The following is a 65,820-nucleotide window of genomic DNA, read 5'->3' on the forward strand; positions in this document are numbered from 1 at the left end:
TTCTTAATGTGTTCCCCTTTGTTCTATTATCCCTCCCTCCATTGTGTATATAAGTCTCTGTGCTTCCCTTTGTCTTTGTCAGTTTGTCGTCCTTGACTCGTCACCGTCTTTAGCTCATCAAAGTATTTCACTTATCATGTTTTCAGTGTTGCCTCGTTCCTAGTGTTTCTAGGTTTTTTTCAGTTTAGCCTTGTTGGTGTCTTTGCTGGTTTCCAGTGTTTTTCTCTGTTTTTGTTAATCTAGTTTTTAGGACTTTGTTTTTGTATCTTGTCTTTTATAGTTTTACATTTCCCTTATTAAAAGGACACTTTTGGGGTATTTTGCTTGCTTCTGCATTTTGGGTCCACCTGCACACCTCATGGCTGACCGTGTGACTTTATTTTGGTTAAGGTAATTAGACAATGCTGTTCACAGTCTTTTATTTTGACTGCAATCACAATCAGGTTAGTATCCGTGTTAACGTAGTCAATACATTCTTATAGATACAAGTGGAAAATCTTTCCTCCAGTTTTAAAATAACTAAACCTGATTAACATGACATATGGCTGCTCAGTGTAGTTAATCTTTTATGGAGCAACAAATTATAAATGCAAGAAGCTGCTCTCCTGCTGTTTTAAATATTCAAAGAGAATAATATACACTTCCATTCGAGACTCCATGGACTGTCTGAAACACTTGCCCAATTTCAGCCGATGATAAAAACCTATGTAGTGTTATCTACTGCCTTATTTTCTGACTTCCACCTGACATTCCCTATCGCCAGATCTCGTCATCGATCATACAGATTGACTGTAACAAGCACTTTTCCCACCTTTCATCATCGACTTTCAATCCGCTCCCTCTCTCTGAGTGCTGTCCGCCCACTCAGCCTGAGAATACGTGCATGGTACCACACTCAGGTCTGTGGAGCAACGGACTAAAACATAGGAATGCATCACAAACACAAAATGTGACACCATAATATGGTGTCACATTAAAAAAAGTGACACCATATTATTTAACATGAACCCCAAATATTGACTTCATCTCAAACATTTTACCCTGGTTCATGTCAGAGAAGCTGCTGTATGTGTTAGTGTAAAGCTCAAAGATTTACCAAGGTGTCTCAGTAAGTCTATTTTAAGCATTAACCAGACTGTATTTTTATTAGATCATGATTATGTTTATCCTGTAATAGTTTTTTCATGGTATTAGAATTTTCTCCATGAGATTTATTCTACTTAAATTAAATTATACGTTATTTAAAATAATATTTTACTTGTGCTTTAAATGCAAAACCCTTTCGAAAATAATACATGCATCCAAGAACTGGAAAATGTCATCGGATATTACATACATATAACATACATTATTTTGGACAAACAACTGACACACACATTGTTATTGGACCATTTGTTCTCAATATTGTCCATCTTGGTCAGAATTGTATTAATATCTGAGGGATAACAGCCTAATATTAATAATTACTAAAGTGATTAGTGAGATCTGAGACAGAGGTACGTTCAAGTCAGTATTTTGATATTGTACTTTGGATTACTTGATGGACATGAGCAAGACTGATGAGGAACAAAAGATTAAAGTAGTTGCAGCAGTGGAGAGACTCTGTATACTGACAGTCTGGGCTGAGCTTCAAACAAGCCCTTTTAGTTGGACCTTTCCTGATATATCTTTTAAATCTTGTATTCAGATTCTAACCCAGACTGACTGTTGACTGGTGACTTTATGACGAGTTACAACTGGAGCCGCTCAATCTGTAGAAAGCTTTCCCAGAGCCACAAAGGACATTATACAACAGATTTTACAGGCTCTGTAGTAACAAGCAATCTGGTCACTGGAGTTCTCCCTTAAATATATACTCATAGATGTTAGCCTAGAAGACAAAAGGTAATTAACTAATTAGTTATGTAGCCTTGTGTCAGTGTTTTATTTTTGCTCATTAGTCTTCTGACATCTCTCTCTCTCTCTATGCCAGGTATGCATCAGCGGTGATGGACGGCTCACAGTACTTCATCCTGCTCATCATCTCTGACGGTGTGATCACGGACATGGCACAGACCAAGGAGTCTATAGTCAATGTACAGTACCAGATCATATTTAAGCGATATTTGTGTATATTTGATCGTCTGAGCTTCAGGTTTAAAGAAGTAAACTTTGGGCTCTATTCTAATGATCCTCTGCTCTATGTTTTTTTGTGCATCAAGTCTGTAAAAATTCCTTTAGAATAGGTGAAATGTTGACAAGTGAAATTGTTGAATCATCTTAGCCAGTAAGCATACAGTGGATTGCCCAATTAAATTAAATTTGTCATGGGCAGCAGCAGTCTTTGCATTGTTTGCTTCTATTCATGCAGTTAATTTACTGTCAAACGTGTGAGAAGCCCTGGAGGTCCAGCAATGATTAAACTCAGAAATAGAAATCCCAATAAACAAACAAACAAACAATATGAAAGAGAGAATATGAGGAGCAGTCCATCAGGTGTCTTTCTCTTTTAAAGCCTCTCTCGCTCTCATTTCTTATCATCACTAATGAGAGAAGTGAGGGGAGAGAGACATCGACCTGGTCACTTCCCCACCCACCACCCCCCTAACAAACACACACACACACACACACACCAATGCACCCACCAACCGTGCTGGGCTCTAATAATTTTGCTTTGTAATAAGAGTGATCAGAGTTAATGTGTGTAATGATTTTGGTCTGATGATCCAAATACTTGGAGCCTTGGTTGCTTGCACTCACTGCTCTGCATCACCTCACCACCAGTCCCCCCCCCCCCCATGTGATGTAATGTTATTGTAAAGTAAGATTTGAGAGTAATTATTTACTGGCCCGCGGTGGATCCATGCCCCTCATAGCTCAGGCAATTTGGGCATCCATCTAATAACTACAGGAAGTTATGAAACACTGGAAACACCATCCATCATTTTATCAATCAAACTGTACTGTGCTGTCCTGCTCAGCTAAGATTGAATAAACAATATAGTGGGAGTGGGGCTGCAGCAGAGGGCAGAGGAAGATGTAAATGGGAGTCATTTTTAAGCTGTCTTTTGAGAGATTTAGACAAAGTTGTAGATCCATGAAATTAGAAACTCCAGAACTGGTGGAACGTGAGGCTTTATGAAAGTGGCTGCAGAGTCCAGATGGAACTGGATGAACGCATCCGTCTTAACAATGGGAGAACATTTTTTCCATTGAGCTTCGGTTGTACAGACTGTTAACTTACTGTCAGTAAGTCATGGGGGTATTTCACTGACGGCCTGCCGTGTTAAAGATTGCGAATAGTGAAAAGAATGAGCGCTGCTTCTTCCCTGCTTCTGATTCACATATTCTGTCTCTTTCATCCCTTTGTAGGCCGCATCTCTGCCCATGTCAATTATAATAGTCGGGGTTGGGCCAGCAGAATTTGATGGTAAGCTGGGTGAAGAGCCTATATACGTTTGCATGGCTTCGTGTTTGTGCGTTTGTGTGTGTGTGTGTGTGTGTGCGCGTGCGTGCATGTGTGTGTGTGTGTGTGTATGTGTGTGTGTGCGCGCGTGCGTGTATGTGTGCGTGTGTGTGTGTGTGTGTGTGTGTGTGTGTGTGTGTTTATTTGCATGCTGTAATCCTTTGCATTCATTCCACTTCCTATCTCGCCTCCCACATGGTTCAGCTCTTCCTTGTGCAGATCCTCTTTTCTTTTCTCCTCCATTCTTATTCCCCTTAATTTTCCCTGCAGAATCTCCGCTTAAGTCGATGGTTAAATTCTCATTTGTCAGACCAGAGGTGGTGTGTTTTCTTTTTATCTTTTTATAAAGCAACAGCAGCCGTGGTCCTCACCTCTTCTGCTGTTTTGTTGCAAAGGCATTCATGTTTAACATTCACAGAGCAGTCCTCTGTAAAACCAAGCTCACTCACGATGAGCAATTAGCCTGCAAAGTCAACAAGATTCAACAATTATCATGGCTGTGAAGTCAGTGTGCATGGTCGCATTACGTCCCCATGGTGCACATCGCTGACTCTGCTTACACATATTCTTGCATGTCTTCCCTATGTTTCCCCGGTGTGCAAGTTGGCTCGATGGCTTCACACTCATCGACTCAAATTCTGTGTACTCACGTCGCGTTTGGCTTTGTCAACAGTCTGAGGCAATGTAGCCCCAGTGGCACGCTAATGGCTTCAGCAGATTATATCGCACAAACTGCGTGTCATGTTTGCTCGCCGTGGCTGCCGCAGTGGCGGTTGTAGTCTCCTGACAGGGTGTGATGGATGTGCTTCCCCCCTCAGAAATGATCGAGCTGGACGGAGATGAGGAGAGGATCTCTTCCCAAGGACGATATGCAGAGAGGGACATTGTTCAGGTACAGAAAGACACGGCTGAGGGGCTGAGGGGCTGTGAAGCTGAGAACTCAGCACAGTGTTTCCAGAGAAATGTTGGATTTATGATGAATGAGAAAAGGTCATGGTGTATGACCTGCTGTGCTCTTGTTCTCAGTCTGCCATTTATCTCTCCTTCCCTCTGAATCACTTCCACAAACTACATCCCCCTTTTTTTTCATGTGTCCTTTCATACTGTTCTCCTCTCTCACCTTCTCTCAACTGCTATTTTACATATCTTCTTCTCTAGTCCTCTCCTTTCTTTGCTTCCTCTTCTCTTCTCTTCCCTCCTCTCCTTGTATTCTCCTTATTTTTGCTTGTTTTCTTCTTCTATGGCCCTGTTCAGACCTGGTATTAACATCAATCAGGAGAGATCCAATCAAAAGTGGACAACTTTAGGTACTTTTCTGCACACGGACATTAAAATGCATCCAGAATGTGTCTCATGTGACCAATGTGATCAGATCTCATTTCCCTGCTCTAAATGCAAATAATCACGACTGTCGTTTGTGTTCGTGAAGACCAAATCATGTTGCTTTTACTCAGTTTGAGATTCCAAATGTAGGATGTCACTGTGTTTTTGTCTGTGTGTGTCTGAACAAGCGAGTGTGAGAGAAGTAGCGAGAGAGAGGACTCAAGAGCGGCTTTATGAATCTGGTGCAGCCCTGCTTTGTAGAACGATTTGACCAATTTGAGTCATTATGTTGTGGTTTGTGTTGATAGTGTTGCCACAAACAAATCACAAGTGGTCTGGGTGATGGAGCTCAGGATGCATTCATGATGCATTTGGGTGCGTTCACTTCATAGACTGTATATATATAGACTGTACTTGGAGCTGATCGGATCACTCAGGATGGATTGTAATACCAGGTTTAAAGTGAATCTATTTTTGTTGCTTCCCTCTTCTCCTTTTTCACGTGAACATATAACTGAACTTGCTTGTGTTTCTTGAAAATGTTTCATCTCTCATCCAAAAGGGAGAAATAAAGAAGCCTGTTGATGTGGTGAACAGTTACTAAAAACAGAATGAGCCATGACCTGGATGACTGAGAACCTTCACAGATCTGTCCTCCTCTGGTCTCCTTTCCTCCCTCAGTTTGTTCCTTTCAGAGACTACATTGACCGGCGAGGAAATCACATCCTCAGTATGGCTAGGCTGGCTAAAGAAGTGCTCGCTGAAATCCCAGATCAGTTCCTGTCCTACATGAGGACCAGAGGCATCAAACCCGGGCCCTTGCCACCTCCTTATACCCCCTGTCCGCCACCAGCTATCCACCCCCTTCTCACCAGACGGGTAAGCCGAATTTAAAAGCTGAAGCCTCACTCCAACGCCAGCCAACTTCGTTGGTCTCTACTACTTCTTCTCTGCTTCTTCCTCTTCATGCTTCACCGGAAGCTTTTGGAGCATGTGGCGAACCTCGCCTGTTCTCTCATGTTGCACTTTCGGGAACGTTTGGCCGCCAGTGGTGACGCAGATAACCATGAGTGGGCACTGGCTTCCACCTTTATGAAGGAGGGACTTTTCCCTAACTGGATGAAGGTGCGGTTTCTGAAGGGTCGTGGTGGAGGTAAAGGGGGAGGTTTTCACATAGCTGCACCACAATAACTGAACAGAACCGTAACTGAACACCTGCAGCCGTGAGACTGAAAGGGTCCAAACTGTCGGATATTCCTTTTCACAACACTTTTCATCTTTTTGTTGTTTCTATTTCCACTTCCTCTGTCACAAAATCATGTCTTTCTCTGATATGTAAATGTTTACAAAATCGAGGTCTAGAAAGGAGAGATTTTTCAGGAAGAACTTTTTACCGTTTAATGTGAAAACCTTTCAGATTCGAATTTTTTGGCTGCAGAAAAACTGAAGGTTATGAATTTGTACAATAATGTTTGGGCCCTGGTGCCACATTATTCTTGACAGTGTGTATTTTTTTTTTTGATAAATGGAGCATGTGCTAGTTTAAGATAAGCATGCACTGTTGTCCTGCACTCAGGGCTTTGTCCCTCCCACACAAACCCCCCACCACAACCGCTGCCATGTTCCATTAAGAACAAACCCATCACCCGCCTGAAATCTTCCCACGCTCCTACCTTCTGCCCCGTCCACCTGCCTTGACTCAAAAGGAAGCTGTGCTCCCTGGGATTCTGGTCAAATCAAATGCAGCAGGGACTTGAACCAGCCTTACCAGATAACATAAACAGGTACGGTCTCGTCCCTGGGTTATGGAAACGTGGAATATCCAAGCCCAGAAGTCAAAAACACACTCACATCACACTACCGAACCTGACTGTGTCCGTTTAATTTCATGAAATTACATCATATTTAGTAGTGTAGCATTTATTTTGTTTGGTTTTTTGCGTCTCTCTACCTCACTTTGTTTAGTATTGCCAAAAAAAATGATTTGTTGACAAAGTGCTGGTGTGTCTGTGATTTTTGATAAGTCAGTAGAGTTCACACTTTCACAGTAGGTATCCACAAAACATTTGCCAAACTGCAAGCAGAGAATTAAAGCATTCTGGTTCTCATCAGATCAGGTGACTCACATTTCAGTGGTAGCATCGCACTGTTGATATATGCACTGAACATCAGTGAACCTACAGAACACAATGCAAAGATTATTTTTCTTCTAAGATAAAGAACCAGTTAATGACTGTGAGCACAGTTTTAGCCAATAATAATCAGTAGTCCCTAATGTTTAATAGCATGTAGCTAACCATGTCCTTCATGGTAAACTCCACAGAAAACTTCTGTCAAATCTGGTAAAAGCAGCTGTCCTTCCCTTCGACTCACAACAGTTACAACAAACTCCAGCGGCAATGTTCTCCTTTTTAAACACTGGCTTATCCCCTTGTTTGTAGCCATTCAAATTAATTAATCATATTCATTTTTAAAAAGCAGATATAACAAGTCTAACGTGTCCGATGTCTGAAGGAGCGTAATGAAGCAATGAATAATCCTGTAATATTAAAATAGACAATTAAGGGTCAGGTCTGTGTCTCTACTTTAATTAGAACAGTGCTTATGATATCCTAAGAAAAGTTTTTGCGCATAATCCTGCAAAGATGTCCATCAATACGAACAATCAGCGCGCCAGTGCAAACCTTTGCAGCGACATTCTCAAGGCAAAGATATAAAATGGAAAAGATCCCTTTATTCTTTGTGGAAAATTTATTTAAAATTATTTTCCGCATTAAACAAGTTTTGATCATATTTGATATGCACTTTAATTTCACAATTTTGGTTCAGTGAATTTGTACGATGTTTAGTTAGTTAGCTATTATGAAGATGTTCAGCTGAGTGTAGGGAAGATGGCGTTCACAGATAGAGTTACGTTGGAAGCCCGAATTGAAGCTTTGCCTCACAGTGGTATTAAGGGATGTCCCCTTCCTGTCCTATTACTTCAGTAGAAAAATAACCACAGAATTGGAGACGTGTGGTTTAAGTCCACACAGCTGCACATGAACAAATAGAAACATCATCATGCAGAGCTTCCATTTAAGTTTGTTGTTGAATATTTTATGTTAACATACTTGAGTTTAATGGGCTTTAAGTTCATTGCTCCTAGCAACCACCAGCTTCTGTGTAGACTAAAATCTATGTTGACTGATCCGTAAAGCACCATAACATATCCTGCTCACATGAATACGTCAGATGTGTACAAGAAATCTCAATACAATGCAGGGTGATTATTACGTTAATGGCAATACATTTCACGGTAAAAGAAAGTATAATGAAAACCATCAGAGGAGCAATGTATACCCTGCATATGCAATGTATACCGCATTCAGGCAATGCCAGCTTTTTACATAGTTATAAGGCCATTTCATAATGACTGCAGAGTTTCTTATATCTACCCTGCAGTGTAACCTACTTCTACTCACTTGTTTCAATCAAATGTGTCAAGAAAGGCTAAATGTGGATCTTAAATCCTGTAACAATGGAATTTTTCTTAACCTCAACTGAACACAGATGCTGTCAAAGGAGCTACATAGATTTTACAGATTCAGTATTTGGTGATTCAAGCCTCAGTTTTCTGTGGAGTTTTCATTAAAACGTATATAAAATCACACTTTAATCTCAAGCAAGTAACTGCACTGTCACTTTCAGCCACGTTTAAGGGTGAAGCTCGAATGCAGCCCTGCTGTATTGCCCAGCAAAGTATACATGAGAACTTTAGTATGACTCAAAAGCACAAATCATTTCCTATCAAGAGACAGCCGTTGTATCTAGAGGCCCTTTTCACCTCATGAAAATATGTGAGAAACTGCGTTTATACATTTGACTGTGTATCTTTGTGCTACAAACTGTAGATCTTATCTGAACTTTTTTGGGCCCTATTCAGTCAAGTTTTACAAAAAAATTCTAAACTCACGCCTCTAAATCATCATATACTTGCTTCAGCAAAATGTCTACTTTAAACTGCTTGTCAAACATTTTCATAGGTATTTATACACTGTACAAATGTTGGCCTTTTTTTGTGTATTGCTCATATACTATATGTGTGATGCTGCTTTTTAACTGCTGATATAAGTATTACATTTTATACGGAGGCCTGTAATCATATTTAAATCATGACTAACAGGCCTTATTCGTGTTTATACATACGTTATTCATATTTAAATCATGAACGACAGGCCTGTATTTTTTTATGTGGTTAGATAATAATGTATGTTTAATGTGGGCAAGATGTTTTAAAGTAGACCTGGTGATCAAAGACACTCTGTAGCAACATTTGTCTGCCAAATAGGACATATTGTGAAGTGTAGCATCACTCAGTTGGCTGAGACTTAACCCAGAAAAGCTGATTTATTCAGTTTGACTGAATAGGGTCCCTCAGTGTGGGGAGAAGTCTGATAGATTTTGTACTCTTGTGTATTGTTGTATAATTGTGGGGACCCCGTACAGCAGCAGGGATGCCGGGTTGCCCAATGTAGCACTGGTCTCAAGTCGGACTTCAGACTGGAGCGACACCAGACTGAAGCAGATCAGGCAGGAACAGTCTTTTTATATGGCTATGTAAATATATATATACATAAATATATATTCTGTATATACTCTGGTATGTTTTCTGGAAAGTTGACTCGCAGCAAACAGCTGGGACTCTGTGACTCCTTAAACACAAGGCAGGGCCTTTCATTTATTTATCACGACAAGATGTCACCCACACTCTCATATATACTGTGCATCCAGTACATGTATTTGTTTATGAAACATGCATGACCGTTACATAACAAGGTGAGGGTTGAGTGAAGATTAAGGGTTTCTTGCTTGTCTACTGTGGTTTTATTGATAAACTTAAGTGGTGTTTATATAAATGTCTGTACCTTTGTATTCAGGGTTTCTCAGCCTTTTATTATACACTTTAAATGTAGAAAAAGGGGCCAAAACAAAAATCCCTGCCAAGGTGTCTGAATTTGCATGTTGAATCCTGGAGAATGTTTACATGTAAAATAGCACATGTCAAACTACACATAGTGATAGACAATCATAATACACATGAATCCATTTTGTTGGAACTGCAGTAGATTATGAGTGACAATAGTCGTAATAATCAATTGTTGAGAACACTTTTAAAAAGTAAATTCTCCTGGATGAGGATTCACCAAAAGCACAACAAAGCTGAGATAATGGACCCAACTCCCAAGACCGGCCCCCATTAGTTACGGAGGTTTCTCCCGCTTTCCTTTCTCAAATTCCTACAGTTTACAACAATGGTAGCAGATATATAATCTAAATTCATGGACATTTTTAAATCAAAAGGTCCTTTATTAAAACACATAAGTGTTATGATTTGTTTAAAAAAAAAGGCCCCTATGGTCAAAGCTTTAATGCTTACAGCTGATGGATTAAATAAATAAAAAACAGGTCCACACTGATTATCCATGCAGCTGATATGGACATAATCAAACTATTGTTACATGAGATGGGTAGCTCCTTTGAGGAATAGCAGTAGGCCTATGCTGTGTTCGGCCCTGTTGAGCGTCCCGACCACGGTTGGGACGCTGTTCAAAAGAAGGTTAACACTAAGCTTGTTTTGCATAGTTGGGCTATTTAATACGGGTTCAATAAATAAAGATAACAAAAATTAACAGTTGTTATTTTCTTGTATGACCCTGTTTGGCTGCTTAGCTCACATAATGGAGTGTTTTTGTACAAGTAGTATTAAAAACTAGAATGGCAGTCAGTAGACCAAATTCTTCTTCCACCGAAGCATAGAAATCCACAGAAATGTGGGGAAAGAAGCTTCATCTTCCAAGAATAATGAAAGCAAAAAATTAATTCCAGGATCAATCCCTTAATTGAATCCGCTCCAAAAGCCCCTTTATGGCCCCTACCCTGTGAACAGACAGACAATCAAACATCAATACAAACATTAACTCCTTGGCTGAGGTAATCAGCTTGTTAAGTGTGATGACACACAATATGTAATATCAGGGTCCAAATCCTCAGGTCACAAACAAACAACAAGGCATCAATTAGGATAAAAAAAACAAATCCTAGCCTAGCGGGAACTCACCTCACATGACTCATTCACACAGTTTTTGCTTCTGTACTGCTCAAGTAAGCTAGCTAATGTTAGCATACCCCAGCAAAAGACAAACTTTGATTGCACCATCTGAGATCCACAATTAGGGCAAGAGACAGCACACTGCTTCCTCAGCTTGGACCCGAAAACAGTTAGCACATATCACCACTTAACAACCGATTAGTTCTAATGCTTAAGACTTACTATTTAGTTGCCATCTGTGATAGCGATAGAGCAGATCTCTAATCTAGTGTTAGTAGGACAGTAGGACTGAGCTGCTAACACATATAGAGACTATGGCAGCACCTAGGACAGACTTAAACACTGTTTGGAACACTTCACAGTGGATGTGCTTCAGAATGTTTTATTCTTCTCTAATATCTCAAAGTAAGTAACGTTTATTTTAGAGCTGTGAAAAATAACGCGTTAACGCGTTATGATTAAATTACAGGATTAATTCGTTTTTTTTTTTAACGCATTTAACGCATGCGCAGAAGGACCTTCCAATTCCGCCGCCTCTGCACTAGTCGCCGCTCTAACGCCGGGTTCACACCGGACGCGGAAGCGACGCCGAAGCGTGGCGTAAGCGCCAATCCTCTGGCTCCCATCCACTCCCATGTTAAACCGCAGAGCTGAACACACCGGAGGCTGAAGCGTAGCGTTGTGCCGCGGCTGCCTAGCGCCGTGAAGCGATCGTTTCGGCGTCGAGTCTATTTTTTCCGCTTGACGCGAGCGTATCGCCACAGGAAACACACTGAAAAATGATTTTAAACGATATAGATGACATATTTTATATGATATAAATGATCAAATATGCATCCCATACTTTGTATTCACCTTCTGTTGTCTTGGAGTTTTAATTTTACCACTTTTACCAACCACATTATTAAATGTCCCCCTCTGCCAATCCACTACAGCCACACAAGCAGTCATAAAGATAAAAAAGAGAGAGGGGGGGGGGGGGGGGGGCTACGTATTCTCCACATAGGCTTGAGTGGAGAATACGTAATTTACCCTCGACACCCGACATTTACCGGAGCTAACAGCGGAGAAGTTCTTCAACATGGATGACATTAAATTAATCATTGAAGTGGAGAAGTAACTTGAGTTGTTGATTCTCAGCATATGTTGTATAAAGACAACACCAAAAAAGACACATGTTGGAACGCTGTTGCAGTTAATGTTGGAGCAACAAGTAAGTATATGCTTGAAAAAAATGATTAAATGCCGATTTTACTGCAGGCTGATAACAGCAAAAGTATGTGATATTATTAGTAACCCGGCGTAATGCAGTCAGACGGCAGCTGCCATTCAAACAAACAAACAACATGGATAATTTTGATGAACCTGAGGACCTTCTGGACGGGAAGATCGTGTTCCAAAAAAACAAAGATCGAACATTAAGTAAAACCAAGGTGATATGCACACTCTGCGAGAAGACGTTATCGTTTCACCGTAGCAATACCCGCCTAACCACCGCAACGCGAAGCATGTGTTGGTCGGCGAGGGGCGTTCAAGTGGAATGCGCCAAACCAGACTCACTCGCCGGACACATTGTGCAAAAGAAGCGGTCAGCTTTACTGTCAGAGAATTTGAACAAGTTAGTTTGCCTCACCAACTGGCTAAAGACCGAGTAGCTAAGAGGGCCTTTAGAGGCATTAGATTGTATCATGGTGTGGTTAATGGTTGTGTGACAAAAAATATAAAAAATGTCAACCATCCTATGGCTAAGAAGCTCAAATAATTTCTGTTTAATTTAAAAAAAAAAAAAAGTTTTATTCAACCACACAATGGCTAAGGAACCCGAATTCTGTTTAGGATGAAGATTATATTAATGTTCCATATGGAAAAGCAATGATAACTGCTGAAGAACTGCTGAGTTGCAGCACAAAAGAAAAGTTAAATGTCATAAATCTTGTTTTCACAAAAATATTCCGAAAAAATCGGTAATGTGATTAATCATGATTAATCCATAGAAACCTGTGATTAATTTGATTAAAAATTTTAATCATTTCACAGCCCTAGTTTATTTATTATAGCACCTTTCCCACAACAAAAGTGCCTCCTAAAAGAAAAAAGGGGGCTTTTAAAAATACATATAGAGCACACAAAACTAAACAGCAAGCACGAAACAGAAGTAATTCTTAAACTCCTTTTTAAAGGCGTCAACAGAGAAAGCTGAACGTATGTCCATAGGACGAGTGTTCCACAAGGTTGGAGCTACCACCTCAAAGGCACGATAACTTTTTGTTCTCAGACGAGTGTGAGGGACCCACCTCTGTGACTAACTGATGATGTAAGGACGGAGCAGGTCAGAGTTGTATTCAGGTACCTGACCATGCAGAGCTCTATATGTGAAAACCAGAACCTTAAACACACCATTTGCAGCTTTTTTACACTTGTGTGTCTTGTTTTGCAAGAAAACAAGACACCACCTCTCAAATCCTTTAAATGCACATCAATAATATTACTGTAGCCGAATGCCCTAACCCTAATCCTAACACTTCAACATGTGGGGAAAGGTACTCACAAACTGCAGAAAGATAAATATATCAGCATGAAAAAAATATATATCAGCATGAAACCCTGGCTTTTTATCAAGACAACACTATGAGGGGCTGAGAAACTCTTACTGCAAAGCTACATATTACTCCATGACTACCGTATAATTCTATAATGTACAGTATGAAAGCATTTGGCCCTTGTGTTGGCATGCATGGATGCCAACAACAAAAAATTGCGCTACCAGTGGACAAACCAGCTTTAATGAAGGAGGTTTTACACCTCACTGCCTCCCACCGCTCATCGTTGCATCTACAGTGTGTCACTCTGCAAATGCGCTACAGTGTCAGCATGCCAGGCCATATGACGTCCATGTAATCCTCACACCTGTAACATGAAAGTGGTTTACTGTACCTTATAATATTTACAAAGTGGTTTAATTGAATGCTCGTGATGAATCTCCTGTTTTATCCTGCTGTTTTTTACAGCATGCATTGAGTTTGCATGTTTTTTCTAACAGAGCTGCACCCGTGGGTTGAAAACAAATTGTAATATGACACCTTTGTGTGTTATTTCAGAGTATTTCAGAATAACTTTTTTGCCTTAAAATCTCACTGATCAGTCTTGGAATTGTGCAATGCCTTCAGATTTTTCTTTTGAAGACTGATTCTTATTCTCAGATTATTTTCTTTTGTATGTTAATGCGCAGCCACTCTTCTATCAGACTCATCTCAGCATTGTTATCTCAGACCCATTGGTTGAAGTGATGTGAGTAAGAGGGAGGATGATCCAAACAGAGAAAAATGGGCTGCCTCGCTCTCAGCAAAGCGACAGAATCATTGAGCTGGAAATAATGTTGTCCGGCCTCATACAGCCATGTTTAAAGTCACCACCCATCTTATCTTATCTTATCACAAACTGACAAACAAATTCATCAGCTGTTCTCTTGTCATCAGCCCTCATTTTGGATCTCAACAGGGTGGTTCATGGCTTTTGCATGATTTTTGTAATTACACTAAAGAAGCGAGAAATTGTTCATTTATACATGGCATTTACAATCATTTTCTGTGACATTACAAGACAGCACAGTTTTTACTGTTTTAATTGGAAATGTGGACGCCACATGACGTTGATCTGAAATGATTATTTCTGTAAGAATTAAAGTCTTTCAATAAATATTCATAACAATCCAACAATGCTTGTTCTTGATTGTATGCTTCACAGAGAAACTGATTTGAGGTTCCCTCGAGGCCCATTGGGAGGCGATGGGTACATAGGGATCGAATCTATTATGAGTAGTATTAAAGTCTTCAAAAAAAATATCCATGGTGTTCATTAATACATCAGTAACATGTAAATCTGTGTGGTTACAGCTTTCTGCTCACCGTTTTGACAGGCACCACACCTGTTCACCGCAAAGGTGCCTATCTTCAAACAACCATCACACTGCTATGGATGTGCTTCACACCATTACACCTCCAAGGTGTGCATCTCAGGATCTAAATTGTTGACAGGAAGCCCCGTTTCATTTAAATGTGGCTGATTATGACAGCCTCCTCCTGCCTGAGTCTTCACGATGATGTCAGTGTGTACTCTGCAGCCTATTATAAAGTCTGTCATACAATAACAGTCTGTCCGTTATTTGGAAAGGGGGGTTGCTAACAGTCTGAATTGTTCTTACTTCTTACTGCAAAACAATCTCATTTAGAAAACCAAGAATTTATGTATCATCTCTAAATATTTTTTGCTTACTAAAGACAAAAAGACAGGGGAGATAACTGTGTATTTCCAAAAAAGAAGATGAGCAATATCCTGAAAAGGATGTGGTTGTTAGAAAATATTACTATAAGAGGGATAAATCCTTTTTGGGGACTATTGTCAAACCTTGTGGGTAGGATTGTTTCGAGTTCTTTTCATGGGGTTTGTTAACCATGAGAATATTATAAAGAATCCACAGACTTATATTTCAATCTATGTCTTCTGTGCTCAAGAAATTACAAATGACCAGGGGCCAGTTAATGAGGGATTTTTTTTTCTCCACAGTTGCCAAAGTGCTGCTCATTGTGGGAACTGTTGGGTTTCCCTATTATTTTTAAGGTCTCATCATGTTACGACTTGGCTCTTAAAAACATTTTTGTGAAGCACTATGTTACCTTGTTTAGATAAGTGCTACACAAACAAAAGGTATTATTATATTATTATAGAATGTCATTCAGTAGAGCTCAGACCTCCACCAAGGCTCAAAGGTCACCTTAAATTCAATCAAACGGCACCAAAATGCACACACTCATAAATATCAGTCATGTCTGGTTTCTTTCATCACGGTCTGTCCATTATTTCCTGAGAAATCTCATAAAGATGTTGAGGATCTCTCAATGTTAAAGAAAGAGAAAGAAAATCCTAGAGCTGCTTCTTTAATAACAGAGTTCTTTGTTGGCCCATGTCCCACCCATCCACCAAGTTTCAATCAAATCGGTTCAGATGTTTTTGCGTAATCGTGCTGACAGACAAACAGCAATAAAAACATATCCTCCTTGACAGAGTAGATTAAAGCAGTTTTCATCAATAACATGTTGCATTTTTTTTACCACTTTTCCATCATGTGCTAGCGTTAAAGTGTCTCAGTTATATTATAAACTTATTGTGGTGTTTATCTGTGTTTAAAATGTGCATGCAGCCCAGATGTGTACCTGTACTCAGGTGCAGACCAAACAAAGGTAAAGGTAAAAATTCCGTAGGTGACATCTTTATCCATTTACCCCAGTTTACCACTGGTTTTACAACTTTGCTGTTTTAAGGGAACTTTGTGGTGATGGAGTTGGAAACATATGAGTTAATTAAACAAGGATCGCTCATTGTATTTGTATTGTAGTGGGAAAAAGGCTCCTGCGACAGTCAGCAGCTTCCTTTGCAACATATTTTTACTTACCATATTACCCTATTTTACCTAATTGTACTTTTTGTTTATTATAATGGGTGGCCATGCCTAAAATTCAATCAAATCGTTAGTGTTTTCCTATTTTATTTATTCTTGTATGACTATTTCTATATATTTTTAAACTTTAGTTTTTTTTTTTAAATCAATGTTTTTATTATTATCAAATAACAATTTGCAAAGATGCAACGTTAGTTTGTAACCATTTGCAGGTTTTATTTTATTCAGAGTAGTATTAGCACTATACTGGGATCATGTAAGAAACCTTTTAAATGATTTCGAAGACTATTATTGAAGTTATTTACGATGGTTTTCAGTCAACACACCTTAATAAACTGGGTTTTTCTCTTGTGCAGGAATCCTAAATCTTTGTATTGTTATTCATCTCAATCTTCCTTGGAGCATTTAACTAGTAAGTACTCTCAGCATGTTTTGAATAACAGTCAGGAATACGAAACAACAATGATAGGTGAATTACCTCCAGCTCCTTCAGCTAAAAGTTTTTGAGAAAACTTTATGTCCACAAAATCTCAAGTGTTATAGAAATGAGAAATGAGATAGATATGAGCTTGTGAAATTCATGATGTTTTCAAATGATAACAGAACCAGCCATGCGCTTGGTGGAAGCTCCATGTGATACTGAGGGGCTTCTCTCTCACTGAGCCATCTGGAGTTTACGGCTGAAGGATTCTTCAAGGCCCTTTCACTTTCTACGTTATATGACACTTACATTCTTTGTACGATCACATTTTATGGAGTCCCTGCTTCATTATTTAGCATCATGAGGTCACAGGATGATCTGACCATCGAGTTAGAGATTCAGAGGCAATGGTGTTTGCGTGTTGTAGCTGCCTGCCTTCATAAATACACAGTCCAGTGTTCCAGGCTTTTCTGCTTTATTATCTGGCACAGTTGTTACACGCTTTAACTCAAATGTCCGATGACAGATCCACTGAAAACGTCCAGCGGTTAGAGACCGCCGGCCTTGATGGATATAAATTGTTTGCTTCCTGCTCTTCAGAAAAGCAACAAAACAATCAGTGGATAGTGTGGGGAAGTGATCTGACATGCTAAGAGCGTGGGCTGCTTTGTAACGAGTGACAGTGTGCTAATTACAGCCAGTAGACTTTTATCTCTTCCTTGTTCCAGTCCTGTCCAAGATTTTAATGAGCACTCATTTCTATCTGCTCTCAGTGTTTATCTGCCTGCATATGACTTTTAAGTTCTTGTTGAGTTATCATTATTATTATTATAGTCGCCTCCCACTTGATGCTATAATCAGAAACTTTAATTGCCACTGTAAGCCCCCCTCCCCCCTCTCTGTGTGCAGAGAGTGGAAGTCTACAATATTTGCTTGTAGTCACTGGAAATGTATCGTGACTTTTTTGATAGAATTATTAATTAAACTAATTAAAAATTCAAGAAAAACAATACTAAAAACAAAAACAGCCATATAACAAAACATTATTAACAGTATTTAAAATTTTCTTAGATACATTCCATATGCACCAAATTATACTCGCACAAAGAAAATCCAAGATCTTTGTAATATTTCTTATGAATTTCACAAACAATGTCCACAATGTTAAAGAAAGTGAACAACACAAGATCCACCCCTGATCTTGATTCACACCAAAATGGAATGGGCTCTTCCTTGACCCTTACCACAGCCTTCCACCTGATTCCACCAAGTTTCATGGCAACCCGTCCAGTTTGTACGTAATGAGTAAACTTAGCAACTAACCAGGATGGGCCTCGAGCAGAGTGCATGCTTCTGCTAAGGCCCAACAGTCCCCTAATGAAACCACATTTACCTTCACTACATGCTGATTTTAATTTGGATCTGGACCAAATTGCACAAAATTTCATTCCCTATTATATGCCAAATTTGTATTTATCAAAATCAACAAAAACAATTAAAAAAAATACAATGTTAAAGAAAGTGTAAAAAAAGAATCTTGGATCCACCCCCGGATCTGGATTCGTACCAGTTTAGTGGTGCACACAAAACAATGCTTAGAGATACCACTGCCTTTAACAGTTGGATAAAAAATAAAATAAAATAATTTAACATTTAACATTTTAATATTGGATAACCTCCGTTTAGTGGTTTGCAGTTTTCTTCCAAATGATTTTGTAGCCTCTGGGCTTCTCTAACAACAAGACTACACACTCACTTCTTCTCTCAGCTGCATAGTATTTGAAGCTAGCACGTCAGCACATTATTTTCTCTTCACTGTATTTTATCTCCTCTTCTACTAAATGGAAGTTTATAGCTAAGCCCAGTCCAGCACTGCTATCAATGTATTCACTGGTGTGTAGAATCACCAGAAAGACGATTCAAGTGTGCAAGAAGAGAAATTTGCAGCACGGCCAATCAAAGATGGTCATTGTGTCTCCATTCCTTTGGCAAAGCTAAGCTACATTTTAGTCTTGTCTTTTATTTCGTCAATGATGTTAATGGAGTCACAGTTTCTAATGACGTTATTCTCCCCTCATCATTGTCCCATCATATTCATGGAAAAACACAGCTATATACAGATTTTATAATAGAAGCTGTGTCTCAATTCAGGGGGTTCATTCTTCAGAGGCTGGATTTGAAGACCAATTGCGTAACAACGGCGCGACTGGACGGTCTCAGTTACCACTCCTCCAAATGTGGCCGATAAATGTGTTCTTTCACCCCCAAGATATAACAACAACCCTGTTTTTCAAACAGGTAATTGTGGCAGCAAGAGATTCAAATTTAAATGTAACCACTCAACTGAACAGCTAACTTTATGCATGTTAAAAAAATATATTTTCGTTGTTTTTAATCACCAGAAGAACCTTTTTGACCCGTAGCTCTTTTGCCAGGCAACGGCTGGAGTGGCGATGCAAGCTGTGATGCAATAAGAAGACCTTCTCATTACAGTTGGGCAGGTGCAGTCTACACAGCTGAAGAAGAATGCAGCCGACGTGGGCTGTATAGATCAGTTCCTCCGGAGGAGGAGGTGGCCCCTGAATTGCCATTATGTCAACATTCGCTCTTAGAACTTGTCAATCAATCAATCAAATTTTATTTGTATAGCCCGTATTCACAAATTACAATTCATCTCATAGGGCTTTAACAGGGTGTGACATCCTCTGTCCTTAACCCTCAGCAAGAGTAAGGAAAAACTACTAAAAACCCTTTTAACAGGGTAAAAATATGTAGAAACCTCAGAGAGAGCCACATGTGAGGGATCCCTCTCCCAGGACGGATAGACGTGCAATAGATGCCACGTGCAGGAGAACATCATCAAGATTAAAGTCTTCAAGATTAAAGATTAAAGTCTCTAGCAGCATTTGATGAGGGTAGACATCCCGAAGGACAACCCCAACATGACATGCCAAGCAGTCCTGCTGCAATCACAGTCCATGGTCATCAACCATCCAGACCACGATCCACCATCCAGACCAGACGCCACTCCAGTCCTCAGTCACCGTCCACCGCCACCCACCAGGACCCATCACGAGCCACCACCGCGGTCCTGGTCCACCGCCCGTGCCCGATGCCAACGCGACACAGGGTCCGCCACCAGCACCACGATCAGCCCACATGACTCAGAATCCGCCACACTGGATCCAATACTGCGACCCCCGGTGCGCGATCCACAAACCGCAATCCATGGTGCGGCCACAGAGGCCCTGGATCTGCGGGTGATAAAGCAAAGGGATTCCGGGGAAGGGGGATAGGGATGGAGAAGAGGAAGGAGAAGCTGGAAAGAGAAGCTCCGTGTGTCATGTGTAATAAAATAGAAAAAGTTAAGTTCTTCCGCACTAATTAGCTCTAACTATAAGCTTTATCAAAAAGGAAGGTTTTGAGCCTACTCTTAAATGAAAAGATGGTATCTGCCTCCCGAACTGAAAGTGGTAGATGATTCCACAGCCGAGGGGCTTGATGGCTGAAAGCTCTGGCTCCTACTCTACTTTTAGAGACTTTAGGGACGACAAGTAGGCCTAAATTCTGGGAGCGGAGTGCTCTAGTGGGTTTATAAGGTATTAACAGCTCTTTAAGGTGAAAAGGCGCTATATTATTAAGGGCCTTGAAGGTGAGGAGAAGAATTTTAAATTATATTCTAGATTTAACTGGAAGCCAGTGTAGCGATGCTAATACTGGAGAAATGTGCTCTCTTCCCTTTGTTCTCGTCAGGACACATGCTGCGGCATTTTGGACAAGCTGTAGAGTCTTTAACGACTTACTGCTGGAGCCTGATAATAATGAATTACAATAGTCCAGTCTCGATGTAACAAAGGCGTGGACTAGTTTTTCTGCATCTTTTTGCGAAAGGACATGTCTAATTTTTGAAATATTACGCAAGTGGAAAAAAGCGGTCCTAGAAATTTGTTTTAAGTGACTATTAAAGGATAAATCAGGATCGAAGATCACTCCCAAGTTCCTGACTGTTTCATTGGAAGCAAGGGCAATGTCGTCTAGCGCAGCTATATCATTAGATAATGTATCTCTAAGGTGTTTGGGGCCAAGTATTATAACCTCTGTTTTGTCTGAGTTTTATAATAGAAAATTGCGGGTCATCCAGGTTTTTATGTCCTTGAGACATGCTCGAAGTTCAGTTAATTGATTACTTTGTTCAGGTTTTATTGACAAATATAACTGGGTGTCATCCGCATAGCAGTGGAAATTACCGAGTGTGTCCTGATAATGTTTCCTAGTGGAAGCATATGTAATGAGAATAAAATTGGGCCAAGCACAGAGCCCTGTGGAACACCATGGTTAACTTTGGTGCGCACAGATGACTCACCATTAATTTGCACGAATTGGGAGCGATCAGAAAAATACGATTTAAACCAGTTAAGGGCGGTTCCATTAATGTTAATTAACTGTTTGAGTCTTTGTAATAAAATTTGATGGTCAATTGTGTCGAATGCTGCACTGAGATCTAACAGAACGAGGACAGACACAAGTCCCTGATCTGAGGCTATTAAAAGGTCATTAGTGACTTTTGCCAAGGCTGTCTCTGTACTATGATTGGCTCTAAACCCCGACTGAAAGTCTTCATATATATTATTTTCCTGGAGAAACTCACACAGCTGATTGGCTACAACTTTTTCTAAGATTTTAGACATGAAGGGGAGATTAGATATTGGTCTGTAATTGGCTAAAACCTCTGGGTCTAGAGTGGGTTTTTTGAGTAGGGGTTTGATGACAGCTATTTTAAAAGACTGTGGTACATAACCTGATGATAATGACAGATTGATTGTGTTAAGTAACGAACTATCAATTAGGGGCAGAATTTCTTTAAGTAATTTTGTAGGAATGGGATCTAAGATACAGGTTGTTGGTTTAGAACCTGAGATTATTTTGGTAAACTGATCACGGGTGATCAGAGAGAAGCTGTCTAAGTAATGGGTAGGATTCTCAGCCGTTTCTGAGATCTCTGTTGTTGGGAGGGTATTAGTGCCAATTGAGGGCAGGAGATGGTTGATTTTATTTCTAATAGTTTGAATTTTATCATTAAAAAAGTTCATAAAGATATTGCTATTTAGGGATCGAGGAATACTGGGTTCGGTGGAGGTGTGACTCTCTGTCAGCCTGGCTACAGTGCTGAAGAGAAACCTGGGGTTGTTTCTATTCTCTTCTATTAGTTTTGAATAGTAGGCGGCTCTTGCTTTTTGGAGAGCCTATTTATATTCTTTAACACTATTCTTCCAGTCTATTAGATTTTCAACATGGTTGCTGGAGCGCCACTTCCTTTCTAGTTTTCTTGATAATTGTTTTAACTCATTTGTCTGGGAGTTATACCACGGAGCTAATTTACTATGCTTGACATTTTTCTTTTTTAGAGGCGCTATTGAGTCTAATGTTAATTGTAGTGAGTCTGCAGAGCTATCAACGAGGTGGTCGATCTCAATGGAGCTCAGGTTTTTAAAGAATTTGTTGTTTATATCTACTGCTAATACGGGTTTAAATGTAATTGGAATTATTTCCTTAAATTTAGCTACAGCACTATCAGGTAGACATCTAGAAAATGAATTTTTTATTAGTGGCATATATTCAGATATTGAAAAATCAAAGGTTATTAAATTATGGTCTGATAGAACTGGATTGCGCGGAAGTACTGTTAAATGTTCAATTCCGACACCGTACGATAATACCAAGTCAAGTGTGACATTATGGTATGTCTAACGTAGTTGAAAGATATATCAAGAACATGATCAAGAGGACACTTGGACATGTCTTGCAATACTGATTAGAATAATCTAATGTCATTATACAAGGTGGTACATATTTTTCTGAAATGTAGTTCCTCATAAAACAGACCATTGATCATGTCACAGGGCAACATCCCCTGTAGTGGGACTAATAAGGATTATCTTATCTTTTACATAAATATATCATACATCATTTTTTTTGTATAGCTCAATCAAACCCTGCTTCATTTTCTCTGGGAAGAAAATTAACTTTTCAAACTGCACCTCAGGGAATCACAGGTCCTAGCTTTTGTCAGTGCAAGGACCACCTGCATCGAGTGTGGAGACTGAAGCAATAAAGCAGACTTGAACAAGCTCAGCATGAATCTAATATCACTTGAGCTGTACAGGGAGCTGCTTGGTTCTCTGAGCTGCCATCTCTGCCAGTTTTATTTCCCTCGCTCCCCCTTATAAGCTAATCAACGATGCCTACATGCTGAAATAGGTGGTGATGAGTAATGGGATAAGAAATAGTGTGTAAGATTTCGATGACACACACCTCATAAACCCTGCAGGCAGCACAAAAACATACACCAACCCTGCAGAAGGCAGCCTCTGTCCACTTGACTCAGGACGAACAGGGAAAGAAACGCTGTGGCAAGCACAAGGCACAGTCTTAGGACGAATATGAAACATTGCTCCTGCTATTCTTAGAAGCAGAGGGGGGAGTGTTGCTAAATATAACCATATCAGTTTGTGCTTGCCATTCTATTTTTACACAGGCTGAGGCCTTTCTCGGCAGATGTAGTCTTTTCTTAGACTATTATGTAATAAACAAATCTAAAGATGCAACGAAGCAGACACAGAATGAAGTATTCCATCATCATATGAAGATGGAGAAATCCGTGTCACGATATAAAGGGTAAGAAGCACATTTAGAAAGATTTGGATGCAGGGTGTGATGCAGAGGTTTCTGTGAAGCTGTGTGGCCCATTTAGCAAAAGCAAGTCTAAAGTGCGCTGGAATCGTGACAGGGTTAAACAGCCCAAAGGACTGTTTGTCAACTCGCTATTAGGTTGGATGGTTGACAGGGAGGGAAAGGTAATGAGTTAGTCTTCAGGGTGACATGTCATCTTGACTATGCAAAAGTAACAACATAAAAAACGCAGATTTTCAGCATTAAAATATGCGCCTTGGGACAGTTAACATTCACTGCTCTTCCAAAATAAGCCAACAAGAGCCTGTCCTCTCTCTGCATCTGTTATGTCGCACATATGTACGACTCCATCAAGGCTCAATTGACAAAAATGGAGAACGTAAATGTGACAGTGCCATGGAGGATTTCCTCTTGACTCGGCTCTGTTTTAGAGCTGATGTAATCTTTATACAGATTCTTGTAAATGCCTGAGTGCATATTTTTGGTAAAGTCAACAAACTGTCAACAAGGCAGCTTAATGAAAAGTAGAGTTTAAATATTGTATTCCCTGTTTTACAGAGCATATACATGTATGTACAAATATTGGGCTTGTGCTTTATACATTTATGTACACACTACTTAAAACCAATAATATTCTTACATTAAACCACGTGGTTCAATGTGGGACACTTAAATCCTTCGAGTTGTATTCAGGAGCTTTGGTCCCTCCCCGACTTTGACAAATTAGAAACGTTTTCTGATCTGTCTTTGCAAAGCACTTTAGATCCTCAGATCATTGTGAAATAATTTCCTCAGGCCATAACCAAGTCATTTCCATATAAATGGTTCTTATCCTTCCCCATTTTATTGTTCAGATAGTTGAGCTCCAAACAGTTTTTGCTATGTTTGTGCCTCTATATAACGTTGGTTCAGTATCTCTGGTAAAAATGTTAAGTGTTACCTTTCAAAGTATAGGCCAAAGTTATGACTCCAATCAAAAGGGTTGAAGAACAGTAACCATTTTATTTTGGCTATATTATTATCTGGCTTATTTAAAAAGATGGGGTTTCTGATGACAGGTTAAAACAGAAGCTCCACTTTTAAACACTTAAATCTCCATCAACTTTACATGAACAATCAATAAATGTGTTATAAGAAAAGACCATCACACAACCTCTCAGCTTTCTAAAACCTTGAGCCTATGTTAGCTCAGTGTGGGCTTTTTTGGTTCAGTCAAAAGCAGCTGGGTTGAGTCTCACCAAACCCACTTGACACTATTAACCCACCCAAGATAAGTTTGTGAGCAACCAACCCTGCTCTGCATGGCAGACAAACAAAGCCAACCAGCGTTTAGCAGCTACACGGGTAGATATGAATCTAAGGAGGGTGTTGACCAAAACAGAGCCAAAAAATTGTATTCATTTATTCAAATTTACACTTCAATTCAGTTTTATTTGTATAGCACCAAATCTCAAAACAGAATATCTGAAGGCATTTTCCATAGTAAAGACTAGACTTAATAATATTACAGAGTGAAACACAACAGTTCCCACTAGAGCGAACGCTAGGCGACAGTGGAGAGAAAAACCCTCTAACAGAGGTGGGCGCCCATCTGCCTCAACTGGTTGGGGTGAGAGGAGAGAAATGGTGCAGAGAGCCGAGGTGGGAGAAATGGGGGAGGGGGCAGGAACAGCTGTGTAATAGTTCAAATGAAACTGACTGAAACACAGATGTTGTTTTGTATCTGATGGCTGGCTAAGTTAACTTTTGCAGCTAACTCTACCACCCATCTGAGGTAAGGGTTGTTGGGATTCATTGTAAGTGACAAAGCCCCACTGTCTTTTATCTTCATATTGTATGGCTTCATGTCATTTTTTGGCGATGGATCTTTTTACAAATCAGTGGATCAAGACGTTAAGATGCTTTTATTATGTCAGATTTGCAAATTTTTATTGTCAGAATTAATCAGAGCACCTTTCTAGACCCAGTCCACATAACGTATTCAGTACAAGACACACAGGCAGCACTAGCGTGCTAAATAGATCAGAAAGTTTAGTGGCGCCTCTTTAAGCATTTGAAATCAGTCAACACAAAATATTAACAAAACAGATAATACTAAATCTAACCTTGTTCTGGCAAAGGCTCTGCAATATCTACACATATACGCAAAATGAGGGGAACAAGGGAGTAATAAATGATTAATGGTCAATTTACTAGTGGGCCTCTAAAATATTGAGAGGGAGCTCAGCCATGAAATGCAATGTAAATGGATCTATTTATAGTGAAGCAGAGGTAGTCATGTGGAACAAGCTAGTCGGAGGTGCCTTGTTCATATAGCTTTTAGAGGCAAATGACAGGGGAGGAAAGAGGGGGTAAAAACACACACATTTGCATGTAAAGTCACTTTTTATGGGGACATTAAACTTTTAAACTCATGAAGCAGGAGTAGCAATGAATAATTTCTACATTGAGAAAAAATTGAAAGCCACAGCTCAGCTCCCACGTCCCCTGTATCCTACCCTACCTATTAAAGCCCCTTCTCCAACCTTGCCTCGTGGGATTGTTTTGTAGTGAAAAGGGGGGGAAGTGACACGTTAAAACCTCTTCTTATTAATTCTGAGGGAAGAGGTCGGCTTTAGTGGGTTGTCACAGCAGCTGATGGGACATGGAGGCTGTGAGATGTACTCTCTAATATCAACCAGCGGATATCTGAATGAATAATGTGACACAAACCTCAGGTCCCCCTGCTAACAGTAATAAAATATGATTGTGTTTGCGTGATAAAACATGATTAGGATTGTGAAGATGCTGGGAGGGCATTACACACCAGGTGCTTATGGGGCTTTATTCTCAGCAGTTACTGTGACACATTCTCTGTCACACTGTCACACGTGAGCTGCACCGACCCACCATCACTGTTCGCAATAACACCTGTGCTCTTCTACTACACATGTCCACATGCTATAATCATCAGGGGCTGGAAGCTGGTGTAACAGTCACTTATTCACAACAAGAATTATGTTGTACAATGATTTTGTTTGTGGATATTACTGTAGTTTAGAATCTACATAAGTTATATACGTATACGGTTTCAGTATAGTATCCTGTGTTTGAAAAGTGTGTGACTGTCACAATTTCCTTAATATCCTAAGATAATATCTTTAAAGATCTTACTTTGTCCAATCAACCATCCAAAAACCCAAAATATTAATTTCACAATCATATAAAACAGAGGAGCAAAACTGTTACCCTTATTCTTAATGAAGAAGCCACCTAGTTTGATGCTTTTGATTTAAAGGGAATCAAAACAATTGATCAATTGTCAAAAGCAGCTCTAGTGACAGTGCCGTTTTAAAAGATGTCCTCACATGTCCATACTCAACATCTCTAACAATGACAGTGATTAGGACACTGTGTGATCAATAATGAAAGGTTGCGGGTAATTTCAGCCTCCTAAATCAGATGTCACTCACTGAAGACATAGAAGGGAAATAACATTTCCTGTGCTGTGATAGAAATGTGATGGTGCACTGCCACCTACTGTTTTTTGTGAGTATTTTTGCAATCTCTTAGTTACATCTTCTTATTATATGAGCACAGCTGAACATTATGGCCATTTGTTGTTGTGGAGTATCTCATTTAAATTCAATGGGAATTTTATCTTCTGGTATCAGGATCCACCCAGATTTTGGTTAAAATGATTAACTCTCATTCGGCCACAGGGTCTGACTCACAGTCAGCCCTCGGCTTCATCTCACTGCTGTTTGACAGGGTTGAGGTCAACTTGTCAAGTTCTGAACACAAAGCTGTGAAAATAATTTATTTGTGTCCCTGGCTGTACACAGTAGAAAAAGAAAAGGGTCTTCACCTGCTGACCTTGCTGTTCTGATATATGGGGACATATACCTCAGAGACAGGGAGAGTGTATAAAAGGGTTTGATGAATTCTGCTTGTAGGACATATTTTGTGGTTGTGGACTTTTTCTTTTCTTCTCCTCGTCTCAGGGCAGAGCATTGGTCGGGGGTGCAAAATGATCCCACAGACGTGCTGTTTCACCAAAAGTCTGCGATGTTGGTCAAATGATGAGAGGTATAGGGCAGAGCAGAAATCCACCTGATACTGACGGAGCCGTGAACACAGTCCTCCAGTAGAATAGAAGAAAAACTATAGACTTAACTCAACTTCATATTAACTGCAGCCTGTCACCACAGTCCATGCCATAAAACTAAGGACTTCATATTCAACCCAGGAGGAAATCAGAGATTTAATGGTTTTAGGACACATATATCCAGCTAATGCATATTATATTAATTTAATAGACCAGGAGCCTATGGGCTGATCCATGTTTCTCTTTCACATTGAAGACACACAGCCCTGTAATACTCAAAGTTATTGCATCAGAGTTCACTAAAGTCACGAGAATATCTGGGGGAAATTGCCACTATCAGCAGCTGAGCTCTGGGCAGATTAAACAAAGCTCATTCAGCACATTTGTCCCTCAAAATAACCTTTTTTTCCACACAGGGGACGTGTCATCAGCAGCAGAGTGAAGTAACTGTGTTCTGCATCGTGGGAACGGTCCACCTGTCTGCTGGTGATATTAGGAGACGAGGAGATCTGATGCCTCAACACTTGTGTGGTCTGAACACACAGGCAACATGAGAGGTCTCTGGTTGGTGTTGGTGCTTGTGGCTGCAGATGCAGCTGAGAGGGTTTTCACCGGGTGAGTTTATCTGTGAACACTGCTGAAAGAACGATCATATTGATTTTATTCACCTCAACATTTGACTTCTAACCTTTGTTGGCACAGAGACTGTCAAAGTTTTATTTTATGCGACCATTGATATTTAAAGCTTGGCAGGGCTTTAAATATTTCCCACTATCATTTAACCTTTCTTTTCCTATTGATTTAAATACTTATAACTTAAACTTATAACTTGTTATTGATAAAATAAAGGATACTTCAATCAGGCCAACATGCGGCACCTAACAACAATTTCCAGTTGTCAGAAAATATAGAATTTAAATCAAATTTTATTTTGCTATTAGCGACTTTGCTGGTGCTGTATAGAAATTTTAAAATAAAATGTTGCTACAGAGTAAACATATGTTTTTCTGCAAATAGAATAACTAGTAGTCCAGAGATTAAAGTTAGAGCATCAATTATAAGAATAAACTTTCAGGATCCATCAGCTCTGCAATTTTATTTATAATAAGAAGATTCAGTCTTGAATACAATGGATACAAGAATGAGAAAATTGGTTGCCTGTCAGCTACAGGATTTAAAAAATATATTTGTGTACAAGGCACTAAATGGCCTCGCCCCATCCTTTTTGACTTGTCTATAATTTCGCTATTATTGATGTGTTACTTTGAATCAACAATGTTCTGCTTGAACTGCTGTACAGATGAAGTTGAAGTTAGATAATGTTTCCTCCCTGTTCAGCATGAAAAATAAAACCCATTGGTTTTCAATGGGTAGAACAGGATTCTTTTTAGAGGGGGATCAAGTCCTAATTACACTCTCGAAAGGCAACAGAGTGGGAATAATTTGTCTGGGTACAAGCTGTTCTACACAATCTAAACAAAACAATTAATTAAATATCAACCTCTATTGTTGAACTCAGTAAACTGTCATGACTATGAGCATCATGCAGAAACATTATAAATAATTTAATATATACTAAAATCGTTCACACTAAATTGATTTTCTTCCAGAGATCAGGTCATAAGAGTCAATGTGCGGTCGGAGGAAGATCTCCAACTCTTGCGGGCCATGGAGACCCAAGAGGAGTGGGAGGTATGCACACACACGTACACACACACACACACACACACACACACACACACACACACACACACACACACACACACACACACACAGTAATACTGCAAACACCTACGCTCAGGTTTTCTCAGCTGCTTGTGCCAAACAGCTTTCCCACGAACTTCCCACTTGAGAGTTTCTGTCTGTTGAAGGTTAACAGAGTCATGTTCCTGTCAGAAACCTGTTCTCTGCTGGCTGTTAACCTCCCCTCATTATTATTGTGTGCTATATATTAAAGGTTTAGAAGATATAAGTTTAATGTGGATTCAGATGCAAGCAAATATAGCAAATACATATCATACATATAGAACTGCAACTGATTATGAATCTTGTTTGTTTTAGTTGACTTGAGCATTAGATAATTTAGATTCATATATGAATATAACTTGAATCAAATGAATAACATGACACATATGAATCTAAATCCCACTATAGCCAGAAATTCTCTACTTCTGTAAAATCTCAGATTGGATTTTTTAGATGTGGACATCCTTTATCAAGAGTCATATAATATCTTTATTTACCATTGGCCATTCCATGCTCACTGGATCTATATGAGAAATTAAAAAACAACAACATTCTGCTCAGTACACTTCATCTTCAACTTTGGTGGTGTCCAGTCTGTGACTCCTTATTGTCTGTCTGACCAGCTGGACTTTTGGCTCCACCCAGTCTCCACTGAGCTTCCCGTCGACATCCGAGTGCCACGCTCCAGTTTGAGCTCCGTGAAGGAGTACCTCCAGGCCCATGCCATCCCTTTCACCATCGTGATTGAAAACATGCAGGTTTGTCATTCGCATACAGTGATACTTTTACCTCTGTCAGAAAGGTTTAGCGGATTTATCAGTGCTGTCTTGTGGCTATTTGTCTCCTAGGTTTGAATTTGACCCTGATAATGAAGTGATTATGATGCTGATCTTTTTTAAATTTCATACATGGCACTGTCAGGAGGTTCTTGATGAGGAGAAAGCTGAGATGGAGATGAACCGGATGCAGGAGCGCAGCACCAGGAGCTTCAACTTTGGAGCCTATCATCCTCTTGAGACCGTAGGCTATAAACACTATTCTATTCTATTCTATTCTATTCTATTACACTAGTCAAGTCTATTCTAGATTAGTCAAGTCTAGTCAGTTATATGAAGTCAGTTCTTGGGTAAAATGAAACTTATACAAATACAGAAATCTATCAGAAGGTTTTACTTATCTTTGCTTTTAAATAGTTATTGTGATCATAAATTGAATAATGATTCAGTGAATATGAACATAAGCTCTTCCTCATCAGGAAGATCATATACAATCATAATAAATAATTTAAATGAATGATGACAATTAAAACATAGTAAAAATATACAGCCCTATATTTTCATTTCACCTGTAAAACAATGCCCCACCCCCAGTGAACAGCACTGAAATGAAGCCCAGGGTTTTACTGACCCCTGACCGAAGTACAATGTCTTCTCATTGCATGGTTGGCTGTAATTGAATGCTACCTCCCTCACAGATCTACAGCTGGATGGACACGCTGGTGGCTCAGTACCCTCAGCTGGTCACCAAAGAGGAGATTGGGCGATCCTATGAGAACAGGCCCATGTATGTGCTCAAGGTAAGATAATAATAGTATTAACACCCCACACAACTCAAATTATTTGAGTTTATTGTTTGGGACTGCATGTTTGTGTTTTTGCATTATGACAAATAAATTAAAGCACGACAGAAACATCTGATATTGGAAAGTCAATGTTGCCCTCAGTCAACACCATGAAGGTGTGAGTTTGACACTGTAATTTTTAGGTTCATCAATGTCTCATCTGTGCATCCGTCTATAGGGCTGGTCAGGACCCATTATCCAGTATTAACTCCTCACCCTAAACCAGCTTCTTCATCCGTAGCTCATAAGGAGAGAAAAAAAAACTTTTGCAGACATCATGCTACATTAAAACCACTGTATATCACACAGATGCTGAAGGGAATTCATTGTTCAAAATAACAGTTCTATGGCTACAGTAAAAAAGTGGGATTTTATCAACATTTTCTCTGTGTTTAGTTCAGCACTGGAGGCACCAAGCGTCCTGCTATCTGGATCGACACAGGGATCCATGCTAGGGAATGGGTGTCACAGGCCACCGGAGTGTGGACAGCCAACAAGGTACCACAGCAGGATGATGTTATGTTGTTGAACTGATTTGTGCTTAACAGAAGAAATACATCAGAAGAAAAGGGGCTGTACAGATACAGTTATAATATGATAAATAGAGTTGAAATGATTTTTTAGTTTACAAAATAATTACTTTTTGACAGCTGATTAATTATTTGTGTTATTTTCATTAACTTTTATTTTATTTTATTTATTTATCTTATTGACTTTCACTGGTTCGAGCTTCTCAAATATGAGGATTGAACAGATAACATTTCTTTGTGTTTTAGTTTTGTTTGACAAAAAATGTCCCCATTTTAGACAATGTATTGATTAATTGAGAAAAGTAAATCATATTTAGGGAAGGCCATATTAATAATTGCACTTTAATTATATGTAAGTTAATAAGTATACTTTTGTAGTGCATTTGACTTTATATTTCTCCTCAGTAGCTTCTTGACAATAAACTTATTTTCCTTCTCTGGTACATACACTGCAGTCACATAAAATGCATAAGATAGCAAAGTTTTCTTTCTGTTTTTTGAAAATACAGTGTCTTAAAATACAGTGCCCTGTGTTCTTGCTCAGATTGCCAGTGAATACGCCACAGATGCTTCCCTCACCTCCCTCCTGAACACCATGGATATTTACATGCTGATCCTCACCAACCCTGACGGCTACGTTTACACCCACACCAACGTATGTCGCCAGCACTCAATAGGAGTGCATTAAACATGTATGCACTGACTTTGGTTTTTGTGTAAGGTGGATATTTTGAGAGGGGTACATGATAACAATCAGTGCAATTTTTGGGACAATTGATTTTCCCAAGAAGTAGAACTTGACTTATATTGTTCTTATTCAAGTTATATTGAAATCAGAGGATTAGAACCTGAAGGACATATAACTCACCCAACCATGGAGTTTAAATCATAGCAAGACTAAATGAAATGGTGATAGATACTAACTGAAGCGGTCTGACGTACAGGACCGTATGTGGCGTAAGACCCGCTCCAAGACCTCAGGCTCTGTGTGCCGTGGAGTCGACCCCAACAGGAACTGGGATGCTGGATTTGGGGGTAAGTACAGAAAACCTTTGTGTACACTTTGTTTTGATGGTCAGCCCACAGAGAATGTATATGGTATTTGTGACCTTACACTAATTTAAAAAAAAATATACACAGATTTTCAACTTGTGTAACATTTTAATAGTTAGTGATCAATCTCAACCTGCTAAAATGTGACATATACTCTATACACTTTGTATGTGGTCTATCCAAACACTAAATTCAACTCAGAAATTCATCATGATGTGTCTCCCTCTCTGCTCTTCCCTCCAGGTCCTGGCGCCAGTAGGAACCCCTGCTCCGATTCCTACCACGGCCCCTCAGCTCACTCCGAGATCGAAGTAAAGAACGTGGTGAACCTGATCAAGAGCCACGGCAACTTCAAGTCCTTCATCTCCGTCCATGCTTACTCCCAGCTGCTCATGTACCCCTACGGTTATTCCTGTAGAGCCGTGACCCATCAGCAGGAGCTGGTAAGAGAGACGAAAATAGCAGATAGGGAAGGTCGGATCAACAAGGCTTCTAAATGAGAGGATGTAGGATATTGAAAAATGCCCTATTCTTTTGCCCCTAGCTATAGAACTGGGGCTTACAGTTTATTTCCTAATTAAAATTGTATATCTGATTCAAATTCAAATTAGCCACTCTGGGGTTAAAAAAATATAAACTCATCATTACTACCTATGAATAACTATCTCCTTTAAGTACGCCTGGTCACTTTCCTAAGCCATATTCTGCTTCATGTTAACACAGTTGTACAACTGACCGGCAGTTACTCATATTTTATGAAGGCCTTGCTTTTTTTGGAATATTCTAATTGATTACCTCTGCCTTGGAGTTTTTTTTTTTTTCACTGTAACATTATCAGATTGGCCCCTTTTATCAAAGTGTGTTTTGGGGCTGACGACGTTAAATTCAGAAAGATGGTGGTTGCATAGTTACTGAAAGTAATTTCTACAGGAACCCATGCAGATGGGTTTGTTGTGTCTTAACACACCAATCGATCAATAGTTTAATTACAGTACTTTTTGAAAACAATCTTATTTGTCTACAGTCCGAACAAAGCTAGACTAACCTTTTTTAGACAAATTAATGGACAAATCTACAGCTACAGCCTTGCAAGTTGCCAAGGTTGTCTCATTTAAAAAAAACAACAACATTTGAATGAGTTTTTAATAAATATATAAATAAAAAGTATAACTTCATAGCTTTTTTCCTTCTCTTTCTGTTATGTCATTTCCTCACCTCAGTATAATGTGCTGTTTTCTTCCTCTAGGACTCTATTGGCAGAGCTGCAGTGGGAAAGCTCGCTGTTCTTTATGGCACCAGGTACAAAGTGGGAAGCATCTGCAACATCATCTGTAAGTAACTCTCTCATCCTTCTTTACAATATTATGTGATCTCAAATTCTTCAGTTAGAAACCTTGCAGAAAGACTTTTTGTTTTTGTTCAGCCGCATTAATTAACTGTTGACCTCAAAGTAGTGACTAGCCATGTTGCAGGTAGAACATTTACATACAAATGACCAGCCTTTAGTAAAGGATTCACTTCTCTAGAGTATGAACTAAGCAACAATATGAATAGAAATTACAATTCCATATTGCACATCAACATTAATAAAACTGTAATACTATTACCGAAATTCTTTAGTATTCTTACTTTTGCTTATGTAAAAGATTGGGAAATTCCATATAAATAATAATAAGTTGACCACACCAACACTATACTTCTTCTTCTTATTTATTATAATGTAATCAAAAGTAGTTAGTAGTGACATTGCAAATTTTACATGCAAATGACATCTTATTAAATATAATACATTTCTATACTGTATTAACTCAACAGTAATACAATTATCTTTACATTTCCGAACCAACTAAATGTTTATAATAATACTCATGTTTTTTAACTGAAGTGAAATTTATGACCTTTACTTGTAATCGAGTATTGTTATAGTTTGGTGTTTCTGCTTTCACTTAAGTAAAATAAACAAACATCAAAATTTCCGATGTAAATAATGATAAACTGACAGCTCTAACTACTGTGGAAAGACTTTTCTTGAAGCTGAAACAATATACATCTTATTTAATTAAACAAAACTTCAATTAAACAAAATAACAGTAATATGCCTGACTCAGTATTAATATTGAAATTAGCTCAATTAGTTTCCATTAACATGACTATCATGTGTCTTCCTCTCCGGACAGATCAAGCAAGTGGTGGCAGCATTGACTGGTCCTACGATCTGGGCATCAAATACTCCTTTGCCTTTGAGCTGAGGGACACGGGTCGCTATGGTTTCATTCTGCCGGCCAATCAGATCATTCCCACCGCCTCCGAGACCTGGCAGGCCCTGAATTATATCATGGGATATGTCCGTGACCATCCTTATTAATGACTAATGTATGAACATGAAAAGAGCAACATCATTACTCAGTATTCTACACTGATGTATGACATCTGTTTCCAAGACTGACCAATAAAGTCACAAATACAGTATACTTTTGTCTCTGTGTCAATCTACAAGTGTTACTTTTATTTGACTTTCTTGAAATTTGACTTTATATCTGTAGAGAAACACTGCACATTATATGTGACTTGAGTTTCAAATCACTTTCCACCTGATATAGTATTTGGATTTTTACCTAACTTCTTCTTTAAAATATATTTCTGCTTTGTCCATTTCAATATTCCGTGATATTATAGAGCAGTTATTTGCACAGACATGAGACGTCTAAAAAATAACAAAATAAACTCTACTTATGTTGTAGGGGTTTGATCTAAGGATTAAATAGGCGGGGTCTTGAAATAGGCCTTAACTTGGCATTCCACATTTACAGTCAGGACCTGACTTGAAAGATGAGATATTTTGATCTAAACATTTGCCTTTGTCTTATTACAAAAGCAAATCTGTTCACTGTCTTTTGGGCTTTGTTAGCCACATGAGTCAAAACCAAAGTTAATTAAATGGATTTGAAGATACAGTTGTTAATACTGGTGTTGCATATACATCTGGGCCCTGTTCATATGCCACCTCAGTTCTTCAGGCATTGAAAACATTTGTAGTCACATCTACAAATACCTAATCTATGCATGCATTTGTAATATATATATATATATATTTAATACATGTATAATTGACATTGCACTCTTTGTATTATGCACTTTGTCTATACTTTTATTCTGTAGGAATGTATGTATGAACAGTATGTATGTAGACATGCATGTATATCCGGTACATATATATATGAAAAGCTTTTCAAAGAACCCGTCAGTTTCCCGCTTGGTGCTGATGTGCACCTGCGCCCTTCATCCTTTTTCACTTCGTCTCTGATGCAGACGGCAGGGTCTCCATTCAGTTTGCTAAAGAGGTCTTAAAATGGGTTATCTGAAACAAATTGACATTGAAAACTTCAAGTCATGGCGAGGGAAGCAGGTTATTGGCCCGTTTATGCGATTTAATTGTGTAATTGGCACAAATGGTTCTGGTAAGTAACTTCAAACGTCCATTTCTGCTGCTCTTTAGCCAGCTAATGCTAGCCGCTGATGCTAGCAGACGATGCTAGCTGCTAATGCTAGCAGACGATGCCAGCATCGTCATTGGTGTCTTAACTAGCCTAAACTTCTGACGTTTTGTGAAGTTAATTATTTTTAATTCATGCTGCTAGCATCCAGTTATATTTACAGTTAGCGTGTATGTTTAAATATCCTTTATGCTCCAAATGAACAATGTTGTTAATCCAGACTTGGTCTGAATATGTAAAAAGTGCTCAGCATGGTCGTTAACCTGGCAGAAGCAAACTCCTCTGTGTAGAACTTTATCGACTTTTATTATTGAAGCAGGACATATGTAACATGGCAATTCAAACTAGGCAAGTCCAATGTGATGGACGCCCTGAGCTTCGCCATGGGGGAGCGGGCTGCCCTCCTCCGGGTAAAGCACCTTGGAGACCTGGTTCACGGAGCCCACATCGGCCAGCCTGTGTCCAGCACGGCCCGGGTCTCCATCCGGTACCGTGACGACCAGGAGCAGGAGACAGTCTTCCGTCGTAGCATCACCGGTGGGTTCAAATCATTTCACAGCAAATTGCAGTGAAGAGAAGTAAACATGTAAGGCTGTCAAAATTCAGGTCACATTCATTATTACACTATTATTCACACAGTAACATTTGTATGTTGATGGTTGAAGTGGAGTTAATTTGAAATAGTTAAGTTACTTTATAACACAGTATTTAATTTGAGTTAAACAAGCTTTCTATCCTTTGACATAGCACCTTTATATTCTTTAATAAGAAAAACTTTGCTCACATATTTCCTTCTCCTTTGTTCCTCATTAAAAGGGGTTGGTATTGATAATAATAGTGATATCTTTATTCAACACAGTGATAGCTCTTTTCAACAGCCATCACAAAGTGAAATTGGGTAACTTGTATAAGAAATAGTTTAGGATTTAAAATATGCTGATTAATAGTTTCGTCTCAAATTTAGGTAACATTGCTGAGAAATCTAATACTGAAAACTCGCATTATTATCTTCAGAGTGTTTGGGAGTTTTTGATTACAATCAGTCTTCACTGCTTTTCATTGTATTGTTCAGGAAACACCTCTGAGTATCGCATCAACGGCGTTCAAGTTAGTCTCGTCAAATACTTGGAAGAGCTTAAGAAGATTGGCGTTGTGACCAAAGCCCGAAACTGTCTGGTGCTTCAGGTAAACTGCCAAGAGACCGAAATGTGTAACAGTGTTGTTATATTCACTGTAACTTGTATATATGGGTGTTGTTATGAAGTAATATCATGAAATTATATTATTAACAATATCATGTGGAGCATAAGTAAGACCAGCTCTAATACTTATCACTTTAAATCCTCCTATTTAGCTTCTAAAAGCATAATGTAAACATTTAATAAAAAATGTGTATTAATTGATAACTTTCTGTATCAATTCTTTTCCACCTTCTGTATGAGCAGATGATAAAGGAACACACTGACCACAACACTGTTGATGATGATGTCTTAACATTATGATGATATAATTGTTAATAAAAACTGTGTAAAACTTGTTTATACTGCTTACAAATGCTACTAGGGTACTGAAATTCAAGTGTTTATCGTCGGACAATATTTCATGCTGTGGATGCTGGTATAAGTGAATATATAATAAAAAAAACTAACTGTAAGCTGATAAAAAGAGCCTATATTTGCAATGACGTTTTTAAGTCAGTAGGTGGCAGCAATGCAAATAACTTTCCTGGATTGAAAGGAAGGGAAAAGGACTGCATGTTTTAACAAAACCAATGTTATAAGTCACCTGAAAGGTCTGTACCTTACCAACGCGGTACCAACGCAAGTTTTCCTACAGACCTCTGACATAAGTCAAATTAGTTTTGCTCAGGCTCAGTAGCTGGATGAAGACTTTTAACATGAGAAAGGCATCACTGCAAGTACAGGAGTGCGCCGGTTCACATTCAGCGATCAGGTTATATTCAATTAATTTTTTTATTAAAGAATGTCGGATTATTGGTTAAACATTGTCTTCATTGGCCACGAGAAGCAGGTTGTTATCGACATTTGTTGAAAACATCTATTTAGTCAATCCCTAATTATGTCTATTCAGAAAATAATGAAATATGTTATTTTCAGTGTAGAGAAAGAGAAGGAGAAATTTATGAACACGGTTGAAAAGATAACAGAAATATTGCCAAATGAATACATTAAGACATAAAACCTAGGGGGTATTTTAGACACAGGCACAGTTCGTAATGGCTTGTTATACAATAAAAGCCATGCAAAACAAGTCTGTTAATCATGATACTTCTCACCAGGGGGCAGTGGAGTCCATTGCTTTGAAGGACCCGAAGGAGAGGACGAAAATGTTCGAGCTAATCAGTCAGTCGGGAGAGTTTGCTGCAGAGTACGATAAGAAGAAAGCGGCTCTGCTTAAGGCCAGAGAGAATACACAGTTTCAGTTTAACATGAAGAAGTCTGCCACCGTAGAGAGGAAGCAGGTGTCCCAGGAAAAAATTGAGGTAAAAGCATTAGAAGCAAATATAAACATCTTCTGTCAGCATAGGAGAGACATTGATTTTAAATGTGAAAATGATGGATTTTTCCAGATTTAAACTCTGGGTATGTTTGTTTTAGAAAGGAGAACTGTTAAAAACCTCTTGAAAATGCCATAATGCTGCCACTCCCCTCTCCTCCTGACTGTTCTAGCAGCCACCACCTTAGGCAAAAGATTATCAAACTGGAAGGTAGAATATCAATCCTCCATCAAATAACCAATTAGCAGAGCGCTCTGAGACTGCATACCTCCACCAATGCCCTTGCCCTATCTGGCAATGTCAAAGCACTGTTTCCCATTAACTATCTTGACCAAACAAATTAAACACTTCTCACTATAACATTAGAGACCTATAACTCTGTGTTTTGCCCCATTGATGCATTGTATTACCTTCTGCTGTGCTATTTACAGCATTATTTGGCACATGCTTGTTCTTGCGCTAACGCTATCATTCCTTAACGTTTTTACCATCCATGCAGACAGTCAGACCTCATAGTTTTAGCTGCAGTTGTGCGTGTACCCACAAGTGGCATTGAACGTCTTGGACGTCTTACTAGAGAGCATTGAATGCCACTTCTGGGTAGATTTGGACATTTGGACATTTGTACATTTGGACTGTTTAGCACCAACTGAATTTGATGACCTTAGCTTCTCTTGAGCATGGACATCCGACAATTAACCCCCTCCCCACACACACTCACATGCACACACATCTCTCTTTTCTCCAGGCCCAGAAATACCAGTCAATGGTTGACGACCTTCACCAAAACCGCCTGCAGCTAAGCCTGGCTGAGCTCTACTACAATGAGAGGGGTATCAACACTCTCAGTGACATCCAGAAGGAGAAACAGCTGGCTGCAGCTGCAAAGAACAATAAAGTGGTGAGCTCGGAGCACATGGTCAAAACTGACAAGAAGGAACAGGGACGTCTTACTAGAGAGCAGCAGCACACTGAGAAGGAAATTCGGTGAGTTTTTGTGTGAAGGAGAGTTTTGTAAATAGATTAAATGTAAAAAAAAATTAGGGGTCTGTCTTTCTATATCAATATATGGGGGGTCTGTGTCAGAAAATATTCCATTGACTAGAATTAACCAGAGCCTCCTTTTGTGCTGTCACCCAGTGCCCAAGAACATATCCTGTCTCAGGCTCGGTCTCAGTACATCAAAGCCAAGGTTAACACCACCCATCACATGAAAAAGGCCGAGGAGGTCAGTTATGCCCTGAAGAAGGGTCAGAGTGTGCTGGCCATCAAAAAGCAGGACTTGGCAGAGGGTCGACGGGAGATCGCTGAACTGGACAGGACCTGGAAGAACTACGAGGAGCAGGCCCAGCAGCAGGGAGCTTCCCACAGGAGGGACATCGAGCTGGAAGAGGATCAGGTAAGTGTTTGTCAAATAACGCCATTTCCTTTCTCCGCAAAGTAAGTTACAAGATTCAATTTGAGCAACTAGCAGGTTGGAGTCCAAAGCTATGCAACTTATATTTAAACATGGTAAAATCAGGTTTTAGCGGCTTTACATTGACTTCCAGTATATTGTAAAATTGAATTTAAGGTTCTTTTAATTACTTATAGCTCCTCAGTTAATTACATATTTTTATCCCCCACACAACCCTGAGTGCACTTTGAGATCCTCTGGCAGGGGCTTCTTAACTGTTCCAGATTTTCAGCTGAAGACTAAGGGGAACTAGATTTTTCAAATAAGAGCTTAGACCTGCAACCAGATGGAAAATACCAGGAAACAGTAAGCAAAAAGTGACATTGTCAGAGCATCCTTATCATGTTTGTGCATGTATATCTGCTTCAGTTAGAGCGATACAAGGACCTGAAGAAGCTGGCTCAAAAGCAGGCAACTGTCCTCAGCCAGCAGGCAGAGAAACTGCAGTGGGAGGTGAAAGCGGACTGCGAAAAGATGGCCTTTGACCAGTGCAGAAAGAAAGAAGTTGAGGTTGGAGACACATTTCTGCTGACACAACACATCTTTTGAAGTTTGTAAACACGGACTGAACAGCTGCTGAACAAGACATGTATAGCACTGTTTGTCACCATTGAATCTGTGATTAATTGTTATAATACTACAAATCACCTGCTGCAGGTTGGCATCAGGAGCAACCGCACTCAGCTGGAAGATTTGACACGTAGAACAGAGAAGCTGGAGGAGTACACCAGGACCTGCAAGTATGTCATTAGTGTACCTCATCAGCACATGTCTCGCACAATGTCATGTCTTCTAGTAAGACTCTCCCTGGCTGTCAGTGAGACATAACTCCACGGTGATTTATCAGTGAAGAATTAAATACTTTGGTGTAAGGATGTGGAATCTCAAAAGGAAACCAAGCATATGTTATAAAGGCACTGTATGTCCCAGGTCGTCCCTTGAGGAGTATGGTCAGCAAGAGGTGCGTCTTAATGCAGAGCTGCAGCATGGACGCCAGCGCAGCCAGGAGGTGAACCAGGAGATGGGGCAGGTGCTGGAGGAGCTGGGTAATGCCCGTCTGTACACACAGGAAAGCCGGCGCCAGCTGCAGCGCAAAGAGATGCGAGAGAAGCTACGCAGACTTTACCCTGAATCTGTGGTAAGAGACCAATTCATATCACTCAAATCATACTATATGATTCACCCCCAGCAAATTTAGTTTTCAGAGACCTGGGAGTTAATTCTCACAAATAAAGTCTGGTTGTATAATATGGGAGACACGTCCTGTAACTATGAGGCCTATTCTTGTGAACCCAATGCGTCATTCATCTATTCCTTTATTTTCCCTGTCCCAGTATGGTCAGCTGTTGGACTTATGCAGTCCAATCCATAAGAAGTACCAGCTGGCTGTCACCAAGGTGTTTGGCCGTTACATGAATGCTATTGTGGTGACCACGGAGAAAGTGGCGCGTGACTGCATCTCTTTTATTAAGGAGGAGCATTATGAACCTGAAACCTTTCTGCCCATCGACTACTTGGATGTAAGTTGAAACCATTTCCAAAACAAGTCCTAACTATTTAGCGAGTCAGAGACATCAGCTGAATCTGCGAGAGAGAGTGAGTGTGTGTGATCCGCCGTTACTTTTCCCTTAGGTTCTGGGATTATAATTACGCTAAGCAATTTTTTAATATAATCAATCGCTGATAAGAATGAATTTGACCTGGGACTGACGTGATCACCACTGTGTTCAGGTGACTCCTCTGAATGAGAGACTGAGGGAGCTGCCTGGCGCCAAGATGATGGTGGATGTTGTCCAGGTGAACGCTGCTGCAGGTGCCGCCCAGCTGAGAAAAGTAGTGCAGTTTGTCTGTGGCAATACCTTGGTGTGTGAGACGATCAAAGAAGCTCGGAGCATGGCCTTTGACAGACAGGAGCGGAATAAGGTAAGCTTGACTGTCAGTCATGGTTGTTTGAGTCGGGATGTGTCAGGATGGGCATGTTTGCCTTTTCTGGTAGCAGATGCTTTATTCAGTTTTCTTTAGACCGTAGCGCTGGACGGGACACTGTTTGCAAAGTCAGGCGTGATCTCTGGAGGCTCCAGTGATCTGCGGAGCAAAGCTCGCTGCTGGGACGAGAAAGACATGACACATCTGAGGGAACGTAAGGAGCAGCTTACAGCTGAGCTACGCGTGAGTCCAAAAGCTTTGATTAGTTTTGTTTATTTTCTATTCAGCTATACAAACTTTCATCTTTTATTTAAATAACATAAGTTCTATCAACGATACTTTGTACTTTTCGTTGAATTTCCAAATAACACATTATGTAACGTAATGTGCAAGACTGTGTAATTGAGCTAGGACATTTCTTTTGGATGCTAATGAACAGTCCTGCTGTTTTTTTTGTTTATGGCAGACTCTGATGAGGCTGAAGAGAAAGGAGTCAGACCTGAACCAGATCATTGCTCAGGCTCATGGTGCTCAGACCCGCCTCAAATACTCAAAAAATGAGCTGGCAAACCTTCGCAAAATAAATATCCTTCACTGCCAAGCGGTATGATGAAAGTCAAATTTTTACTGTAGATGTCTGTATAAACCAAAGCTCCAGACATATTATATTCAACTTGCATCCACAAAGATATACCATAATAACACTGAAGCAGATCACTCACACATACAACAAACGAAGCTATGACTTCAGTAGCAGCTCACACATTTTTGTAAATATGTCATATGAAGCAGAGGCTTACATCTTCCAGAGTCTCCTAACAACCAAGACCACAGTCGTACAGTGGAACCAATTGAACAGATTGAACTGATTGGCTGTCTCAGCTACCGGTTCAAACGTTGTATGTGTGAGAGAGACAGTCAAGAGGCCGGATGGGGGACATCTCTGACTAGTAGACGATATTTAGAGAGGTTTCGTTTCAGCATAGATTTGAAAATCAGTGCAGCTTTCTAGATCCCAACTCCTGAGCAGTTGCACAGTATCTTCTTTAAGTGTATTTTCCTGTCTACCTGTGGTTTTCAGGAGATTTCTCGTATGGAGAGTGAATTAGCAAACCTGGACTCTCAGATCAAGATGCAGCAGGAAAGTGTGGAGGCAAAGGATGCAACGATGAGAAGGATCAGAGACCAGATCGATCAGGTTCCTTTATTTGCAGAACTTTCAAAACCTGTTGCCTCATGCTGACATGGATTAAAATTGATTTTTCCAACACCACTACTGTCTACATTTCCTATACTACTGTTAAGATGAAAAGAGCTTTAAAAGTTCAATGACATAATTGTTCTCAATAATCCTGATAATTTTATAACACCTCATCAAATTTTAATGAGATGATATTTGTATTCAGATCGAGGACCTGGTGTTTGCTGACTTCTGTGCTGAGATCGGTGTGGACAGCATCCGAGAGTATGAGCAGGAATACCTTAAACAGCAGGAAGAGCTTGACAAGAAAAGGTACGACAACTGCTCACCATTTTTATCTGTGTGACATGTGCTAGATTTAACCAGCCAGGTCTGTGATAAATGATTTATGATAAACATCTCAGTGATAAATATTTAATTTGTGATTTGGAGTCAGGAATTATGCAGGGCTTTAAAGTTTCATAGATGTTTTAAGTGAGCCTTTTAATACAATCACAATATATGACTTTTGTCATTAATCTTGCAGTCTGTCGATAACAATCAAAGCTCTGTTAGAACAAAGGAATGGATTCAGAAAGTGAAACGCTTGAGTGCTTAAACTTTGAAACTGGTTCGGAAGTGTTGGAAATTCGTTTGTGACATCGACAGATAAACATTGTACTTAACTGCAGAATAAACAGAGGAAATTATCTTTCAACAGAGCTCTATTGTTTTATCTCATGAATTTATGTCACAAACAAATGTTTGCAACACTTTCTGTATGCGTTTAAAAATAAAAGCATTTCCATTGACAGAATCTATTCTTTTGTTTTAAAAGTTTTTTTTATTGTGAAATAGTTTCAGGAGCGGAAGATGCAAGGCTTCATACTGTATAGTACTGGTATTTATTTGAGTAAATAGGACTACACTAAATAGTCATATATTTATGGCCATATTCAAGGCAAAACCTATGTAAAAACATTGTTCTACATAAGCTAAATATTGTGCATTGAACAGATGCAATAAATATGAATTGATATTAATGGTAACATTGTGCATTGAATAGATAAAGCTGCATCACTACCTTTCTTTGTGTATATTTGTATTCATACATTCAACCTTTAACAGAAATTGCAAAAATAATAAATATGATACTCCTTAATGGTTTTTTTGGAAGATATCAGGGTGGTAGATCTCAGCTTACGTTTGGAATCAAAAAGGATGGGTGACAACTGTTATACACTGGTATCAGGTGGGTCTACTTCAGAGGTGTAAAGTAACGAATTACATTTACTCACGTTACTGTAATTGAGTATTTTTTTGTGTACTTTGTAATTTTTTGAGTAGTTTTTGAAATGGGTAATTTTACTTTTACTTAAGTAGATTGTGAATGAAGTATTGTACTTCGCTACATTGGAAATTACGTCCGTTACTGAGTCAAAAAATAAAGTTCAAGGCGCAAGGCAACTCTCACTGTAGTGGTAGATGCTGCATAGAGTGGATGACGTTCCCTCAAGTGCACCTTCAACATATGAAAACTGATCGTAAAGTTCACTGTTCGCAATAAATATGCGCAACATGGAGAACACTGCACAGGGAGCCACTGCAGAGCGGCTGCAGAGCCGCGGGTTGCCGACCCCCGGCTACGGAGAAAGAGCGATTTGTTAACTGCTCCGCCGTTAAATAGATGCGGACGTCAAGGCATTAGTTCGGCTATAATATTAGTTCATCCTCGCATTTTCCCCTCCCGGTCGCACGCCCCACCTGTTATGCCTCGATGGGGCGCACCACACAGTTTGAGAATCACTGCGCTACACAGGGCCGGCCCTAGCACATTTTGGGCTCTATGCAAGCTTCACTCTTGGTTGTTGGAAGTAAATAAGTAACTTTTACTTAAAGTTCATTTTATATGAACCACTTTTTACTTTTACTTGAGTGGATTTTTAGATGGGTACTTTTACTTGTACTTAAGTAAAATTTCATCAAAGTAAAGGTACTTTTACTTTCAGTACTTCAGTACTTTTTACACCTCTGGTCTACTTATGACTAGGGTTGCAAAATTCTGGGAATATTCAAAGTTGGAAACTTCCCATGGGAATTAACGGGAATATACTGGAATATACAGGAATATACGGGAATATTCGGGAATATATACAGGAATATACAGGAATAAACTGGAAATTTTGTGGGTAATTTATACTAACTGTATTTACCTTTAATATACAGACATATATATAAACATTTTGTTTTGTCATAGGCTGATTTGAGCCCTGAGGAAACTTTGGGCACTTGACTATATGCTTCTTCATCTTTGTGTCATTCTTAACATAGGTCTTTGCGCAGTATTTGCAAATGTACACAGCCCTTCCTTCTACATTGGCTGGGGTGAAATGTCTCCATACATGAGATAGTGCACGTGGCATTATTCTGTAGAATAAGATGAGAAAAAATCTTGTAAAAAAACACTAAAGCAATGCCAGAGATATAAATAGTTGGCCAAACAATTGGAATCGTCTTTAAGAATATTTTAAAATTGATGGATAAATGAATAGAAATAGGCTAGATCAGACATGGGCAAAGTAAATTAAACTAACAATTTAGTAGCACTTTAATGTCACTTACTTATAGCACTTTGTAGTTTTACTTAATTTTTGAGGAAATTGTACTTTCTTGCTTCTTGTTGTTCTTGGTTTGTACCCTCGGTGTTGAATGCACTTATTGTAAGATGGTTTGGATAAAAGCGTCAGCTAAATTAAATTTGACCGGGAGTGTTGTGTATAGGGCTCGAATGGGCACATAATCTCCCTTCACTTTTTCGCTTTGCCCTGTAAGCCCTTCTGTAAAATGAGCGGATCAAGGAAACGAAAAGTGGACAATGAGTGCCGAGTGTTTAACACGGAATGGACAACAAAATACTTTTCACTGAAGTCCAATCGAAGGCTGTATGCCTGATATGCCGAGAAACTGTCCCAGTTTTCAAGGAGTACTACATCAGCCGTCACTTTGCTGAGAAGCATGCTAACTACGCTAGAAAGCAGTCAACGCAAGAATGGGCGGCTACGGCTCAGAGGTTGGGGTCTAATTTACAGACTCAGCAACATTTGACAAACTGCGATTCAAGAGTCAACTACCAAGGCGGGTTTTGTTAAATTGCCTTGCAAATAAATGCTTTGCTATTTGTTAAAGGCCAAATCATTGCATGTAAGGATTTTTCCATTGCACACTACAGCAGGCCTCAATAGCCCTGCTGTAGTGTGCGGGATGCTGGGAATTATCTGTGCATGTGATGGAAGAATGCACAGTGTAGGTTTGACATTCAATACGCAGCTTGTGCTGCATTCCATTCATCTTAAAATAGAGTTTTGAATGATGTTTTTATTGCTCAGCGCTTAATTTTCCGTATTGTTTTTTTTTTCAAAATTCCCAAAATTCCCGAGCTAAATATTCCCATGGAAAGTTTCTGGAAATTGTCCGCCCCTTTGCAACCCTACTTATTACTCCATCAGTAAGTCAGTCAGATGGTTAGGAAGTTACCGTTGGCCTTCTCTCCATCGAGTCACTAACTTAGCCAGGGTTATAAATAAATCAAGCATAGTGATCCTCGGCTGACTCAAGAGACATCTTCATCAATGCACCTAATGCGTTCTGATGAGTCAGTATTTCGGGACACTCTGACACACATTTAGCTTTTCACAGCGTGAATTGTTTGAAGGAGATGGGATTTGATCATGGAGGATTGTGGTTGTGAACTGTCAAGTGGTGAATGAACTCTAAAACAGGTTCTAATGGAAACTTAATTTGATGATGTTTTTAATGTAATTGTATGTAATCTTCTTATAAATACAGATTTAGTTTTGTACATGTTTTAGTATTGTGTATACTTGTTTTATAAAATTACAGTATTTGCACGGTACGTCTGTAAGACTCCATGTCATTTGCAACATAAACACATTGATGCATCATTCCTCTCCCCTAAGGCTGGAGTTTGAGTCACAGCGTGCTCGTCTGAGTGCTCAGCTGGAGTACGAACAAGACCAACTAAAGCAGCAGATAGAGAAGCTTTGCAAAATGGAGGCAACTATCAACAAGGAGAAGAGGTCAATGGCAGAGCAGAAGAAGGTAATCATCTCAGTGTTGGACTACCTCTTGTTATTTGCCAGAGGGTAAAATACCGCGCACAGTTACAATTTAGTTTCCAATGAGCATGGCCAAAAATAATGGCCCCACTAACTAAAAGTTGAATCAAGAGTTTAGTAGTTTCTTGGACTGGTATTGGACAACTCTGGCTCAGATCAAACTTTTCGGCCATTGCATGTTTCATTGTTTCTCTGCAGGATGAGGAGCAGCTGCTGCTGCTGGTGGAGGAAGCTCAGAACAAACTGCTGGAGGTGAACAACAGGCTGCTGTCTAATAAGAACCAAGTGGCTGCTGCCAAAGCTGAGCTGGACCAGAAAACCCAAAGGCTTCAAGAGATCAAACAGTTAGAATTACACTAATATTACTAGTGCAACTGCCACTGTTTCTATTAGTTCAGCAGCAGATGCTTCTACAGAGGTTTCTCCTCTGGGAGGTAGCTCATATACTTTTTCACGAAATTGTAATGGAATTTATTGAAGGTAGGGACTCTTTAAGTAAAATGTAAAATGTGATGTTAACTTGTGCAAACCATAGAGATCAGTGACTGCCCACTTTCTGTTTATTCTGGTTCTGGATGTAACTTTTCCATTCATTTTCTCCATTGACGTTTCAGAAAATCCTTAATGAGGTTAAAACGTTGAACAATTTCCATTGTGACACTGAGCCCCACCAATCAAGCACATAACTATTACACTTGAGGATTGTGGTTAGTGGAGTATTTCTCCTTGAAATTGTGAATACAACACATATGCAGTAGATATACAGACTTCAGTAGTGGCTTCTACAAGAGCATATAACACAGTTTCAGTCTCAAAAACACAGGCTGGTACATGTAAAAAAAATTATATGAGTGACTCTTATTTTTTAGAGTGCCCTTATCTTCCACTTTTATGATGACGAAAAATAAAATCCAGCTCTGAACAAAACCATAAGAAATAGCCGTGTTTTAAAAAAGGAACGTTTCTCCTTCTGTCAGAGAGTTGGTGAAGCTTCAGCGTGAGGTGATGTCTGCAGAGTCGGCTTTAGAGCAGAAACGCTTGGCCAGACACAACCTACTGCTGGCCTGCAAGATCCAGAGTCTGCCCATCACTCTGCTGTCAGGGAGCCTGGATGAAATCAGTAGGGTGCAGGTAGGACACAGAGAGACACAGGAGAAGTGCAGGTGTCGGTTTTAAAGTCTGCAAAGGGATATGCATGCACATTTACTGTAAAACTTAAGAGTTATTTGAAAACATTTGGTGTGACTGATCTGTGTTTGTTGTGCAGCCGGACACAGAATCAGAAAGCACTTCAGCTACCATGGACATCTACGAGAGAGAGGCACAACTCGTCATCGATTACTCTGATCTGGAGGCTGAGCTCAGGGTGAGACTTGAAACTTCATCATCTCCCTGATTTTATCTGAGTTCTGTTTATTCATGGGACCAGCATGTACCACAATACATTTGTACAGCACATACTTGTATTGAATATATGTTTATACAGAGTCTGCAGGGAGAGAAGGAGGTAGAGGCTTCACTAGAGAAGCTGAAGGAGTCAGTGTCCGCCATAGAGTCAGAACTGCATCGCACCACTGCCCCCAACCTGAAAGCTCTGGAAAAGATGATTGAGGTGAAGGACAAGTGTCAGGGAGTGACCGAAGGTAATTCTTTACTCAGGCATTTCTTTTAAAGTTTGTGTCTGCATAAAAACGTTTGTCATTGAAAACCACTTTTTGAAACATTTAAGTCGTTTTTGATTTCTACCTGTTGCTTAATGTTGTAATCACACTGAGTTGTCATGTGATAACTGAAGTACCTGGACTGGTTATTAAGCCTTGCCCCTCCCCCCCCTTCACTCAGCCTTTGAAGCCAGCACCAAAGTTACCAAAAAGTGCAACCAGGAGTTCGAGCATGTCAAAACCCAGCGCCTCCACCTCTTCAACCAGTGCTTCGAGCATGTGTCTGTCGTAATTGATCAGATCTATAAAAGAATTTGCAGGAACAGCAGTGCTCAGGTGAAGCAACACATGCACATGTTTTCCTCTGTCCTCCCTGTCTGTATTTATCTATATGCCATCCTATACTGATCTACGCCTGGGCCATCCTGGATGTGTGAAAGGCATGTGTGAGACACGGAAGGTCTTGCCTTCATTTTGGCATCCACGTTATCAGGTTAAAGCTTCACTGACTGCAACACACACTGCCTGTGTGCATTGAAATTTGTTAATTTAAATTTTGCATGGTATTAAAATATTAAGTTACCTAGGTAAATTCTGTGAAGAATCCCTTTGTGAGAAACAAGGTCAAGGTGTCTAAAAGAAGAAGTTCCATTAAAAGAAGTTACAATACAGTGCTGTATGTGTTCCAGGCCATTTTGACTCCAGACAATCCAGAGGAACCATACCTTGGCGGCATCAACTACAACTGTGTGGCGCCTGGAAAATCCTTCATGTCCATGGACAATCTGTCTGGTGGAGAAAAGTCTATTGCTGCTCTGGCCCTGGTGTTTGCTATTCACAGGTAATCCTGGAAGTTCAACAAAACTACAAACCAAACTATAAATCACATTTACAATGAAGCAGATTGTTATTCAATTTCAGAAACCATTTAATGGGGAACTTAGCAGCTAAAGACCATGAGTTTTTTAAACTGACGAAGTGAGTAACAAAATATATAAGATGTAATTTGAAGAGCTTTTTGATACTCCTCTTCAGTGTCATCAACTCTATGTAAAGATATCGCAAAGATTTACTTGACATCTCCGCTTAATACATCAATTGGTGCTGCTTCTTTTTCACTTTCTTTTGTACTGAAACTATTGATCTTAGGTTCATTCGACTCATGTCAGTGGTTTGTGTAACTGTGCTTTTTTACACTGGTGCTTGTGTCTTTTCTCTCAGCTTCCGCCCTGCTCCTTTCCTTGTCTTGGATGAAGTGGACGCAGCCTTGGACAACACTAACATCAACAAGGTACTATATTTCCAGTTTCACCCAGAGTTTACCTACTTTCCTGCCCACTCAACACCAAACTTTCACAAAGTTTCTCTTTACTTACTTCCATTTCCATTTTCGTATGTTTTCTATGAAATGCTAATTTTTTTTGTTAACCATAATAGTTTGTACCGTGTATCCGGGGTGGGCAATATGACCCAAAATTGATATCACTGTAGTTCTGCACTTTTATTTGCATTGTCAAGTCAGATCTGTCCATCCTTTACTAGTCTTATGTTATATTGTGTAGCAGCGGTAAAAAATGCCTGAAGTAACACTCCTGTGGTTTTGGGACCTACTCCTCTACCGCAGGTTGGCTGCACACACAGCTTTGCCCGTTTGCAGGTTGCCTCCTCATTTTCACAGACATGATATTTTTTAAGTGTAACATCATGTTGCTGGTGCTCATGACATGGCAAAATAACCTGCATTATAGAGTGTGGATACTGGAGACAGGACTAGATTTGGACAATAATTAATAATAACAATAACCGTTAGTGTCAGGGTAACACAACCTCAGTGCAGCTAATATTGTCGGCATTGGGCCTGAGTAAGGCTCAGAAAACTGAAAACTGAAATCCTACAGTTATGGTTAGGGTTGGTTAGTTTCCTCTCTGGCTTGGATGGGTTCCGACAGAAGAAAGCGACTCGAACCGCCCTCCATTGCATAATACTGCAAATAATAATAATAATCAACATAGCCAGCTGAGGTGCCCCCTTTTCGGAAACAAGAGTGTCCTCTCCTGTTGCTGCCTCTATGTCCCTGTCTTGTTCTAACACTCGACTCATCTCTTTAAACTTAAGTGGCTTCTTTTGACGTGACCTCACCACACTTTTAACTGATCAGTTTGACCGCTCCTTTTGATCACATACTGTACCTTGTAAGGCAACAGCTGATGAAGCAATAATGTTTTATCTTTTAATTTGATTCAAAATATAAGGAAAAATATTCGGAGCACAACTGATTCATTTTTAAGTAATAAAAATTCAGTATTTTTTATAATTAGGCTGTTGATTTACTCCTGTTTTGAAGGCATTGTACAACCCATGTCATAGTGCACTATCACAACAGTGATGACTATGACACTTGTGTACCGTCCACCCCTACTGAGTTATTTGCTTGATTTGAACTACTTAAATTTCAATTAAATTGGGAAACCTGACTGGTAGTGTAATTGTCAGTGTTGTATCGGGTTTTGTGTGCTTACCTGCGCATTATGTTGGTATTTTGTTCACATTCAGTTGACCAGTTTCATCAGAAAGGAGTCCAGAAAGAACATGCAGATCATTGTCATCTCCCTGAAGGAGGAATTCTTCTCCAAGGCAGATGCTCTGCTGGGAGTCTACTCAGATGTAAGAAACATTTCAAACATGTTGGAAGTTTCTTTATTACATGAAAATGCATTCACTACATTGTTTGTCCCTTATTGTCACAGTTTGCTGAGTGCATGTTCAGCCGCATGCTGACCCTGAACCTGCAGCAGTACCCTCTGGTTGAAGAAAACAATGGAAAACTTACCGACAAGGAGGAAAGAGTGGACCAAACACAGGATTCCAGAGGCCTGGAGTCCTCCGCCTGAGGCCTTCATTTGTGTTTCTGCTGTTATGTTAATGACAAGATCAGCTTTCACTGGTTTCAAATTTTGACTTAATGTAAAGGCAAAGTAGTTCTTTTATAACTAATATTAAGACTTGTTTTTCCACATTTTAGACTGTTTCCTACACTACAGTAAACCGTTCTTGGTAATTCTTTGAATAGGATTTCTTCCTTCTTGGGTAAAAGTTTAAACCTTAAGGCCTTTAGTGTTTTTGTTTGATTCAAGAGCCTCTTATTTAGCAGATTGTTTAACAAGACTGAAACTTAGCAGGGAGAATAAACCCACCAAGATTGTCTTGAATAAAGAGGTGTTACTCTTACAAATTACAGTAGTCAAATGTTTATGTATCAAATGCATCAGCTTTACATGAGAACTTTAATGTTAATGGCTGTTCTTTATCCTACAGGATGTTCCACGTCATTTAAAGTTGACATAAAACCTATAAGTTAATACATGTTTGTATGTTTGTTCTCGTTTAAATCTTTATGACTTGAATTGTTTTGTATTGAAAGTGATGTTTTTCAGTTTGACTTGTGTCTTGTTTATTAAATCTACACAGCTTATGAGGCTTTTTGTACTTTTTCAATATTTGGTATATTTTCTGGAGGTCTTATATGACAACAAAAGAAAAAACTAATTCTCTAAGACGATATAGTCATTATTTTCCCTTGGAAAGGCCTTGAATATTATTTATTGGCTGCCAAAGATGGTAATGCTAGCTGGTGGCTTCCGGCTGATGGGGATTATGAGGCTCACTGACGTGTTATGGGGTCCATTTTGAAAGATATTTCTGTTTTTTAAATATTGGTTAATTAATCTATCCAACAGTTTCTTACCTTTTATTTTGGGTTAGGGTTAAGGGTTTTGGGTGGGTGGATGGATTATGAGATGATGGGCCTCTGGGTTTAGATTTGGTAAAAGCCCTGCCCACCCCTCCAATGTTGGTCCCTAGAATGAAAGAGACACTGCAGTGTATGTGTCGTTTTGTGTCCGTTTGTGGTCTGCAAGCATCCAAATATGGTAAGTCAGTGTCTATGGTCATTTTATGTCTCAGTGGATGTTATCTCTGCCAAAGAGGTTTTTCACCAGTGGACTTTGAATTGTCTGTAAGCAAGATTACACAAAAACTACTGGACAGATGGGATGAAAGGAAGGAAATATGAACACTCCGTACAGAGGCTCTGGACCAGGGTCACATTTATTAATTATGGAAGACCTGGAATTATTGTGATATAGTTTTGGTAAACACTGACAAAATGTAATCTGAATTTTAATAAGTTCATGTACAGAAAAGAGTAATGAAAACCCTGAAGTGTGATTGGTGAGCTGTGTTTACGTCAGCCCTCAGGAGCAGAAGGCGGCGGTGATGTTTTGCTATGGAAACAAGCACAGGGCAGTCCACGTGATCAATGTTTACGGAAGTAAGCTGCTCTGTCAGCTGCCTCAGAATCGTGAACAGAAAGTCAGTCATGTTGGGTGTGTCATGTGATGTTAATGTTAAGATTGTTTAATGTCTTCAACTACATGTCTCTCACTCATCGCCGGGTTTACAGCTCGTGTAGCTTCCTCTATTAGCATGCCAGCTAGTAAACTGTAGCATGAACGTTTGAGACTTAGGCTAACCGTTAGCTGACATAGCTAACACTGCTGTCGCAGCACTGCCAACAACACCCCTGGCTCCTAGCTCCTCTCATACGGTCAGGGTGACCTCACTACCAGCCCTGGTGTATGTGGACCCTCCAGCATCAATTGTATTCGTGGGTAATTCGCCGCAGTTTGTGGACACTAACGAAAGCTAACTGCTAGCGCGTTAGCCAGACGTTAGCATCATGGGAGCCGAGCAGAGCGGAGAAGCGGAGCACAAACACTCAGACTACAGCGCGTCAGGTGAATCTGTGCTCTGGTACACCACACCTTGTATTATGTCCACTTGTATCCGTCTCCAGGTTAACCAACATTAGATTGACTAACTAAAGTGACTGCACCTTTGCATTGTCACTGGCATTGATGGAGAGTAAAGTTACTGCAGTACTTCCTCCCCCTCAAATTTAATGATTACATGTTTTACTCCATTACATTTACTTTGTAGTTACTTTGGAGTTTCCAGCTACTTCTTCAGAATACAATTATACTCATCTTACTACCTGTTCATTCTTCAGTAAAAAATCAATGCTAAATCTAATATGGAAATGAAAGCAAATGCTAACATTTAGTCAGAAATGATTTGTTCTGCATGAATAATACTTGTTAACATTTGTATATATTTCTGATAATATTCTTATACGGCTGGGCAATATGGCAAACATCATATCAAGATAAAAACTTTCATATCAGTCGATATCGATGAATGTCATGATCAATGTCACATTATTATTTCTAAGTTTAAAGATAAATTTTTACTTTCAGATAAATCAAATCTTGGATCCAGCATTTTTTACCTTTGCTACATAACTTGTCTCTTTAAATAAAGGATGCAAGTTTGTCTTTCACCATTCCATTAAGTTTCAAATGGATCAGAGTATTCCAAAGTAATCTTACATCTACCTCTACACTGTCGTACATCTCAAAAACATTTAACACATTTTTCTCAGATTAGTGTTGACAGTTAGCAGCAAGTGATTTGATTGTGACATAGTAAAGGGTTTTGTGCCTGTTAATATTAAGAGTATGTTTGTTGTTGCAGTGGTGCCGTCTCCAGCAAAGCAGAAGGCGAAGATGGATGATATCGTGGTTGTGACCCAGGGGACCCAGTCATTGCGGAATATCCACAATGACCCAGACGTCATCAAGCTTCAAGAAATACCCACATTTCAGCCACTTTTGAAAGGTACCGTTCAAGTTCCCTAGCTGCTGACATTGATTTTCATCGTTAAGACAATTTGGTTCAGCAAGTCAAAAATAACCCAATGTAATCAAATTTACAATACAATCATTATGCTTTGTTTTTTATGAACCTATTTTGAGTAGTCTCTGCTTGCTTGTCATTTTGTAGACTGTGGCTTGCTGTTTCAGTGGAAACTCCACATATTAACCAGCACGAAAGAAGGCTATACTGTATTAATTTAAACTTTATTAGTTAAAGCTACATATAACTAATAAACACATTAATAAGCATACAGTCTCCAAGAGTTCAATCACAACAGAAATCCCAATAAAGTACACCGTATCTGGCAGATAATGTTTATAAGATATATGTTAAAGGTAGGGTTGCAATGTTGTTACTGAAACACTTTTTATGGCAACATAAACACAACCAATCATTTTATTGGGACCAGATGAACCGACTGAGCTGTTGGCACACCGGTCTCTCTGTTCGAACCCTGCCTGTGCTCTCATTGTGCATGACTGGAGTCTTATAAGGCGCAGAGATAAACAAGTCGTCTTCTAGCAGTTATCAGTCAGTACACATTCATTTGTTTTGGTGGTGTAGCTTTGGACAAAACAAAACAGCAAAACAACTGCCATTGGTAAGCAGTCAGATGTATCCCTGGAATTTTTTCAAAGTGTAGCCTGATTTGCTAGTATTTCTAGGATTAAAAACCCTATCTTTAAGTGTTAAATTATCATCACTGATTTGGATCAGATCTCCATTACTTGGTAGGTATAGAGGGCACACGCCTAGAAGAAACTTTTACACGTGCTAGATTAAACAACACCGTCAGACAAAAATAGTACAGCCCACACCCTGTCTCTCACCTTCTGTCAGATAGAATTGGCTCCAGTTCCCCAGCGACTGTTAGGATAAGCAGTTTGGATCATGGGTGGCTGGATGGATGGATGATATGTATAGCAATGTTTTGGTCTATCTGGTAAATCTTGATAATGTCTGGCAAAGATTTGTTTGTCGGATTTAAAATGTTGCTCTTATAAATGAGGGTCTTTGGATACATTGTTCAGATCTTTTGTCGGGTTTTTACATTTTCAGTTTTCACATGAAGATGGTGACGGTCTCATCACATCTTTCAAGTTCCCAATGGTCTATTTTAACATTCTTTGCAGCAAAGCTAATTGTCACTGCAACTCATTAGCACTCTATTAGAATGTGGAAAATGAGCCATGTTTCCTGTGTAGGCACACTCCTGAAATAGCAGGAAGGGTAGGTCCGTCAGATCCAGTGCATAGTTAATTAAAATAATTACCAAAAGCTAGGTTTTGTCGAGCTTACCCTGTTCTAACATGTTTATGTGGGTCCTTGGCTCGTTTTTCTCCACAGGAGTTCTGAGCGGCCAGACGTCACCCAGCACTGTGAGTCTAGAAAGGCTGGATAATGCTCAGGTTCTGCAGCTCTGCATCCGTTACCAGGACCATCTACACCAGTGTGCAGAGGCTGTGGCCTTCGACCAGAATGCCTTGGTCAAGAGGATAAAAGAGGTAAAATTGCATGGAACCGAATGTTATTTCACCCCTAAGTTTAGATTTTGCTCCCTGGTAATTAAAAAAGCTGACCAATTAGCCAGTTGAGGGATTCTTGCCGAGGGAATTTCCTGATGGCTAAGACTCAAGTTGTCCTGAACCGGCAACGATGAACAGTGCTGAGAAAGTCGTGACTAAACTGTCTGAGAACAAAAAAAAAATGTCCACAGCTACCCACAGTTTACAGGAAAGGGCAGTTCAGATAATTAATTAACTGTTCAATTCTTATAAATACTAATTCATTCCAGAGTTTCAGATCTGAGAATTTGCTGCTTTTCTTTTTCCGTCTTTCTATTAAAGGTTTTGAGTTTTTTAAGTCAGAGGAAAATTTAACATTTTAAATACTCAATAATTGAAAAGTTACAAAATTATTGAAACAGAGATAGGCAATACACATATTAATAAAGTGCAGTCATATTATAAAGACAAAAAATCTGACAAAAAATTTGTTTGTTATAATTTCATTAGAAAAAGCTTTTTTCGGAAAGGCTATGCTAAAACTTCATATTTATTAGACATTTGGTATTAAGTTTATTTTAAATTTATTTAACCAGAAAAGTTTTCATTAAGAACATGAGTAGTTGTAAACCAGAATTTTTATAAATCATCTCAGATATTTAATCTTTTCCCTGCTTTGCCTTGAGATGATTCAAAGTGTCATCAAAAGTCACAGACTAGCTCTCTATCTAATTATTGCTCTCTCTCTCCCTCGTCTGTTTTCTTCCAGATGGACTTGTCCGTAGAAACCTTGTTCACCATAATGCAGGAGCGCCAGAAACGCTACGCCAAGTACGCTGAGCAGATCCAGAAGGTCAACGAGATGTCCATGATCCTGAGACGCATCCAGATGGGAATCGACCAGACGGTGCCTCTGATGGAGCGCTTGAACAACATGCTGCCTGAGAGCGAGCGCCTGGAGCCCTTCAGCATGAGACCCGATGGGGAAGCTGCCACAAAGTAGTGGAAGTGCGGGTCTGTCCAGCTGTAGGGAGATTAACTCTTTACACGATTAGTAGTCTTGATTCATTCAAGTTATTTTTTGTTTGTTTTCATAGTAGATGAGGAGTTCAGGTGTAAATGTGGGAGTTTAGTCAGATGTGTCATCATATTTTGAAAACGCAGAATCCAACTTCCTCAACACATATTCACACCTGAATCTCACCACATCATTCTGCCACTGAAGCTGCTCTGTTCCTGTGCCCGGACTATACAAGAAGATGCTCTGGATGATTGTTATTTATCCCTTCACTGCAAATTTCTTGTCCAAGGGTTTTATTTGCTAATTTAAAGGCAAAGGAGAAACAAACACATGAAAGAGACCGAAATCACTCCTCCATACGTGTAGCAGGTTTTAAAGACTCCAATGTGGATGTGAGCCACTAATAAACATCTCAAAATATTTCGAGCAGCTTTCAAAATGTACATGTGAACTTGCAGTGGTTGGCGATTTTGATTTTCATATCATTTCCACTCCCAGTCACCGTTTGAATACCGCTTCCAAGCACTGCATGTATGCAGACAGACTGCATTAGATTCTCTGATCTGTATTGGTGTATCATGTTGGGTCGTTAAGAGGAAGAGACTCACGGAGAGTACGCATGAAGAAGGATTACCGCCTTTAGATTGCACATGGATGTGCTGTACATTGGAAGGAAAGTGAAGAAGCCCCTTCGGTGACAGTTTTCTCAATGTGACGTCTTGAAGTTCTGTTTTGTCTTTGGTGAATTTATTTGGACTCCTTTGCTCGAGCAATTGTCTCAAGACTTGAATTTAACCCAAAAAGTTGAAAAAAACCTCTATGTTGTGCTTGGGACACTCAACATAGCCATTCTTCGTGCTTACATGTCATGCTAGCTGTTGATGCTAAGCTAAAGAGAAGTACACAGGAAATAAAATCCATAACCAGATGAACATAAAGCAGGTTCACTTGCTGCCTCTGTCTCCTCTTTCACATTGTGTTTTTGTGTTTGTCCAAACATGATAAGATTGGCTGGTACCTTCCGGGCCAGCATGGTAAATTGTGCTCAACTTCTTCCAAACACAGTGCAAGCAATGCGACACAGCGGAACAGCAATGTAGTTCTTCAACGTATGACGTCAGCCCATTTAAAGTGAATGAGCAGTTACGGTGCAGACTTGTACCTTGCACTGGTGTATTGCTATTATAATGGTGGTTGTGCCGATTCTCTACAGAGGGAACATGTTCTTGTGTGTAAAGGGAAAACACATGAGCAGACCATCTGTGGGTCTAGCAAACAGTGTTTGCACGTGTACCATGTTACCCTCTTGATAATACGTTCCATAATAACAGTGAAATACTCCAACACTGACTTCAGAGCAGATTCTAGTTAGTCAATTGACCACACTTCATTTTAAGATCAAAACACTTAAGTGCTCATGCTATGTCGTCACCAGATTGGACAATGCATCACTTGCCCATGCTTTCCACCAGGTGAAAGTGAGGGCCTCATGGCTTCTTTACTCATATTTAAGAACCAGAGAACCAGCTGAGCTAGGGAATTTGGCCATTAAAGGGATAGTTCGCAGAAAAATTTAAATCACTTATTATCTACTCACCACTACGTCGATGGCGGAGTGGGTGAAGTGTATAAGTCCACATTTACACCATGTTTTCAGCCTAAAAGTCAACTGTTTTCCTCCTTTGATCCTCATGGGTTTACCTTCGCACATGCACCCACACTGCACACAAGCTCTCGCCCAAGGGCACACATGGGCTACTGGTTAGCATCGCTGCATCTGCTAGCATTACCACTACCAGTTATAGACCTTTGTGCAAAAAAATCGGTTTCAATGATGCTGTTTCAAGTCGAATATGAATGTTGGGACTTACGGACACTTGGATGACACCACAGGAGCAGTATGGAGGCATGTTGTGTTTCTTTCTCTTGTTTAATCACGTTTGAAAAAAATGATCACCAGTTACTCCAATTGTATTAGATTCGGCTGAAACTCCAAACACTTCACCCAGAGTGGATGACCCACCCCTCCATCAGGAAAGTGGTGGGGAGATAACGAGTGAATTGAAATTTGTCTGTGTACTATCCCTTTAAAATCTGTTTTTTCTACCTGACCACTGACTGTCGGAGGAATCAAACCTACATTGTCAGCTAATTATTAGCTAAATCAGCATTTCTTTGAGTTCTGTTTACAGTGACACATCTTTGCTTGAGAGGTGCAACCATTAGTCCATTCATTGTTTAGTCTCTTGAATATATCTTATGTAATAATTTTTTTATACAAAAATATTCAAACCAGCAACCATGAGATATGACACGTTTTGTTTTATAATATGGTTATTTCAACATTTATCACTTATGTCTGATTATTGTGTTTTTAATTTGGGCAAATTAAAAACACAATAATTTGCCTAAAATTCCAGAACAAAAATTGTTTTTTTTGTTCTGGAATACCGAAATTAACTCGGTAATTGTTGAATTCTGCACTGCTGTATAAACACCTTCTGGTTGGTTTGCTTTGAGGCACAGAATTAGCCCGGTTCATGACATGAGGGATGTAGGGCAGAGACAGATATTTTTTTTTAGTTTAAAGAAAAGCTCCTTTGATATGTTATCGCGTTTCATGTGTAAATTAAAATGGCTGAGAAACGTCTTAAACAGCCTTTGGGGTGTTGTTTGAACGTTGGAGCAGAAATGGAAATTGTCATTGCATTCTCAGCAACGAGGTGTAAAAGTTCCTTGCCGTCTTTGTAATGAAGAAAAGCTCTCGACGCTCAGAGCTGGATATTAACGCTACAAGATGATACAATACGATCTGCCACCAGGAAATTCGTTCTCTGAAATGAAAGAGGAAATCTAATTTCCCCTGTATACTTCTCATTTGAATATAAATCAAAGGCTGGGTTCCTTCCTGTTTTTCGCCAACACAAAATTTGAAACATGAAAATAAGTACAGATATCTTATCACCTTCATCTTTCAGGGTGAAACGGAAACCAACACCAGTTGATTTCCAGCAGTTAATAAAGATGTTACTGTCTGAAGTTCCGTGACAGTGAGAAACTGGTGCTCTTCTTTAACCAGATATCTTTAGATTGGTTTGCAAATGTTGGTTGGAAAAAACATTAAAATATTAAGGGCTGCAGGAATATGGCATATTTAATGTTCCACTCTCAGCTCTGCAAACTCAATTTATAGTGACGGGGAGAAGCCAGTGAGCTTATCTTAGCATAAAGAATGTAAGCAGTAGGACACAGTTGGCCTGGCTCTGTGCAGAAATAACTAAATCTACCTACCTGCATTATTAAACCCACTTATATACCTCTGTCACAGAGGTTATGCTGTCTTGCCATTTTGTTGTTGTTGTTCTTCTGTCTCACTGCAGGTTTACTCAAAAACTACATAGGTGATTTCAATAAAATGTTGATGGGTTGGGCCCGACCCAAAGAAGAACCAATGACATTTTAGAGCAGGTAAAGGGGCGGATACAGATCCAATGTCAGAAAGAGAGAGAGGGAGTGACTCATGCATCACACACTATATCCAACTGAGGTCTGAGGGATTGGATCTAAAATCCGGCCTCAATTTGTCTCCGTTGTCACCTCAACCTAGAGCTGTCCATATGTGATCAAAATGTGTGAGGAAGAACGTTGATACCAGATCAAGGTCTTTGCCAACTTAACGTTACAGCTCCTGGACAAGAAGTAGTTTCAAAAGATGTACGCTGTTTCAGACGAGGTTAGGTCAGCGATCGATAAAGCATTTACAATCTGTAATTCCTGTAAAATAGTGGTCTGCCTCATGGAAAATTGGTGTTCTAATGTCTGTTTTGAAATGAAAGTGTATTCATTTATTTAATATAATTTTATGTGGAAGATTATAAGATCCTTAATGTTTTTCTTGCCTAAGAGTGGAAGTAGATACTGCTTTGAATTGACTGAGATTTTTAATTACACTACATTCCTCCTGAACATGTGCCAAATCGAATCTGTTTCCTCTGTGAGCAGGTTAAAACCATTTGGCCCTGCACAATTGTAAATACTGTGCCAGTGAGTAGCTTCAAGGGAAAGCGAGAGGCGTGTCTTAGATGATTGCCTGTATTGACTTTCATCCTGTAAAATTACCCAGCGCTGCTTTTTACTTATTTTTTATTTGACACCCAGTCTCCTCCAGTGATAGATACCCAGTGGGCCCTCCCTCTTGAGCTGCAGCCAAACGTTATCCTTCTTCCCGGAGACATCCTCCTCAGACCAGATCTACCAGGGCACATTTAATAAAGCACTTTGTTGCTTCATTGCACAGTTGTGTTCTCAAGGACACCGAGCCGCTGCAGCAGAGCAGTGGCATGTCCTTCCACTGAACTACCACTGCTCCAGTCGTGTTTAGGAGGATGACAATATGTCAACTGTCGGCCTATTAGTGCATGTGGAATGTGCCGTGTGATTAGATCCCACACACAGATACCCATGGCACTTACTTATAGCACTTTGTAGTTTGGCTTTTTTGAAGAAAATTTTACTTTCTTGATTCTTGTTGTTCTTGGTTTGTACCCTCATGGTTGAATGCACTTATTGTAAGTACCTTTGGATAAAAGTGTCAGCTAAATGAAAATGTAATAAAATGTAATGTAATGTCATGTTCAGCTGTCTGGATCAAGTCAAACAACACGATACACACAAAACAATGCTAGGAACACAGCTAAGATAAGGAAAAAATCGTATAGTGTTCATGTGTTTCCAAATTAGGTCACTCTCCCGTCAAACACCCAGGATTCACTCAAAATATGTATTTACCACTCATCCATAAAGATGAAGTAATGTGTCCATATTGTATCATTTCATTGTTGTACAAAATTAAATTCGGCCCTATCTACTCTTGCATCTCCTACATAAAGATGACATTTCTAAAGGTATAACATTCAGTTTTAATGTAGTATAATTCTCACTCTTTTGCAAAGAAAGTGTGATGTTGTTAAAATTATATTACAGACATTTACTTACAGGGGTTTTCAAAGAGTGACAATCTGCTTGCACATTATTCCCACAGCAACATACATGAATGAAAATTTTATTTATATTCAACTTATTGGCCAAGTATATATATATGCACACAAGGAATTTGATTTCAGTTTGACATTGGATGGGTTTGAAATGCTGTTTTCACCCTAATCCCTGGTGTGAAAATAACAGTAAACATATGACTCAACAGATAAGTAGCTCAACATAAACGTGTACAACATATTAACACTTTAATTTCATATTAAGGACTGAAGTGATATATAAGTACACAACATAGAGCACAGTCTAAAAGTCCAAACCACTCTCACTCACTTTTCTCATTTTTGACACAGATGCTTGTTTCATTTTGAATGTGAACAACCAGCTGCAACACGATGGATGTCTGTCTGCCAGGAGAGGGTCTGGAAATGATTATCCCCATTTTTAAACATCATCACGTCCCCTGTTCTCTGTGATGCTTTTCAACCTGATCCAGGATGAAGACTTTCGATGTGGTCTGACAACACACTGTACAAACAACACATCGTACGACCCTCTTTCTCTGTGACCCGACCCCAAGTCCTGAGAGGAGCCTGTCCGCGCCCAAATATCATGCTGTCATAAACCAGTCTGGAAATGGAACAAAGCTTTCGTCAGATTAATTAACCCCAGAATTCATCCCCTCAACCAAAAATAGAGTTTATATATCAAACAGAACTGATTATGTAAGTCACTGTTCAGTTTGGTCTGTGTGAAAACAACAATTTACTGTAATCAGTGACTGGAGTGGAACGAGGGACGACACCATTGTACACATGTCCACAATCTAGTATGGATGACCAAACCTTGATACCCTGACCTGTTGTTAAGCAGTAGTGGATGTAAGTGATCAACGATGTGAATCCAAGGTTTAAGAAAACATGTTGACGTCATTGTTATAATAAATTGCCTGAATATCTTTGTAGAAATAATGCGTATTATATTTAAATTGTATATGTTTTAATGGATTATTGTATGTGCATACCAGGTGGCATTGGAATTGGAGTATTTTTCCTAGTTTAACATTTACCTTTCAGATCATTGTACAGCTCCAGTCACTCTGGCCCAAAAACTGATTTATGTGCCTTTGAGCAGGGCACTCTGCTCCCAGCTGCTCCAGCAGAGTGACCATCAGCACAGAGTCATTGCAGATGGTAATATTGGCAGAAGAATAATGTGTAAGACATCCTTCCCCCCTCAAGTCATCGTTGTAAAGCAAAACATTTGCACTTGTCTGGATAAATAAAGATTTTACAACAGTAATAAAAAATAACAAATACAAGCAGGATAATGAATTTCTACAGAAAGGAAAATTGTGAAATTGCTGGAAAACCTGCGTTTGATGGAACGTGGGGCGGTGAGAGACTCAGATGGTGATTCAGTGCCATCGGGGCTGCTGCCATGAAATCCAAGTGACAGCATCGTGTCTCATCGGAGACAGCCTGTAGCCAAACAAACAGCAGCTCATCAGTTTGGATCGCCTGCTCTGAACAGGAGAGGTGACATTGGCTCATAACGTGGAGGAGGGGAGCAGCGTGGCCATAAATTGTTAAATGTTTCTTTACGTCTCAGCAATCACAATGTCGAACCAGAGGTACTTGAACTTTGGATGCACTGGCTTTTATTCAGGAGCAAGTCTGTGAGAAGCTGCACCCAAGCTGTCTGTTTGGTTAGAGACAAGAGACAGACATGCAAACCACAAACTGAAGAGGCCCAGTTTACCACAAACATACTGGCCCTGTTGCTGACAAGTGTCGTGACCAAAGAGGGAGCAGAAAATCTGAGTGCTGCCTTCTGTTGTGTTTGTGCCTCCACGCTGCCAAACAGCTGGGGCCCGAAGCAGCATGTTTTCAGGTTGTCTGTACATCCGTCCATCTGTCCCATTCTTAAGAACGCAATATCTCAGGAGCTTAAGATATTCCAGGAACACCTGGAGAAATGTCATTACACCTGACACACTTGGACTGAAAGATGAACTGATATTACCTGGGTGATTAACCAAATCAGCATTTGTCCCTCATCCGTCTGTTTGAACTATCATCAACGAGTAAATCTTAACTCTGGCAAGCATGTTTCAAATGATACTGCATGTTACACCAGAGTGACACAGAGCAATTGCAGGCGTAACAGGAGCACTGTGGCTTATTTCTGGTGGTGTTAAAACAGCATATGAAAATGAGGTGGCAAGTGCGGGGACGTGGTGTGAGGCGAAGAATCTCACCCTCAACACGGACAAGACCAGAAGGGGATCGTGGGAAAGGAAAGGAGAACTCATCGGCCGCTGATCATCTGTGGGCTTGAGGTGGAGAGGGCGAGCAGATTCAACCTGGGCATCTACATCAGCGCCTGCAGAGAGTGGTAAAGACTACTGAGTGGGTCACCAGGACATCAGTACCCTCTCTGAGTCCACAGAAGAGCTCCATCGTTAAGGACACCCATCACGGACTATTCACAGCTCTTAAGTGTGAAATGCAGGACGTCCAGACTGAGGAACAGCTTCTGTCCAACTGCCATCAGACTGTTCAATATGTCAAATACTCACCGGCCCTGACACCACCTTGGACGCCTAAACACAGAGATCCTTCAAATTAAAAAAAATTGAGCCAGAGAGAAAAGTCCAAACCTTGCATACTACAGAGTGGAATTTGGGCAAAATTGTTGGATTAACTATTAGAAAAATGATCAAACTCAGTCCCTCTGACTGAAACACTTTTAGAAAATATTTCAGATTTAGTTAGCGATATGCACATGTACAGTAAGAGCAGTGTCTGAGCAGTATGGGACCTCCAGCATCACCATGTTGTTTTGTTTTTAGAATGAAATCCAAAAGTTCTATACAGTCGGAGTTCTGTGGTGTGCCCTCTTTACTCAGGTAACATGTGTAGTACACTCACAGAGTCCACAGAAAGTGTGTCAACAATTATGGACATGACGCACTTGGTTGTGTTTGCGAAGGTGTGCTGTATTTCCATTGAAATTTAATAGATTATTTTCCCTCTGTCAATTGTTTTTTTTAATGCACAGCTTTAAAGGCTAATAAACAAGCAACATGTGAGTCACACTGAGGCCTCTGCGCTGTAATGTGGTTTAAAAAGACAGCACCTGGATTTGTGTGCTGAAAGGTCTTTTCCGAATGACCGTTTTTTTTATCTAGGCTAAATATTTCATCCATTATTCATAGAGTGAAGGAAACCCGGTGAGGCAGGAGCCTCGTCCATCCGTCACTGCTCAGTTCTGCTTGAATGGCTCAGATGAGTCAAACAAGCCACTGTGAGTAAAACTACAAGGTTTTGCTCATCTTAATGGTGCTTTAAATGTAACATACATTAAATATTTATCATCATCAGTGGCAGTGAAGTAGAAAGCCTGCTTATCCTACTGTGTATAAAACACAATAGTGCCAATAATGTTATCATATAAACTGAGTGTGTGCGTGCCTGCGTGTGTGTGTGTGTGTGTGTGTGTTTTAGGCAGATACAACATAGGCCAATATGTTTAAAAGAGTGTTCGTCTAAAATAGAAAATTAGCATCTGTATGTCAGTGTAATGGTGATGCATCTTCAAAAAAAACAGTGAGCACCATGCTGTTCATCATGATATTGTTGTGACGGGAACATGTGCACTGCTTCACTTCAAACAATAATAAGTGGCAGG

General features: G+C 39.6%; 4 protein-coding genes and 1 long non-coding RNA gene across 7 annotated transcripts in view; 4 read left to right on the forward strand and 1 right to left on the reverse strand.

Moving 5' to 3' along the window:
- LOC128445096 (copine-8) overlaps nucleotides 1-5,777 on the forward strand; it is a 73,953-nt gene extending 68,176 nt beyond the window's left edge. For all 3 annotated transcript variants that reach the window (XM_053427865.1, XM_053427863.1, XM_053427864.1), the window contains 4 exons: nucleotides 1,973-2,075; nucleotides 3,352-3,409; nucleotides 4,264-4,337; nucleotides 5,450-5,777. In XM_053427865.1, the coding sequence (XP_053283840.1) occupies nucleotides 1,973-2,075; nucleotides 3,352-3,409; nucleotides 4,264-4,337; nucleotides 5,450-5,662 (448 nt within the window). In that variant the 3' untranslated portion in view covers nucleotides 5,663-5,777. The remainder of the gene's footprint in view (nucleotides 1-1,972; nucleotides 2,076-3,351; nucleotides 3,410-4,263; nucleotides 4,338-5,449) is intronic.
- A 22,173-nt stretch (nucleotides 5,778-27,950) lies between these two features.
- Nucleotides 27,951-34,933, forward strand: cpa4 (carboxypeptidase A4). The gene is made up of 11 exons (XM_053427853.1): nucleotides 27,951-28,127; nucleotides 29,123-29,204; nucleotides 29,882-30,016; nucleotides 30,180-30,278; nucleotides 30,733-30,834; nucleotides 31,276-31,377; nucleotides 31,954-32,064; nucleotides 32,354-32,444; nucleotides 32,706-32,905; nucleotides 33,709-33,793; nucleotides 34,640-34,933. The coding sequence occupies exons 1-11, from the start codon at nucleotides 28,063-28,065 to the stop codon at nucleotides 34,825-34,827; spliced, it is 1,260 nt and encodes a 419-aa protein (XP_053283828.1). The 5' UTR covers nucleotides 27,951-28,062; the 3' UTR covers nucleotides 34,828-34,933.
- Nucleotides 34,934-35,811: 878 nt separating this feature from the next.
- Nucleotides 35,812-51,725, forward strand: smc1b (structural maintenance of chromosomes 1B). The gene is made up of 25 exons (XM_053427852.1): nucleotides 35,812-35,920; nucleotides 36,305-36,493; nucleotides 37,029-37,141; nucleotides 38,256-38,459; nucleotides 39,223-39,461; nucleotides 39,615-39,873; nucleotides 40,300-40,440; nucleotides 40,588-40,670; nucleotides 40,861-41,068; nucleotides 41,265-41,450; nucleotides 41,662-41,853; nucleotides 41,953-42,099; nucleotides 42,323-42,460; nucleotides 42,938-43,054; nucleotides 43,263-43,369; nucleotides 47,014-47,155; nucleotides 47,371-47,516; nucleotides 48,150-48,303; nucleotides 48,440-48,538; nucleotides 48,659-48,815; nucleotides 49,015-49,169; nucleotides 49,523-49,674; nucleotides 50,055-50,124; nucleotides 51,388-51,498; nucleotides 51,582-51,725. The coding sequence occupies exons 1-25, from the start codon at nucleotides 35,812-35,814 to the stop codon at nucleotides 51,723-51,725; spliced, it is 3,762 nt and encodes a 1,253-aa protein (XP_053283827.1).
- A 1,396-nt stretch (nucleotides 51,726-53,121) lies between these two features.
- On the forward strand, nucleotides 53,122-58,063 carry borcs5 (BLOC-1 related complex subunit 5). Its single transcript, XM_053426481.1, has 4 exons — nucleotides 53,122-53,630; nucleotides 54,427-54,570; nucleotides 55,957-56,114; nucleotides 56,884-58,063. The coding sequence occupies exons 1-4, from the start codon at nucleotides 53,573-53,575 to the stop codon at nucleotides 57,115-57,117; spliced, it is 594 nt and encodes a 197-aa protein (XP_053282456.1). The 5' UTR covers nucleotides 53,122-53,572; the 3' UTR covers nucleotides 57,118-58,063.
- A 4,667-nt stretch (nucleotides 58,064-62,730) lies between these two features.
- On the reverse strand, nucleotides 62,731-63,589 carry LOC128445107 (uncharacterized). Its single transcript, XR_008339250.1, has 3 exons — nucleotides 63,500-63,589; nucleotides 63,197-63,277; nucleotides 62,731-62,757 (listed from the first exon to the last, which is right to left on the reverse strand). It is a non-coding gene; the product is annotated as an uncharacterized LOC128445107 (long non-coding RNA).
- Between the last annotated feature and the right edge of the window lie 2,231 nt (nucleotides 63,590-65,820).

The sequence above is a fragment of the Pleuronectes platessa genome, chromosome 7 (assembly GCF_947347685.1).
Source record: "Pleuronectes platessa chromosome 7, fPlePla1.1, whole genome shotgun sequence".
In the NCBI taxonomy this organism is placed as follows: domain Eukaryota; kingdom Metazoa; phylum Chordata; class Actinopteri; order Pleuronectiformes; family Pleuronectidae; genus Pleuronectes; species Pleuronectes platessa.

Excerpts from the sequence above, each read along its gene's own strand:
- cpa4 (XM_053427853.1), top strand. The coding sequence starts at position 28,063 with ATGAGAGGTCTCTGGTTGGTGTTGGTGCTTGTGGCTGCAGATGCAGCT. Across the intron at positions 30,279-30,732 it reads CCTATCATCCTCTTGAGACC|ATCTACAGCTGGATGGACAC; the intron begins GTAGGCTATAAA and ends CCTCCCTCACAG. Across the intron at positions 31,378-31,953 it reads GAGTGTGGACAGCCAACAAG|ATTGCCAGTGAATACGCCAC; the intron begins GTACCACAGCAG and ends GTTCTTGCTCAG.
- smc1b (XM_053427852.1), top strand. The coding sequence starts at position 35,812 with ATGGGTTATCTGAAACAAATTGACATTGAAAACTTCAAGTCATGGCGA. Across the intron at positions 38,460-39,222 it reads TGTCCCAGGAAAAAATTGAG|GCCCAGAAATACCAGTCAAT; the intron begins GTAAAAGCATTA and ends TCTTTTCTCCAG. Across the intron at positions 43,370-47,013 it reads GAAGAGCTTGACAAGAAAAG|GCTGGAGTTTGAGTCACAGC; the intron begins GTACGACAACTG and ends CTCTCCCCTAAG.
- borcs5 (XM_053426481.1), top strand. The coding sequence starts at position 53,573 with ATGGGAGCCGAGCAGAGCGGAGAAGCGGAGCACAAACACTCAGACTAC. Across the intron at positions 54,571-55,956 it reads ATTTCAGCCACTTTTGAAAG|GAGTTCTGAGCGGCCAGACG; the intron begins GTACCGTTCAAG and ends TTTTCTCCACAG. Across the intron at positions 56,115-56,883 it reads TGGTCAAGAGGATAAAAGAG|ATGGACTTGTCCGTAGAAAC; the intron begins GTAAAATTGCAT and ends GTTTTCTTCCAG.